Here is a 67,932-nt window from a genome sequence, read left to right on the forward strand (position 1 = left end):
TGAAGACCGATACAAAGAAGCTGAAGCAGGTTGCAAAATACATAGCTGGCGGACTAAGAGCCCAAAAGACCAAGGTACATTTAGCCAACTAGTTACAACACTCGGCTAGCTAGCTAACACCGAGGAAATACTGATAGGAAACATCCATGGAAAATCTGCTCTGTATCTTGCCATTTAGCTAAGTTAGGCTACATTGTGACACTGACAACATATCAAATGTTTGGCTGCCAGTTACATGTAAAATGCAGACTTATAATGTTGCAGTTGCATCTCTCTGAGTCTGACCGCATGACTTCAATAACTCCTGCTTCAAATGTGTCACTGATGCGTTTTAATGGGCTAGCATCTGTCAGATACATGTTTTCACAGATTGTATGCAGGTGCATAGTTTTGCATGGTTACCATTGTAGATCAACTATCTGTCAGTAAACATGGCTGCATATAGGAACGTGTTTTACAATTTATTTTAATTTATTTTTGGTTAATTCTGTGCAGAATTAAACTGTAATAGTTATTTACCACAACTTTCATATAACCGTAGCCATATTCATGAACTGGCCTCCTTCCTCAAGATGTTTTTATAGGGCTTTAAAGAGAGATTTTAGGGTAGGCAGCCATTATGTTGAGAAACTAAGGTTTTGTCTACTTTATGGTGTGGCACAAAAACAAATCAGTGGACTAGTGAAAGTCTTTCTCTCACTCTCATCTTACAATGACCCATCTCTCCACCCCCTCAGAGAATGGAAACTGAGAAAGTTCAAAGAAAGGCCAAGCCCACAACTTTTATTTTTATTTATTTATTTAATTTATTTATTTTACCTTTATTTAACCAGGTAGGCAAGTTGAGAACAAGTTCTCATTTACAATTGCGACCTGGCCAAGATAAAGCAAAGCAGTTCGACAGATACAACAACACAGAGTTACACATGGAGTAAAACAAACATACAGTCAATAATAAAGTATAAACAAGTCTATATACAATGTGAGCAAATGAGGTGAGAAGGGAGGTAAAGGCAAAAAAGGCCTTGGTGGCAAGGTAAATACAATATAGCAAGTAAAACACTGGAATGGTAGTTTTGCAATGGAAGAATGTGCAAAGTAGAAATAAAAATAATGGGGTGCAAAGGAGCAAAATAAATAAATAAATTAAATACAGTTGGGAAAGAGGTAGTTGATAGGGCTAAATTATAGGTGGGCTATGTACAGGTGCAGTAATCTGTGAGCTGCTCTGACAGTTGGTGCTTAAAGCTAGTGAGGGAGATAAGTGTTTCCAGTTTCAGAGATTTTTGTAGTTCGTTCCAGTCATTGGCAGTAGAGAACTGGAAAGAGAGGCGGCCAAAGAAAGAATTGGTTTTGGGGGTGACTAGAGAGATATACCTGCTGGAGCGTGTGCTACAGGTGGGAGATGCTATGGTGACCAGCGAGCTGAGATAAGGGGGGACTTTACCTAGCAGGGTCTTGTAGATGACATGGAGCCAGTGGGTTTGGCGACGAGTATGAAGCGAGGGCCAGCCAACGAGAGCGTACAGGTCGCAATGGTGGGTAGTATATGGGGCTTTGGTGACAAAACGGATTGCACTGTGATAGACTGCATCCAATTTGTTGAGTAGGGTATTGGAGGCTATTTTGTAAATGACATCGCCAAAGTCGAGGATTGGTAGGATGGTCAGTTTTACAAGGGTATGTTTGGCAGCATGAGTGAAGGATGCTTTGTTGCGAAATAGGAAGCCAATTCTAGATTTAACTTTGGATTGGAGATGTTTGATATGGGTCTGGAAGGAGAGTTTACAGTCTAACCAGACACCTAAGTATTTGTAGTTGTCCACGTATTCTAAGTCAGAGCCGTCCAGAGTAGTGATGTTGGACAGGCGGGTAGGTGCAGGTAGCGATCGGTTGAAGAGCATGCATTTAGTTTTACTTGTATTTAAGAGCAATTGGAGGCCACGGAAGGAGAGTTGTATGGCATTGAAGCTTGCCTGGAGGGTTGTTAACACAGTGTCCAAAGAAGGGCCGGAAGTATACAGAATGGTGTCGTCTGCGTAGAGGTGGATCAGAGACTCACCAGCAGCAAGAGCGACCTCATTGATGTATACAGAGAAGAGAGTCGGTCCAAGAATTGAACCCTGTGGCACCCCCATAGAGACTGCCAGAGGTCCGGACAACAGACCCTCCGATTTGACACACTGAACTCTATCAGAGAAGTAGTTGGTGAACCAGGCGAGGCAATCATTTGAGAAACCAAGGCTGTTGAGTCTGCCGATGAGGATGTGGTGATTGACAGAGTCGAAAGCCTTGGCCAGATCAATGAATACGGCTGCACAGTAATGTTTCTTATCGATGGCGGTTAAGATATCGTTTAGGACCTTGAGCGTGGCTGAGGTGCACCCATGACCAGCTCTGAAACCAGATTGCATAGCAGAGAAGGTATGGTGAGATTCAAAATGGTCGGTAATCTGTTTGTTGACTTGGCTTTCGAAGACCTTAGAAAGGCATGGTAGGATAGATATAGGTCTGTAGCAGTTTGGGTCAAGAGTGTCCCCCCCTTTGAAGAGGGGGATGACCGCAGCTGCTTTCCAATCTTTGGGAATCTCAGAAGACACAAAAGAGAGGTTGAACAGGCTAGTAATAGGGGTGGCAACAATTTCGGCAGATAATTTTAGAAAGAAAGGGTCCAGATTGTCTAGCCCGGCTGATTTGTAGGGGTCCAGATTTTGCAGCTCTTTCAGAACATCAGCTGAATGGATTTGGGAGAAGGAGAAATGGGGAAGGCTTGGGCGAGTTGCTGTTGGGGGTGCAGTGCTGTTGACAGGGGTAGGAGTAGCCAGGTGGAAAGCATGGCCAGCAGTAGAAAAATGCTTATTGAAATGTTCAATTATGGTGGATTTATCAGTGGTGACAGTGTTACCTATCTTCAGTGCAGTGGGCAGCTGGGAGGTGTTCTTATTCTCCATGGACTTTACAGTGTCCCAGAACTTTTTTGAGTTAGTGTTGCAAGAAGCAAATTTCTGCTTGAAAAAGCTAGCCTTGGCTTTTCTAACTGCCTGTGTATAATGGTTTCTAGCTTCCCTGAACAGCTGCATATCACGGGGGCTGTTCGATGCTAATGCAGAACGCCATAGGATGTTTTTGTGTTGGTTAAGGGCAGTCAGGTCTGGGGAGAACCAAGGGCTATATCTGTTCCTGGTTCTAAATTTCTTGAATGGGGCATGTTTATTTAAGATGGTTAGGAAGGCATTTTTAAAAAATATCCAGGCATCCTCTACTGACGGGATGAGGTCAATATCCTTCCAGGATACCCCGGCCAGGTCGATTAGAAAGGCCTGCTCGCTGAAGTGTTTCAGGGAGCGTTTTACAGTGATGAGAGGAGGTCGTTTGACCGCTGACCCATTACGGATGCAGGCAATGAGGCAGTGATCGCTGAGATCTTGGTTGAAGACAGCAGAGGTGTATTTAGAGGGGAAGTTGGTTAGGATGATATCTATGAGGGTGCCCGTGTTTAAGGCTTTGGGGAGGTACCTGGTAGGTTCATTGATAATTTGTGTGAGATTGAGGGCATCAAGTTTAGATTGTAGGATGGCTGGGGTGTTAAGCATGTTCCAGTTTAGGTCGCCTAGCAGCACGAGCTCTGAAGATAAATGGGGGGCAATCAGTTCACATATGGTGTCCAGAGCACAGCTGGGGGCAGAGGGTGGTCTATAGCAGGCGGCAACGGTGAGAGACTTGTTTTTAGAGAGGTGGATTTTTAAAAGTAGAAGTTCAAATTGTTTGGGTACAGACCTGGATAGTAGGACAGAACTCTGCAGGCTATCTTTGCAGTAGATTGCAACACCGCCCCCTTTGGCAGTTCTATCTTGTCTGAAAATGTTGTAGTTTGGAATTAAAATGTCTGATTTTTTGGTGGTCTTCCTGAGCCAGGATTCAGACACAGCTAGAACATCCGGATTGGCAGAGTGTGCTAAAGCAGTGAATAGAACAAACTTAGGGAGGAGGCTTCTAATGTTAACATGCATGAAACCAAGGCTATTACGGTTACAGAAGTCGTCAAAAGAGAGCGCCTGGGGAATAGGAGTGGAGCTAGGCACTGCAGGGCCTGGATTCACCTCTACATCGCCAGAGGAACATAGGAGGAGTAGAATAAGGGTGCGGCTAAAAGCAATAAGAATTGGTCGTCTAGAACGTCTGGAACAGAGAGTAAAAGGAGGTTTCTGGGGGCGATAAAATAGCATCAAGGTATAATGTACAGACAAAGGTAAGGTAGGATGTGAATACAGTGGAGGTAAACCTAGGTATTGTGTGATGAAGAGAGAGATATTGTCTCTAGAAACATCATTGAAACCAGGAGATGTCATTGCATGTGTGGGTGGTGGAACTAATAGGTTGGATAAGGTATAGTGAGCAGGACTAGAGGCTCTACCGTGAAATAAGCCAATAAACACTAACCAGAACAGCAATGGACAAGACATATTGACATTAAGGAGAGGCATGCTTAGTCGAGTGATCAAAAGGGTCCAGTGAGTGGAGAGGTTGGTTGAGGGTCACGGCGATTTAGACAGCTAGCCAGGCCAACCGGTAGCAAGCTAGCATAGGATGGAGTCTGTTGTTAGCCACCTCTTGCGTTCGGTCAGTAGATTAGTGGGGTTCCGTGAGGTAGAGGGGATTAATCCAAATCACACAACAACAACAAAAATAAGAACAATAGATATAGTTATAGAGGCCCGAGAAGAAAACCTAATAATAATAAAAATAAATAAATTGTCCGATTGTCTATTCAGATAGCAGCCGGTAAGACAGCTAACGGTTAGCGGGCCGCAGATGGGCGTTCAGGTAACGTCGCGACAGAGGAGCCAGCCAGATCTCATTCAGGTAGATAACGTCGGCAGTCCAGTTGTGAAGGCCCGGTGGGGCTCCGCGTAGGCAGTGAAACGGGTCCAGATAGGTGACTGCAGCCCAGGAGTGAATGATGGAACTCAGGAGTGATTGACGGAGCTGGCTAGCACCGGAACAATCGATGTTTGCTCCGGAATCGACGAAAGCCGACTGTCACACGGATAGCAGCTAGCTAGCTGTGAGATCCGGGTATGAATGTCCAGAGAGCAGTTGAAATCCAGGGACATGGAGATAAAAATTGGTCCGGTATGTTCCGTTCCGAGCCGCGCCGTACAAAACTGGCGATAGATTTTCGATGGATTTTCGAGCTAAAGGATAGCTGATGACCACAAACCGTGGTTAGCTGAATACTAACAATTTGCCAGTAAAGAAGCTAACTAGCTTCTGATTAGCTTCTGGATTAACTTCTGGGCTAGCTCCTGGCTAGTTTCTGGCTAGCTTCTTGGAGTTTCTGGCTAGCTTCTTGGAGGATTACAGATCTGAGGTAAATAATACTTTTTTATAAATATAAATTGGTGAGGCTGGTTGCAGGAGAGTGTTTAGAAGATGAGTTGATGGAAAATAAAAATAAAATGTATGTGAAAAAAGTTGTAAATATATATATATATACAGGACACGACAAGACGAGGACAAAAGACGTCTGAACTGCTATGCGATCTCTTGGAGAATCTTGGAGATGTTGTTAGAACTTCTGCTTTTTCATTCAGTAGGGGACAAGCAACACAAGTAAATACTTCCACAAGGCTCCAGTGAAAGAGGATCCTACTGACATGGCTCCTGAGAGTGATATCATCCCTCCTTTTATAAGAGCTAGGATATACATGTATACAGTAAAGCCTGGGGGGAAAAGAAGAGGAAGATGTTGAGAAAGGAATGAGCACTAGTTTTGCTTGTACAGTGTTTGTTTACATCACATGTAGATTAGTGTTCTCTGTATGTAGGCCTATGATGGCTCCGGTCCTTACTCTGTGTGTGTGTGGCCGTGTGATATTGTCGTCTGTCTTCAGAGCTGGCTGAGCCCTTAGGTCCAGTGAAGCCGGTAGGAGACAGAGATTGAGACCCTTGACAACATCCGCAAAAAGCCGAAAAGTTGAGAGATGGTGGAAGATACAGTCTGTGTATTTGTGTGTACTCCTTTGGAAAATCAAGTGTTCCACCATAGATAATACTATCAGAGACTAGGATAATTGTTTATTTTTCCAAGATGGATTTTTTAATTTTTTTAAATTAATTTATTTTTTGTTGTTGAATTTTTACCCCTTTTTCTCCCCAATTTCGTGGTATCCAATTGTTGTAGTAGCTACTATCTTGTCTCATCGCTACAACTCCCGTACGGGCTCGGGAGAGACGAAGGTTGAAAGTCATGCGTCCTCCGATACACAACCCAACCCGCACTGCTTCTTAACACAGCGCGCATCCAACCCGGAAGCCAGCTGCACCAATGTGTCGGAGGCTACACCGTGCACCTGGCAACCTTGGTTAGCGCGCACTGCGCCCGGCCTGCCACAGGAGTCGCTGGTGCGCGATGAGACAAGGACATCCCTACCGACCAAGCCCTCCCTAACCCGGACGACGCTAGGCCAATTGTGCGTCGCCCCACGGTCGCGGCCGGTTACGACAGAGCCTGGGCGCGAACCCAGGGACTCTGATGGTACAGCGCCCTTAACCACTGCGCCACCCGAGAGGCCCATCAAGATGGAAATATTAATCAATCAATCACCATGACAACTCTGGTGGTAAACCACATGACTCCAGGGAGAAGAGGAAGGCAGAGTTTGAGACCTACCTGCGACACGATGAACCGCTTCAACAAAGATGTGGTGGAGGACACTCACACCAGGTGAGCACACATGCACACCCACACACAAGGCCATGTGGAGGTCCTTACACCACATGTTATCTCAGACTGTCATGCTGCGTTCACCTGATAACAGAATGACTGTCGTCCATTTTTCGCCTTAACATGTTCTCTTCTCATCTGAACACTGTATTCTTACGATATCGATTCTTAACATCTCTCCCATAGGTCCACCTCGTGTCTTTTAGCCAATGGGATGTTCCGGAATTGGTTGTGTATTGAACCTGCTGCCCACCCACTTTACCATGGTGGCCAAGGAACACATTGACACTAACTACCCCTCTGGCCTGCTCAACTGGCAAGAAGGGCCTTCAATGTGTGTGTGTGACTTTAACTGTGTGGAAACCTATTTCTCTGCTTATTCCTGAACTATGTTTACCCTTGAAACCTGACTCATTTAATCATACCTGGCTATGCTGTTAAGTCTGTGTTGTTCTTTGTACTTTATCCTGTTTGATGTCATCCTTCTCTCCAGGTTTGGGGAAATGTTCATGCTGAACCCAGATCTTCCCTGTGAGTAGAGGCTGGGACCACAGGCCGTGCTGAAGAGGAGGCTGGGCAGCCTCACTGCTAAAGACCACCAGGAAATGACACTTGAGTGACATGTATCCAAATTGAAGGCACCTTGCAGAAACTTTTGTGCATGTTCGTCTGTTGCATATTCTTTTTTTCGCTGCGAATGGAGTATGTTTGTGAGGGAGGACCATATTCTTTTGAACAACTTGGGCTCTTATGGTATGACTTGTTCTCTCTAGACATAAATCAGGCCCAACTTGGTTTGGCTTGATGGTACTCAACTGAAGCCTGTTTCCTTTGTCTTACCTGCATGATGCAACTTTGACCTCTGACCCCTGTGCTTGTCTGTTTCCATCAGCTGTTTCTGTTGGTGCTTAGGTTGTTTCAGCTCTTGTCAACTGCTGCTCTCTCTGCAGCCCCTGTCACTGAAGCCCCCCCATCAGCCAAGGGTACAGCCTGACTGAAGGCTTTTGGGTCGTTCTACGAAATGTGTGCATTTTGCATCCCTTTGATATTTTTAAGTAGAAATTGTGCACCAATATTTGATTTTAAAAGCCTTTTATATTACATGACGTGCCCTTTAATAGAGACCACATGGAGTATTCAATAAATCTGATTTTTACATGAATAAAGACTTGCTAAAGTGCTAAAATCCCGCATTTTGATGTGTCCCTCCGTGCACCCTCTGTGAATCTAGGAAGATTTTAACCCACTTAATCCCAACATGTTGATGTGTCCCTCCATGCACCCTCTTTGAATCTAGGAAGATTTTAACCCACTTAATCCCAACATTTTGATGTGTCCCTCCATGCACCCTCTGTGAATCTAGGAAGATTTTAACCCACTTAATCCCAACATTTTGATGTGTCCCTCCATGCACCCTCTCTGAATCTAGGAAGATTTTAACCCACTTAATCCCAACATTTTGATGTGTCCCTCCATGCACCCTCTGTGAATCTAGGAAGATTTTAACCCACTTAATCCCAACATTTTGATGTGTCCCTCCATGCACCCTCTCTGAATCTAGGAAGATTTTAACCCACTTAATCCCAACATTTTGATGTGTCCCTCCATGCACCCTCTGTGAATCTAGGAAGATTTTAACCCACTTAATCCCAACATTTTGATGTGTCCCTCCGTGCACCCTCTTTGAATCTAGGAAGATTTTAACCCACTTAATCCCAAAATGTTGATGTGTCCCTCCGTGCACCCTCTGTGAATCTAGGAAGATTTTAACCCACTTAATCCCAACATTTTGATGTGTCCCTCCATGCACCCTCTGTGAATCTAGGAAGATTTTAACCCACTTAATCCCAACATTTTGATGTGTCCCTCCATGCACCCTCTGTGAATCTAGGAAGATTTTAACCCACTTAATCCCAACATTTCTCCAAGTTGTTGCCATTATTGTAAAACCATAGTTATTTTGTTGCTTTGACAGTCATTTCTCAAGATTAATATTTATTTAATCTGATTAGTGATTGATTTACATCTGTCCCTCATTTTAAGGTTAACCCTGTTACGTGAACTGAACTCTCATTTTAATGTGGTGAAGCTATTCCTTTTAAAATATTTTTTAAACATCTAATAGTCAAACCATAGTGTAAAAGCAGGTGAGCTGGTTCTACCCTTTTTTTTTGGGGGGGGGGACCATGTTCTGATGTTTTGTGGTGGGAAAATGAGCAGGTCGAACATAACCCTGTGTTACCCATAGATAGACAGGCTAGAAATGTTTTAACGATTCCATTTTTGGGGTGAAACTTACTTTCAATTTCCCCTCCCTGTTGCACACAACAATCTTCCATTCCCCCTGGTCCCAATGGGATTTATGTCTGTTTTAACGTTAAATAGTCAACCCGTTAATTTATTTGGTACTTAATAGGCACATACTATAGTCTTTTTACATTTTTTATTTAACCTCTTGAGATGGGAACACATTTATTTATGAAGTTGAATATGTGCTCTTAATGATAAAATTAGGTGGAATCAAAAGTTACTACTCAAAAGGTATCAGAAGGGGATGAAGCCGGCCAGGAGGAAGGGTGAAGACAAGTGGTTGAAGGTCTACCTAGAGAAGACTGGGTGCTGGTTGTGTGTGGGTGGGGCACCCACTGTTCTCCAAGCAGGCCACGTAGCCCATAACCTACGTGGTAGTTGTGGATGGAGACAGTCACATGAAGGATCTGGGCAGCAAGTACGACCCCACCTGAATGACCTCCACCAGAAAGTGCCAGGTGGACAAGGAGTGATGGGAAGTGAGGAATCTGAGAGACATCCAGGAGGAAACAGGTGAGAATGAGACGCACATCCACACACTTTCATTTATACAGCTTGTCATATACACTCCTCTCTGCTCTAGCTCCAGGGGAAGTTGCTGGACAAGCTGTTACTATGAGGTTTCTGTGTTATGCACTATAGCCCGTTACCTTATATGTGATTTAATATTATCTGCTGTTGGCTTGTGTGGATGTATGTATGTGTTATGCAACATAGTTGACTTGAAACATTGTTAACAGTCTCGGGGCCATGGGCCTTTCTCATGATGGAAAAATACAGAGTGGCATGAAGACAGGAACTGTTCAATGAGTTGGGAGGGGGGCACATTCAGAGCGGGGTGTTGCGAGAACAAGCGGTCTTTTGTTAGATAACAGGAGCCAGGTGCGAGATAACGGTATTGAGCATGAGCGCATGGATATTCTTCACAGCAACAGTTACATCTATCAACAGAAGCGCCAAGAGGTGGGGACCTGCCTGAGCGCCTGCAATAGGCTGAGCAAGTTTAAACCACGCCCAGTCTCTACTCTGACAGGCCGGCTCATCAGGGTATATTATAATATCTTTGTCAGGAACAAGTCAGTTCTCTGTTTTTGCCCTGCGAGGTGGGACAGAGAGCCTGTATATACGAAAATTGCATTTACCACTTATTGCTTAAAAAATAAAAAATACATAGTATACAATCGGGGACTCAGTGTCATATTTATCCTGATACCAGATTCGAATTGACGCAACTCTAACATTACCCACATCAATAGCAGAGTTCAACCCCCCCCCCCCTGTACGCCCTGAAGAGACTACTGAGATATGAAGCTCTTACTCCAGGGGAGAGCTCGTCTACTCCAGGCAAGCAGCACACATAACAGGATTTTTTTGATTTTGAATGCAAAGAATTAGATAGAGGGCTGTTTAAAATGATAAAGTTGTTTCAAAGCAGAGTTAATGGAAATTATGTTCTTTTTTGGAGGTAATGTAAATGTATTATTGTGGTGTTCATAGAGATTGTTTGGTATCCAAAACAAATGTATATACATCAGAGCAGAAGGACAAAGATGACCTGCCTCTGCTTGGGAAATGGCAGACAGAGGACTACCAGCCACCAGTAGCTGTAGATGGCAGGGTATGATTACTCTCTAAAAAAAACCTTGTGTGTATATTACAGTGTATTAACCATTGAGTTAGGTGTATGTTTGTTTTCTCCAGGTGCCTCGTAATGACTTTGGCAACGTGTTCCTGTTCAAGCCCTGCATGTTGCCAGTAGGTTGTGTCATTCTTCAACTGCCAAACCTCAAGAGTAGCTAAGAAACTGGACATGGACTGTGCCTCTGCTGTCGCTGGCTTTGACTTCCACCATGGTGGCTACTTTCATGCTGTGTATGTTTTTCCTTGTCTGTGTGTTTGTATGTGCATATGTATGGTTGTGGAATTGTTTGTTTCTGACATGTATGTTGATGTTACATAGTATGTTTCTGTGTGTTTATTTTCTAGAACGGATGGCTACATTGTGTGTGTGTGTGTGTGTGTGTGTGTGTGTGTGTGTGTGTGTGTGTGTGTGTGTGTGTGTGTGTGTGAGGAGCATGAGGAGATCCTGAGTTCAGCTTGGGTGGAAGACCAAGAGATCCAGAGATAGAGGTGAGTTATAGTGTGTCTGAATGTGTTTGTGAAAACACAATTAGCTCAAAGCTCACCTTTTGTAACCGCCACTCTTATTGTACAGTGGTATTTAATTAAATGCATATTTTATGCAATTAATCCTCTTTATAGAGGTGTCTTTTTTAAACATATACTACAGTGTAGTACAGACAATGTTTGTTATGTTAGTGCTGCTCATATTTTGTTCACATGTATCTTGTGTGTCTTCCAGAAGCAGGAAAAGAGAGCCGTGTCTAACTGGACTCTGCTGGTGAAGGCCCTGCTGATCAGGGAGACACTCCAGCGGTGCTATGGGAAGAAAGGCCCAACAGCCGGGGGAGGACTGGACCAACTGAAGGGCCAGAATGGGGACAGGGTCTGTCGTCTGAAGGGGAGGGGGATGAGGAGCGTAGGCAGCTGCTGCCACACTGGCACAGACTTGGCCCCAGGACAGTGGCACAGGGGGACCAAACGGGAGAAAAGGGTCCCGTTCGAGAAAGTATGTGTTCTTCATGTTTCCAGAATGGATCAGAGCCAATATTCACAATGTGTTTCAGTGCTGATCTAGAATCTGTTTAGCCTTTTAGATCATAATGAATAAGATTACATGGACAGGGAGGACCAGATCCTAAATCAGCACTCCTACTTTAAGACACTATGAATACGGGCCCAGAAGTAGGTCAGACAGGTGTTCCGTGATTAGTGTTGCGTGATTCTCGGTTCCTGATGTCTTACAGGAGATGTAGGTCATTGTAATCCCTGTGGACCAAGACCTACAAAGCAGCCTGGCACAAACTCAAACCTGTACTGCTGCAGGTGGTGGACCCTCAATGTAAACTGATTTCCTTCAACCCCCCATTACACTCCTATTCTCTAGAGAGAGAAAAATAAGCTGCTGGTGTGTGTATGTTTGTACAGGCACGTAAATGGGGGAGCTCAGTTGTTTGTCTCTACTCTATATTGGTATAAATAATGTTTCTGTATCAAAAATATTTTTCAAAGATTATTTTATGAAAATAAAAAATGTCACAGTATTGTTCGCATAATGAGTCAAGGACCGCCACTGAGTCATACAGCCAAGAATGCAACCTCAGTTTTACAAAGGCATTCAGAGCTTGGAATATATTCCCAGCCACTCAGATAAAATAGTGGAAGAGTGTTGTTGACTTCTGACAGAAGTTGTTTAAACCAGACTGATCTCATATGACAGTGTGTTCTGCATGTAGGCTATTTATTTTTTTACACTGCATTACTTTTGTTCATGCAGTGCAGTCTGACCAGAGACAGTTCTTAAAATGTTTTAATGGACTGCTCCTACTTGTTAGCTAAATGTATTGGCATTAAAAGACTGGGAAATTATTTAAATGTAGATTCATTTGTAAATTCACCAGAAACTAATGTCAGACAGTTTATTTATATTTGGGTCCCGTCTTGAAGAACAGAACTGGCCAATGGTAGTCATACCTGGCGACACGGAAGTGGCGTAAATTGTGAATATTCGTGTACTTCCTGTCTTCTGCTTTACTGGGGGTGCTGATCGAGAATTGGTTATGTTTTGTAGAGCCAGGTTTGGCTTCAATTTCAAGGCAACCCGCAAGGTAAGTATAGACAGCAGTAATTGGTGGGAAGATATATGCTAACGATAAAGCGGAGTAGTTTGTTAATGAGCCCCAGATGGCCTTGTTTATATACCAATCTCCGGCCTAGAGTGTGAGACGCGGTTGCGAAGGGGCTCCAGCTACTCGTTAGCTAGCTAACTAGCTAGCTATCAGCTGTGGATAATTCCAGGGTGGAACAATGGCACAGCTGTTTAAAAAAAATATATTATTATTATTTTTTACCTCGCCTAGGTCTAGCATATCGTATTTGATGGGTTATTAAACTATTGAGTTGGAAAACTGATTTTGTGGTAACCTCCAGTGTATTACTATATTGCTATCTAACGTTAATATGTAGCACCCCAAGTGCTACATATAAATACAAAAAAACTTTAACATAATTTTTTAAATCAAATGGATACGAAACTATTTAAGAAATAAGAATTGTATTTAGAATATAATAAACCCTAATTAAATATTCCAACAGATTGGTGGTCAAGATATTTTACTCAAATGCAACGCTGATGTGGGTAAGATCCCGATTAAGCTTTCTAACTAAGTACTTCTAACTTGGAACCAACTTTTCCCCAAATAGATTTACAGTACCAGTCAAAAATTGACACATTTTACTCATTCCAGAGTTTCTTTATTTTTATTATTTTCTACATTGTAGAATAATAGTGAAGACCATCAAACTATGAAATTACACATGTGGAATCATTTAGTAACCAATTTTTTTTTAAACAAATCATTATGTTTTAAGTTCTTCAAAGTAGCCACCCTTTGCCTTGACAGCTTTGCACACTCTTGGCATTCTCTCAACCAGCTTCACCTGGAATGCTTTTCCAACGGTCTTGAAAGATTTCCCCAATATGCTGAGTACTTGTTGGCTGCTTTTCCTTCACCCTGCAGTCCAAACCATCTCAATTTGGTAGAGGTCAGGTGATCTCATGCAGCTGGGTGAGAGAATGCCAAGAGTGTGCAAAGCTGTCAAGACAAAGGGTGGCTACTTTGAAGAATCTCAAATATAAAATATATTTAGATTTGTCTAACACTTTTTTTTGCTTATGACATGATTCCATATGTGTTATTTTATAGTTTGGATGTCTTCTATTATTCTACAATGTAGAAAATAGTAAAAATAAAGAAACCCTTGACTGAGTAAGTGTGTCCAAACTTTTGACTGGTACTGTCCTTTCTGGAATAATAAAGACATAAAATACAAAAATAAGTGTGTTTCCAGAACTGGTTTGACAACAGCGTTGGGTTAAACGATTGTTGAATAATGATGATTATCCAGAATTCATGAATACATAATGTTACATTCACTCCTGAGGAGTATCAAATTGTTGTTAGAGCTGTCCCTAAAGGTGCTATTCTTCTTTTAGGAGAATATAACAGTACTCCAAGTGCAACTGTTGAGGATTTTGTAGCCTCAATTCAGTTAGAAAGAATTGACATTATAAACTATAAATGTAATAATATACATACATAATATACATGTATGTATGAAAACTCTAAGATGTTACTATTGTATGGCAGCCCCCCGCACCTCTGATTCAGAGGGGTTGGGTTAAATGCAGAAGACACATTTAAATTGTATGCATTGAGTTGTAGAACTGACTATTCCCTCTGCTAGAATATACTGGAATGCAGCCCTAGGACAAGTAAACAGGGACAGTTTTGTTGTTGTCTGGCAAATATTGTATATCTAATAAGGTGAAAGAAGTATCATACAAACTCATTCATAGAATCTACCCTGTAAAGACCTTTTATTATACACAGATTTAAAATAGCTATTGATAACAAATGTGTATTTTGTGGTTGTGACACAGACTCTTGACCATTTATTTTGGGACTGTTCTTATGTCAGAAGATATTGGAGTGAGTTTGAAGATTTTAAAAGAAACTACTATAAATGCTAATTTGAAAGACTGATATGTTTTATTTTGATCCAAATCCAAACTTTAATTTTAAATATATTTTTCATGGAAGATTATTTTGCCATAAAATGAAGTGGGTGAAGAACAAACCCCTTTTCATATTGTTTGCGCTATTTACATGAAAGAGGAAAACATCTGTTTTGAATATACCCTCAAATAAAAGGTGACATTCTGCACTGTCACCTCATTTGGAACATTTGATCTTAAATCCAAAATCTGTAGTATAGAGCCAAATTAAGTTTAGGGAGTGTATGTAAAGTTAAGAATGTCACCCTGCATAAGTGCCTATTTATAGCATGGAGAGAATGCGAACAAGCGTCTGGTACTGACCTGGGGCCAGGTCGATTTTGCAAGTCACAAATTACAACTCCTGGCTGCCCACTGTGGTGATCTTATGGCTTCATGTTAATGCTGCATATGTGCATCACAACCTGTAGGACAGGATCAGATATCTCAGAGAGATCTACAATCACAACAGCGCCAACTACATCAAGGTGCTTTTGAGATTTCAAGTCATTAATTAGTTGGCAAACTAATCCTGTTTTTGGTTATTATGGCTAACTGGACTCTGTCACGCAGCTGCTCATGTCTACTGTCCTACCAACTTGTCTGTACTGTAAAACATTGTCATGTAGCTAATCCTTTAAACTGCTTCATTAAGCTGTTACTCATGCTTTGTATCCCACACGTGTTTACTTACTGTTTGTCTAATGTACAGTACAACTAAAAGAAAGTCCCAGGGGTAATGGAAGATCTGAAGAGTAAATCTGAAGCTTTGGTTGGAGAGAAGTTTTACCGGATCTCTACTCAGTGAATCACACAAGTGGCTGGGTATTAGAGCAGACTGCTCTATCTTGTGCAGAGCGAGAACTTGACTGGAGTACAAGTTACATTGATCTAAGTCCAGAAGATTTAGATGAATCAACACCATGCCTGGCAAGCCATCTCTCCTCCCTGACCCAGTTCTTCTAGATCATGGAACTTGATTTCCTTATAAATCTCTTTAAAGTATCACTCAACCATGATCTTTTTTCCCCCCTTTCATCCCTCCCTCCTTTTCTACAGTTCTTTGTGTCCTCTCAGACCATCCACCTCGTCGGTTCCTCATGAAAGACGGGGAGTGTAACTTCTTCTGCTTCTTCCGTTGCTGCTGAGTGGTGTCGGGCTAGTCTGTGGAACCGTGTTCTCTGGGAGCTGTAGTTCCCCCGGTGACGCTGACGGCCGGAGAGCAGTGAGAGAGTGAGAGAGTGAGAGAGAGAGTGAGAGAGAGAGTGAGAGAGAGAGAGAGAGAGAGAGAGAGAGAGAGAGAGAGAGAGAGAGAGAGAGAGAGAGAGAGAGAGAGAGAGAGAGAGAGAGAGAGAGAGAGAGAGAGAGAGAGAGAGAGAGAGAGAGAGAGAGAGAGAGAGAGAGAGAGAGAGAGAGAGAGAGAGAGAGAGAGAGAGAGAGAGAGAGAGAGAGAGAGAGAGAGAGAGAGAGAGAGAGAGAGAGAGAGAGGCGGGCTCGCTCGCTCTGCCGGGGAATGTCTGTGGACATGAACAGCCAGGCCTCTGACAGCAATGAGGATGACTTCGGGGTCAACTCGGAGGAGGATGACGACGGGGGTGACGATGAGGACCAGGGGGACATAGTGGACTACTACGACGGTGTGGCCGGAGACATGGAGCAGCAGGGGGCCGACTCGTTTGACCCAGAGGAGTACCAGTTCACCTGCCTCACCTACAGTGAGATCCAGAAGGTGCTCTGCAAGGAGGTCAACAGTATCGCCGCCATCCTGAAGGTTGGTGTTGGGCTTGTCTATGGGGTAGATGTTACCATTAACCACAGATCTAGGATCAGAGTACCATTCACTCAATTGTAACCATAACAATTAGAGGTGTGAAAATATCTGACCCTAGGTTAGGTGGGCATGCATGATTAATTCCCATCAGAACGGGTGTGCTTTAGCCCAAATTAAATGGGGAACTGAAAAATCTGACCATATCAGTGGCAGGGTCACATGATATCTAGGTATAGGAGTTCCTTGTCGTCTCGGTGATTATCAGTTTGAATAAGTATGTAAATAGTTGAAGTTGAGGGTGTGCAGCCTGCTGGGAACCGTTGTATTGATACGCTGCCTTCTCCTGATGCTCATGCTGCTCTCTCCCTCCTCTCTGGACAGGTTTTACCTGCTGTAGCCAAACTGGTCCTTGTGCATTTTCACTGGCAAGTGTCACAAATACTGGACAGGTAAACGCACACATGCATTGTCATACTCACTTATATTTTCATACACATGCATAGCAAATATTGTGATATAGCTGTACTAATTCTATTTCTGATGCACTCATTTTTATTTTGCCTTTCAGATACAAGTCCAACTCATCTCAGTTGCTGTCTGAGGCCCAGGTCCAGCCCAGCAGCACCTGCAGATCAGTTCCTGTAAGAACAAAGAGTGCTCTTTTGTCTTAGTGAGTGTGTCTGTAATGTATTTGGGTAAAGTTAAAGGTGGTATCTGGAAAGGCAGTTCCAGTTGTGTAGGTGTTCTGAACTAAACACCAACTAAAAGGTCACTGACCAGATATGGCACTTGGCCCACTATTTGAGAATCACTGGTATGTAATATTGGTATGTTTTAATGTTTTGTGGGTCTCCAGACCCCTCAGTCCCTCCAGTGTGGGGTGTGTCTGCAGCTGGTTCGGAGGGATGCCCTGCTTGCGCTGCCCTGCCAGCACTCCTTCTGCAAAACATGCTGGGAGCAGCATTGCACTGTACTCGTCAAAGATGGGATGGGAGTGGGTAAGCAGCACTGCTAGGGATGATACGACCTGTCAAAGTGTTACGTCAGGAGCTGGCTCTTCCTTTGAAGGGAGTGATGCGATAGGCTTTGAAGAGGACCCCTGGTGGGATATTTATTTACCACTATTTGATTGCTTTTATGTGCAATCAGATTCAGATGTATTGTTACCTTTTAGATGTTTTAGTAATAAATCAAATAAAACGTTATGCATGTGTTTCTCCAGATCATATATTTTTTTATGCTCTGTGTGTATGCATCATCTTCACACGTTCAAATGACGTGTGTTTGTCTGTTTGTGTGTGTGTGTGTGTGTGTGCAGGTATCTCCTGTATGGCTCAGGATTGTTCCCTCCAAATGCCAGAGGACTTTGTGCTCCCGCTGCTGCCTGGTGAGGAGCTGAAGGACAAATATAGACGCTACCTCTTCAGGGACTATGTGGAGGTACAAGTCTTAGCATGTCCCTTTGGTGGTCTGTCTGGCTGCTTGTTGGTGCTTCCCACTCAGTCTGCCCTCTTTCTATTAGTCTCCCAGTTTGCCTTTGTCTCTCACTACACCTTTTGTTCTTGGGACAACAAACAGGGAACAACCACACTGTCCGCATACACTGCTTTAATCATAATTTTTTACAATCAACCTCTTCATTTCTGTTATTCAGCTATTGTGTGTATGTTTATCAAGTGCTCTCCTCCTATTGAACATGTCTGTAACAATGGGAAAGGCCCAGTCCGTCTCTAGGCACTGCCGGTAAGGCCTAGTCGGTCTCTAAGCACTGGCGGTAAGGCCTAGTCGGTCTCTAAGCACTGCCGGTAAGGCCTAGTCGGTCTCTAAGCACTGCCGGTAAGGCCTAGTCGGTCTCTAAGCACTGCCGGTAAGGCCTAGTCGGTCTCTAAGCACTGCCGGTAAGGCCTAGTCGGTCTCTAAGCACTGCCGGTAAGGCCTAGTCGGTCTCTAAGCACTGCCGGTAAGGCCTAGTCGGTCTCTAAGCACTGCCGGTAAGGCCTAGTCGGTCTCTAAGCACTGCCGGTAAGGCCTAGTCGGTCTCTAAGCACTGCCGGTAAGGCCTAGTCGGTCTCTAAGCACTGCCGGTAAGGCCTAGTCGGTCTCTAAGCACTGCCGGTAAGGCCTAGTCGGTCTCTAAGCACTGCCGGTAAGGCCTAGTCGGTCTCTAAGCACTGCCGGTAAGGCCTAGTCGGTCTCTAAGCACTGCCGGTAAGGCCTGGTCGGTCTCTAAGCACTGCCGGTAAGGCCTGGTCGGTCTCTAAGCACTGCCGGTAAGGCCTGGTCGGTCTCTAAGCACTGCCGGTAAGGCCTGGTCGGCCTCTAAGCACTGCCGGTAAGGCCTAGTCGGCCTCTAAGCACTGCCGGTAAGGCCTAGTCGGTCTCTAAGCACTGCCGGTAAGGCCTAGTCGGTCTCTAAGCACTGCCGGTAAGGCCTAGTCGGTCTCTAAGCACTGCCGGTAAGGCCTAGTCGGTCTCTAAGCACTGCCGGTAAGGCCTAGTCGGTCTCTAAGCACTGCCGGTAAGGCCTAGTCGGTCTCTAAGCACTGCCGGTAAGGCCCAGTCTCTCGCCCTCCTTCAGAGCCACTTCCAGCTGCAGCTGTGTCCAGGGGCAGACTGTCCCATCGTCATCCAAGTGCAGGAGCCACGGGCCCGCAGAGTACAGTGCATCCGCTGCAATGAGGTCTTCTGGTGAGACTCACAGATGCCCACACATACAGCTCTTACGCCCAGATGCCCGCACATACAGCTCTTACGCCCAGATGCCCGCACATACAGCTCTTACGCCCAGATGCCCGCACATACAGCTCTTACGCCCAGATGCCCGCACATACAGCTCTTACGCCCAGATGCCCGCACATACAGCTCTTACGCCCAGATGCCCGCACATACAGCTCTTACGCCCAGATGCCCGCACATACAGCTCTTACGCCCAGATGCCCGCACTTACAGCTCTTACGCCCAGATGCCCGCACATACAGCTCTTACGCGCAGATGCCCGCACATACAGCTCTTACGCCCAGATTAATGCACAAGGTGTCAAATAATATGCATCATGTCAGATGAACATATGCACTGATCATATCATTGACTCCCTGCAGATGCCCTTTTTAATGTTTCTCTCTACATCCGCCCTCAGTTTCAAATGCCGGATCATGTACCACGCCCCAACAGACTGCCCAACCATCCGAAGGTGGCTAACCAAATGTGCAGACGATTCAGAGACCGCAAACTACATCAGTGCACACACTAAAGATGTAAGACTGCACACACACACACACAATTAAAGCAATTGTGTGATTTTCCAATATTTTCCTTTGCTTTTGTACATAATGTTTAATATTGTGTATTTTTCAGTGTCCTAAGTGCAATATCTGCATTGAGAAGAATGGAGGCTGCAATCACATGGTGAGTGAGGATGGAATCCAGCATTATCTCAAGGTTATACCAACTATGGGCACATTGACATTTGTATTAGTGTTCTATAAATCTCTGGCACTTTAAGTCATTTCAAACTCTACATGTTCTTTATATTGTCTCTATTTAGTCAGGCTTTAAATGAATCAGACAGCTAGCTAGACAACTGCAGGACAACTAACATATTATGACATCAGAATTATTCAAATACAATTTTCCCAATTAGAATTCCCCTTGAGAGAGACTGCCTACTGCTTTCTTGCCGGGCTATATGCTGAATTCAGTAATGCTTTAGCTCCTGTCTTTATTCAGACCAGACACTTTGAAATACTAATGGATTCTAAAGTCATTGAACGATATTCTATGTAATGTTAGAGCTGCCAAATGACTGATGTTGCGTTTCATCGGTCTGTTTCAGCAATGCTCCAAGTGCAAACACGGTATGTATCAATTATACTTACAGCTTTGCACCTAATTAGCTTTTCTACCGATCATCATTTGTCAGTTCAACTGACTCCAGCCATATGTAGCCCATTTTGACATTCATATCATATAGTTTTTTCACTAATGTCAGCATCACTGTGTGTGTAGACTTCTGCTGGATGTGTCTGGGGGACTGGAAGACCCATGGCAGTGAGTACTATGAGTGCAGTCGCTACAAGGAGAACCCAGACATCGTCAACCAGAGCCAGCAGGCACAGGCCAGAGAGGCCCTCAAGAAATACCTCTTCTACTTTGAGAGGGTGAGATGCATACACACAAACATGCTACTACCACTGACAAGAACATATGACAGTCAAACTTCTGCTCACACTGAGTATTATGTGGAATTAAGTGAACCTTTCTGAAGTATCAAGATGTTTAATGTAAATAGATGACATTAACGACATCAAATCACTGCGTGGCCAGAGTAACTGTGTTAATCAGGTGGCCTGTGGTTTGTTTAGTACTTGGCACCACCACCATCAGCACCTGTAATGTCAACCAGAGCCATAAAATTTAGAATAAAATAAGAAAATATTATATCAATACATACTGTGCACTTTCAAGGATAATATATACATGCATGTTCCTCAGTCACACATACTTACACAGAAGTAGTCTTCACATTCTCTTGTACTTTTAGATCATGGGAACTCAATCTCCCATACATGTTAAAAACAAATCTGTGAATGTTACAAGCAATGACGACATGTCAAATTAACACTGAGATGCCTCTCGGAATCACCCAAAACATGCTTATAAGTATATGACTTTCTTGAGGGTGTGTCGTGTTTTATTTGATTACATTTTGTCTGTCATGTTTTCTTACTGTTTCTCCAGTCCAGACTGTGACCGTGTGTTTGTCTCTTTAGTGGGAGAACCACAATAAGAGTCTCCAGCTGGAGGCTCAGACGTACCAGCGGATCCAGGAGAAGATCCAAGAGCGGGTGATGAACAACCTGGGCACCTGGATAGACTGGCAGTACCTGCAGAACGCTGCCAAGCTGCTGGCCAAGGTACTACTGCCCCTGCCTGCCTCAGTCACACACAAAGGAAAAAACACACACATTAACACCAGAATGTATAGGGCTTTTCACACTACAAATTAGTATGTAACCGAGGCAGCACAGTTTGGTTCAGGTTGGCATTATGGTGTGAAAGGAGTATCTGTGTACTTATTTGACCTACTACACTGTGCTTAAACCAATAACAAGTCATGCTTATCTCTTATCTGTTTGTCCCACAGTGTCGCTACACACTGCAGTATACTTACCCCTACGCCTACTACATGGAGTCTGGTCCTCGTAAAAAACTGGTGAGAATCCTGTCTTGTTCTGTGTGTGTGTCAGTAGTATAAGCTAACAAAGGCTTAGTAAGCTATATTAAATATATCTAGTCAAATGCTAATTATCTATATTATAATAGCGTATGCCACTTAATTAACTGCGGGGGGGGGGTCTCCCCTTACAATTTAGCCATGATTTATAAGGGGGGGAAAGCACGTCGTCCTGTTACATGCTACTGGTCATTTTATATTCCGCTGTGTTTTGTATTTTTGTTTATTTTCCCGGTTTTTGTGTTTTCAGAATGTTCGTTGCTGTGGGAGATCGTGCTGTCACAATGCATACGATGTAGGCAATTGTAGGCCAATTTGGAAACTGTAGAATGACTACATTACCCATAATACTCATTGACTGAACATTCCAAATTACCATTGCAATTATGCTGCGTTCAGTTGCTAGTCGGAACTAAGAAACTCAGAAATTTGACTTGGAAGCTCGTTGTAGAAACAAACTGTTTCCCACTTAAGTACCAGAACCAACCAATAGGACTCTCTATGCAAATAACTTGCATTCATTTGATTTCGGAGGTTCTGAGTTTCTGATAGGACTTGAATGCAGCATTATGCATCACAAGGCATTTATTGATCACAATAGTATTTATATTGTGTAGGGCAGGCCAGTAACCTTTGGACATAATTGCTTTAAAAGAGGGGAGGGGAATTCCACTCATATTTTTAAAGCTTTTATTTAGAAAGATTATAAATTACAGAGGAAAATACAGGATACAGAGGAAAATGAGGGTAAACTTTTTTTTTTTCTGGTGAGGAGTCACGTGTTGAGAGTTACCACTCAGCCACAGCTCTGTACACCTACTTAAATTTGTAACCACATTTTCAGTATTGTACACACAGGATGACATTTAGCAGTGAGCAAAATAATAGCTTATTAGCAGCATGAATTTGTGCTTTGCAGGGGGGTTATTGCGTGAACGATTCTGTGACGGTTGCAGTCCACAAAGATGAAATTGAATTGATCAGATCCATAAATTAATGGGCAGGGTGCCGCTAGTTGCTTATGACATATCAAACATGCTGTCTGAAATGAATGTGTTTTTCTATCCTATTCAGTTTGAGTACCAGCAGGCCCAGCTTGAGGCAGAGATTGAGAACCTGTCTTGGAAGGTGGAGCGAGCAGACACCTACGAGAGAGGGAGTGAGGGGGAGCTGAGCGCCAATGACCGAGGGGTAAGAAAGGGGGGTTTGGGAGGTTTCCAGATTGGGACTTGCATTGGCTGGGATCACAGTGGAGTTGAGGGGTATTGGCATGTCTTGGGAAATCGGAAGGACTAAAAAGATGTTGCAGCATATTAATTTATTAGACCATTGTGTGAAGAATTTAACTCCTTCATAAGTCATTCATGACCCTCTGTTTCTCTCAGGATCTGGAGAATCAGATGCACATTGCTGAGCAGAGGAGACGCACGCTGCTGAAGGATTTTCACGACACCTGAAGTTACCATCCTACTGCAAAGCACCAACAGCTCCCTCCTTCATCCCTCCCTCATTAAGTGCTCTATTTGTCTGCTACAGGGTCTCAGAATGGCACAGTCCCCCCCCCCCCCCCCCCCCCCCCCCATTTAGATCTGTCAACAACGCCACATTCTTACACACTACACCATGAAATGAGAAAGCATGCGCATGCTCGCGCGCTCACACACCTACACAAACACTCTTCAGAAAATAAAACAAATTCTTAATTTCTCCCACACGGTCCCACCATCCTTCTACTTTTCTTTCTTCTCACATTGTTCACCTTTTTCTGGAAATGGCTGTTGATAGTTAGATCGTTTAAGAAACGGAAAATTAAAAAAATGCTGTAATTTTCCATGGTTGTACATTAATACAGAAATAGTTACTGAGTTTTTAAAACAGATTTGTTTCTTGTGTATTAATTATCACACACCAATGCCTGTAAGAGTTTGCAAGAGAGCAGAAACACACTGGCACCCAGGCTAGGTTCACCAGCAGTGGTGTGGTTGTCTATGGGTTGACTGCAAACTTTTACTGATAACCCTTACTCTCAGAGAATCTTAACTTTAGGACTAATTTTGCTCAGATTACATATTACATACTCAACACTTCAGACGTGTTAAGTTCTGACACCCTCTGACCTTCCAACACAAACAGTAGACCTCCACAATGCATTAATTTTGACACAGCCTCTTAATAAGAGCTTCAACATAGCAGACTGATCAGAATAAGCAGTGACTATGTCCAAATAAAGGCAGCATCATATGCCAGATATAACTGGTCTAATGCCCTCTGTCCTTTTACGTGTGCATGCCACTTTATAGTGGGAGGTCCCCAAAAAAATAAATAGGGGAGCTCACAAGGTGACACAATTCACCGCGCCCTCTCAAGTACACTTGATGAACTGCAAGATGTTTCGAGCATAGGGCGGAGTTAGGCCCGATACCGGAAATGACGCATGACTCAGGTTGGAGGGATTTATTTGTTCACGACGGAATAAAGGTGGTCTGACGAGCTAGTGATGGGAAGTTCGGCTCTTTTTACTGACTCGGATCTTTTCGAGTCGTTCAGTCAAATGAATGAATATTTCGACTCATTTCGTTCATTTGAGTCAGTGCTGCCCAGAGCACGCAGGAGAACGATGAACTGAAAACTCGAAAGAGTCATGATTCTACTACGCACTCGTTCACATGTCCTTTATCAGAAAGGAGTTTATTGGATATAGAGGTGCGTGGTTAAAGTCACTGGGGAAGACGAGACTAAACGCAGAGAGACGAAATAAAGGATTGGCTGTTTTTTTTTATTTTCTTGGTCATTTTTGGGGGAAGCCTGGCTTCCCTTGGCATCCACGAATACACGCCACTGTTTATTGGAGCTGTCATTTGTGTCACTTGTTTAAAAGTGTGCTTTAAACAATGTACAATTGTTGATTGCTAGGCATACAAATAAGGTTATTTCTTGATACATTTGAAACGAGGTATAGTTGTGGCCACAACCAGATTCGATTGTAAAACTCTTGGCGGAACGCATTGCTTGACTGCCGTGAGAGTAATATGCTGAGGCTGTGTCCATCATACCGTTTAATAATCAATGACTGGCATTCATTCTTGCACCATGCGATCAATTATCAGTTCTAAACATATATGTTTAGATCTATTTTCACTTGCAAACATGATACACGAAGCACGTCTTTGGAGCCAATAAACCGGAGGAGCGCGTATTAATCTTGCTGTAGAATTCATTGCCGCCTGCAGGTCAAACGAACGAATAGAATGAATAAGTAGCTCTGAAAAAAACGAATCATGACTCGAGTCAGTAAAAAGAGTCTTTCAAAAATAAGGAATCGTTCGCAAACTGCACATCCTGAACACGTGTGCGACCGGAGCTACCGCCAGACAGGGCAGGAGCCTGATAACATTAAAGGTCGAGGAATAAAAAGGGCATTTCGGTTTATTTTCAACAGTTGTGAATGCATTACATGTCATTTTTACAGACTTGACTTTAACAAGGCACGCGGGGGACAGCGCGCATGGTCGCACCACGCCACAGCTGACTGACAGATCGGCAATCGGAACTAGGAGTGAAACGAAGAAAGTTCTCGGTCTCGTGGGTCGTTGTATGTTTAGCACCAAAGTGACTGATCAAACACTAAATAGATTGTGGATCATGGCTGACTACTTGATCAGTGGACAGACTGGTTACGTGCCCGATGATGGACTGAGCGGTCAGCAACTCTTCAACTGCGGGGACGGCCTTACGTACAAGTAATTATTGGGATTTGGCAGTCGCATTTAAAAAAAACAGTCTATGGTCGCATGGCTCCTTGATTAAATCCAGTTTCTCTGACAGCTATTTGTAGTTGTCTAATAACCAGAGCAAGCCCTATATTAAGTCTTAAACACGTTACATTATTATTTGCTCATGCAGGGGCTTTGAGTCATTGCAGTACACGCAGTAAATTCATTATTTCTACATGGGTCTGCCGACTTAGGTTTCCCGGCTCAACTCGTGCTTTCAAGTGACATCGAGTTGCGTAACAATTTGACTCTGGGGACTGATGCAAATCTACCAACATAATGAAGTAGCTAGCTGGGTATTTGATTAGGTTCTGGATAAGCCTGGCTATTCAGTTATTCATGATTTGGACGTTCCTCTATTGTAGTACACTACATTACCAAAAGTATGTGGACACCTGCTTGTTGAACATCTCATTCCAAAATCATGGGACATAATATGGAGTTGGGCCCCTTTTCCTGATATAACAGCCTCCACTCTTCTGGGAAGGCTTTCTACTAGATGTTGGAACATTGCTGCGGGGACTTGCTTCCATTCAGCCACGAGCATTAGTGAGATCGGGCACTGATGTTAGGCGTATAGGCCTGGCTCGCAGTCGGCGTTCCAATTCATCCCAAAAGTGATCGATGGGGTTGAGGTCAGGGCTCTGCAGGCCAGTCAAGTTCTTCTACACCGATCTCGACAAACCATTTCTGTATGGACCTTGCTTTGTGCTTGGGGGCATTGTCATACTGTAACAGGAAATGGCCTTCCCCAAACTTTTGCCACAAAGTTGGAAGCACAGAATCGTCTAGAATGTCATTGTATTCTGTAGCGTTAAGATTTCCCTTCATCGAACTAAGGGGCCTAGTCTGAACTATGAAAAACAGCTCCAGACCATTATTCCTCATTATAGTTGGCAATATGCATTGGTACCATATAGTGTTCTCATGGCATCTGTCAAATCCACATTTGTCCATTGGACTGCCAGATGGTAAAGCATGATTCATCACTCCAGAGAAAGCATTTCCACTGCTCCAGAGTCCAATGGCGGCAAGCTTTACACCACTCCAAACTGACTTGTTGGAAAGGTGGCATCCTATGACAGTGCCATTTTGAAAGCATTTATGGCATTACATCACCCTTATTGAGGGTGTCGGGGACATGTTTCTCCATTCTGTTTATTAATCAGCCTACTTTCAGTGTCTGACACACAAGACAATAACTATTTTGTGGTCAGATACGTTAGCTTTGTTTCCAGCAGCTGAATTTGGAAATTCCATGAAGGCATGACATGCCTTGTGTGACGATGTTTGACAAGAATGTAATTATGACACCCTGGAGGCACCATCACGTCAAGATATTAGCAAAAAGGTCTGGTTGTATTGGAATGCTACAAACAATAAGTAGTTGTTAGGTAGAAATGTAGCCTATTTCGCAGTCAGTCAGCCACTGTCTGCTACAGTGCATTATCTCTTGTCTGCTCTTTCAGTGAAGTTACCACCACATCTCATTATGCTAATTCCTTGCTTAATATAGGCTTAATCTCCTCCTAGAAGCATGGGTCACACATTGACTATTTAGGTGTTTATAGTACCAGTATACACCAAAATGAAGATGCAAGTGGAACAGCATGCTTTAAAACTCAACTAGTTAGTACAAGACACACAGTACGCTTGGAAACCTCTCAGGACCTTTAGGAATGTGTTGACCATCAGCACTAATGTGTAATAACACAGGACTCTGTTGCCTGCTCATCACATGCATGCACACCACATATCATACACCCAACTTCTCAGAACAATTATCCACTTGAAGTTCCAGATATCTCAGATGATCAAATACTGAGCTTGCAGTACCACTCAAGTGGTACCATTTTTTTACGGCCACTGTGTCAATGAAAAAAAATTGCATATGAATATGACTGAAGATGGAAATTAACCTTTGGCCTCCCCATGTGTGATTTCAAAACACCTTGCAGTACATTATGTGTGAAATTGCACACGTGTGTGTGTGTGAATGTCATTGATCGATTGTATACAGCATGTACCCTGCTCTCCTCTCACCCCTTCTCTTTCACTCACTCACAGTGACTTCCTGATTCTTCCAGGGTATATTGACTTCACATCGGAACAGGTGGTGAGTAGAACCCTTGTTCTTCAAGACAATAGGGCTTCTGTCCCTCCATGACCAGGGTCGAATTCATTAGTGCACACTAGCAAAACAATTTACAACAGAAACCAAAGACAAGCATTTCTTATTGGACAATTTTCAGGTAGTCCCTGCCTGTTTCAATCCGTTTTCTTCTGTTTGGCGCCTGTAAATACAACCCAGGGTTTCATTTAGGAAGGAAGAACTTCCCATTGTAACCTTGATTTGTAGTTTGTTACTACAATAAGTGTTTGTTACAGGTATTCACTTGTAGAAACTGGTTTGTTTCCTCTGCAGGATTTGACTTCAGCCCTGACAAAACAGATCACCATGAAAACGCCTTTTGTATCCTCCCCTATGGACACAGTCACAGAGTCAGCGCTGGCAATTGCCATGGCAGTAAGTCTGGTTTAAACACACACACACTTTGGCATAGCAATGTAATTGAAGATTTTAGTTAAAAGTAGACTCTGCAATTCACAAAGTAAACAGCCGTATCGGGTCAACTTACGTAAAAACTAAGAGCTTCAAACGTAAAAACTAAGAGCTTCAAACGTGAGGCTAATCTTCTTCGCACTTGTTGTCCCGCAACTACCAAAGAGGCAAGAAGGAATTCAAGAAGGATCATCACATAATTGGCATATATATTACTCTTACAGAATTTCCACGTGGTTGAGGATATAGGAGATCTAATCAAAGCCTACTAGCTGATAAAATGTTTATAACTAGGACAGAAGAATTTATAAGACTTTTTCCAACATAACATAGGTACAGCAGATCCCCTTATTGTGTGGGACACTTTTAAATGTGCCTTTTTAGAGGCCATGCAATTCAGTACTCATCTGTAAAACAAAAGCAATTTAGATAATACAAGTCCATATTAACAAAGTAAATTGAAGGACTAACAGTACAGATAGAAATAAAAACTGTACCATAGAGGCACAGAATAAGTTAGAGGAAAAACAAAAAGAAATGGAGGAACTTATTCAAGAAAGATCCAGTGTAATATATTATACAAATTAAGGGAACTGGATGGAATGTGGGGAAAAATGTGCCAAATTATTTTTCAATCTTCAACATAGAAATGCTTGTCGTGGACATTTCCTTTATTACCAAATCAAGAGTGCAAACCCCACACAAGTCAGAGTGATATCATAAAATCCATATTTAATTATATGAGCTTCACCATAGCCCTGTGACTCAGATCAATTCAGGGTCTATAAATGAATTCTCTGAGGGTGCTTACAAAACAGTTCTTAATATAATTTATAGCTAAGACACACCCATCTCAACTCACATGACGAATAACAGATCGTAGGAACATTACACAAATAACCTTTTACTTGAAAGAGGAGTATCCCATAGCTAGATAGCATTAGCTATACATTATCGTTCAGTTTGGTCTCCTAAACAAAGTTCTTAACTCGTTCTTGGTACCACTTAGGACCAAAACATTACCTCATCCAATGGCATATATCAATAGAAGTATCTAGAATTGACTATCTAATACACCCCCTTCTGGACAAGATCAGAAAAGACAGTGAGCCTCCTAGGCCATATACTAGATCAAGATAAGGGCAACCTCAGAGGGGACATGTAATAGTTACAGACACATTCCCATAAGAAGACAAGCCTCACCTCTCCCCTCTCTGGGCCCCTAGTGACTAAGCCCTAGCAGAGAAGGGATAACTGCAAACTGCCAACAGTATTATCCAACTGAAGACATTCTAATGACATATCTCACATAAGCATTATTATATTGATAAAACATCTTATTTATGAATGTTACCTAACTAATTCTGATTCATCCCTAACATGCTACCAAAAAAATGTCTTAACTTGTTTCAAATGGGAGTCACGCATGATTCACAGAATTATATTTTGAAAGAGGAAGTAAAGTACTTTAAGAATATGTTTTAGTTTAGACTCTTCCATCTCCACTAACCAAAGCTAATTGTGTACATGTTTTTCAAATTAATAATGTAAAATTAGCATCTGTACAGAAAGACTCAGGTGAAGGCCAAATTACAGAGGAGGAACTTCTTGGTGCAATTAAAGTCTGGGAAAACTCCAGGGCTGGATGGCATACCAGTGGAAGTATATATTTTATATACTCAGAGGACCAATATTAGAATGTTTTAACCACTCCTATATAAACTGTAGATTATCGGACACGCAACAAGGTGGTCTGATTTCATTATTACTGAAACAGGATCCAATTGGTATATATAAAGATCCAGTCCATTTAAAAAAATTGGAGGCCTCTTTCACTTCAGTGTTGTGATGCAAAAATTCGAGCTAAATGCTTGGCGCATAGAATTTAAAAAGGTATTGTTAGATAGTTTTTTTTTTTACATAGATGATACATTGGAGATAATATAAGACAAGTACTGGAAACAATAGAACCCTATGAAATATTGGGGAAACCAGGCCTGGTTTTCATAGCTGACTTTGAAAAGGCTTTTGATAAAGTACAACTGGAGTTTATATTTAAATGCCTGGAATATTTAAATTGTGTAGCATCTCTTATAAATTGGGTTAAAAATATGTAGGTGTAAAATAGTAAATAATGGCTACATTAAGTTTTAAAACAAGGTTGTCCACTATCTACATATCTATTTATTATTGCCATCGAAATGTTAGCTGTTAAAATAAGATCCAACAATAATAGAAAGGGATTAGAAATCTGTGGCTTAAAAACAAAGGTGTCATTGTAGGCTGATGATTCATGTTTTTTTTTAAACCACAATTAGAATTCCTCCACAGCCTCATAGCGGATCTAGATACTTTTGCTAACCTCTCTGGACTAAATCCAAATTATGATATTACGTATTGGATTACTAAAAATGCAACTTTTACATTACCGTGTAGTTTACCAATAAAATGGTCTGACGGAGATGTGGACATACTCGGTATACAAATCTCGAAATAAAGAAATTATCTCACTCAATTTTTTATAGAAAGTTAGCAAAAATAGATAAGATCTTGCTACCATGGAAAGGAAAATACCTGTCTATTTGTGGAAAAATCCCCCTGATTAACTCTTTAGTTATATCACAGTTTACCTATTTGCTTATGGTTTTGCCTACACCTAGTGACCTGCTTTTTAAATGAAATGAACAAAAAATATTCCATTTTATTTGGAATGGCAAGCCAGACAAAATGAAAAGGGCCTATTTATATAACGAATATGAATTCGGAAGGGAAGAAATTATTAAATATTAAAGCATTAGGTCTATCACTAAAGGCATCAGTCATATAAAAGTTATACGTAAATCCAAACGGGTTCTCTAGCTGTGCCATATATAAATTGCAAAGTAGTTGGAAAGAGATTTCCGATGTACCCATTCCAAGGCACCTGGTTTATGAACCTGGTTTATGAACGCAAAACAACGCCCGATTCAAAACTTCGAATTTTTCAATTTAAATTATTATATAAAATTATTGTAACCAATAGAATGTTATATATACAGTGCCTTGCGAAAGTATTCGGCCCCCTTGAACTTTGCGACCTTTTGCCACATTTCAGGCTTCAAACATAAAGATATAAAACTGTATTTTTTTTGTGAATAATCAACAACAAGTGGGACACAATCATGAAGTGGAACGACATTTATTGTATATTTCAAACTTTTTTAACAAATCAAAAACTGAAAAATTGGGCGTGCAAAATTATTCAGCCCCTTTACTTTCAGTGCAGCAAACTCTCTCCAGAAGTTCAGTGAGGATCTCTGAATGATCCAATGTTGACCTAAATGACTAATGATGATAAATACAATCCACCTGTGTGTAATCAAGTCTCCGTATAAATGCACCTGCACTGTGATAGTCTCAGAGGTCCGTTAAAAGCGCAGAGAGCATCATGAAGAACAAGGAACACACCAGGCAGGTCCGAGATACTGTTGTGAAGAAGTTTAAAGCCGGATTTGGATACAAAAAGATTTCCCAAGCTTTAAACATCCCAAGGAGCACTGTGCAAGCGATAATATTGAAATGGAAGGAGTATCAGACCACTGCAAATCTACCAAGACCTGGCCGTCCCTCTAAACTTTCAGCTCATACAAGGAGAAGACTGATCAGAGATGCAGCCAAGAGGCCCATGATCACTCTGGATGAACTGCAGAGATCTACAGCTGAGGTGGGAGACTCTGTCCATAGGACAACAATCAGTCGTATATTGCACAAATCTGGCCTTTATGGAAGAGTGGCAAGAAGAAAGCCATTTCTTAAAGATATCCATAAAAAGTGTTGTTTAAAGTTTGCCACAAGCCACCTGGGAGACACACCAAACATGTGGAAGAAGGTGCTCTGGTCAGATGAAACCAAAATTGAACTTTTTGGCAACAATGCAAAACGTTATGTTTGGCGTAAAAGCAACACAGCTCATCACCCTGAACACACCATCCCCACTGTCAAACATGGTGGTGGCAGCATCATGGTTTGGGCCTGCTTTTCTTCAGCAGGGACAGGGAAGATGGTTAAAATTGATGGGAAGATGGATGGAGCCAAATACAGGACCATTCTGGAAGAAAACCTGATGGAGTCTGCAAAAGACCTGAGACTGGGACGGAGATTTGTCTTCCAACAAGACAATGATCCAAAACATAAAGCAAAATCTACAATGGAATGGTTCAAAAATAAACATATCCAGGTGTTAGAATGGCCAAGTCAAAGTCCAGACCTGAATCCCATTGAGAATCTGTGGAAAGAACTGAAAACTGCTGTTCACAAATGCTCTTCATCCAACCTCACTGAGCTCGAGCTGTTTTGCAAGGAGGAATGGGAAAAAATTTCAGTCTCTCGATGTGCAAAACTGATAGAGACATACCCCAAGCGACTTACAGCTGTAATCGCAGCAAAAGGTGGCGCTACAAAGTATTAACTTAAGGTGGCTGAATAATTTTGCACGCCCAATTTTTCAGTTTTTGATTTGTTAAAAAAGTTTGAAATATCCAATAAATGTCGTTCCACTTCATGATTGTGTCCCACTTGTTGTTGATTCTTCACAAAAAAATACAGTTTTATATCTTTATGTTTGAAGCCTGAAATGTGGCAAAAGGTCGCAAAGTTCAAGGGGGCCGAATACTTTCGCAAGGCACTGTATATGGGGGATACAATCTTCCCAGCTCTGCAGATTTTGCTGTGAGGAGGCAGTCATTAGATCATTTATTTTTGTACTGTCCATATGTACCTAATTTTTGGTCACAGGTCCAGGAATGGCTGAAGAATTGCAACATTTGCCTAGAACTAAGTCATAGTCAATCAATAATATAATTATTTTAGCAAAAATGTTCATATTTCATTTACAGTCTGTAGAAGCTATGAGAATAGAAAGGTTCAGTACTTCTGTGAGGCATCACAGCACAGTTGAAAAACATTTGGAAAATGGATGGTGTTAAGAGATAGATGGGAGGGGTTGAATGGAGCTGAAGGGTGGGACTAATAACAAGACAACAAATGTAAAACATACGGGTCTGTAAAATGTATATAGGATCAGAAATTTTGTGAAATAGCACAGTTACAAATATAAAATACTAAAAACAAACAAAATATGACTATTGTAAAATAGATTTGGTCTGTAAAATGTGTATAATATGTATAAACTAAAGGTAGAGGCCAAAGTGTTATTGTTTATTAGTTTACTCCAATTTAGGGAAGGGTGTTAGGGTTTGCGGGGAATAATAAAGGTATATTCTAAAAAAAAGTATGTATGTGTAAGTATGTGTATATACAGTGGGGCAAAAAAGTATTGTCAGCCACCAATTGTGCAAGTTCTCCCACTTAAAAAGATGAGGCCTGTAATTTTCATCATAGGTACACTTCAACTATGACAGACAAAATGAGGGGAAAAAAATCCAGAAAATCACATTGTAGGATTTTTAATGAATTTATTTGCAAATTATGGTGGAAAATAAGTATTTGGTCACCTACAAACAAGCAAGATTTCTGGCTCTCACAGACCTGTAACTTCTTCTTTAAGAGGCTCCTCTGTCCTCCACTTGTTACCTGTATTAATGGCACCTGTTTGAACTTGTTATCAGTATAAAAGACACCTGTCCACAACCTCAAACAGTCACACTCCAAACTCCACTATGGCCAAGACCAAAGAGCTGTCAAAGGACACCAGAAACAAAATTGTAGACCTGCACCAGGCTGGGAAGACTGAATCTGCAATAGGTAAGCAGCTTGGTTTGAAGAAATCAACTGTGGGAGCAATTTTTAGGAAATGGAAGACATACAAGACCACTGATAATCTCCCTCGATCTGGGGCTCCACGCAAGATCTCACCCCGTGGGGTCAAAATGATCACAAGAACGGTGAGCAAAAATCCCAGAACCACACGAGGGGACCTAGTGAATGACCTGCAGAGAGCTGGGACCAAAGTAACAAAGCCTACCATCAGTAACACACTACCCCGCCAGGGACTCAAATCCTGCAGTGCCAGACGTGTCCCCCTGCTTAAGCCAGTACATGTCCAGGCCCGTCTGAAGTTTGCTAGAGAGCATTTGGATGATCCAGAAGAAGATTGGGAGAATGTCATATGGTCAGATGAAACCAAAATATAACATTTTGGTAACTCAACTCGTTGTGTTTGGAGGACAAAGGATGCTGAGTTGCGTCCAAAGAACACCATACCTACTGTGAAGCATGGGGGTGGAAACATCATGCTTTGGGGCTGTTTTTCTGCAAAGGGACCAGGACGACTGATCCGTGTTAAGGAAAGAATGAATGGGGCCATGTATCGTGAGATTTTGAGTGAAAACCTCCTTCCATCAGCAAGGGCATTGAAGATGAAACGTGGCTGGGTCTTTCAGCATGACAATGATCCCAAACACACCGCCCGGGCAACGAAGAAGTGGCTTCGTAAGAAGCATTTCAAGGTCCTGGAGTGGCCTAGCCAGTCTCCAGATCTCAACCCCATAGAAAGTCTTTGGAGGGAGTTGAAAGTCCGTGTTGCCCAGCAACAGCCCCAAAACATCACTGCTCTAGAGGAGATCTGCATGGAGGAATGGGCCAAAATACCAGCAACCGTGTGTGAAAACCTTGTGAAGACTTACAGAAAACGTTTGACCTCTGTCATTGAGATAAACTTTTGTTATTGACCAAATACTTATTTTCCAAGTGGAGGTGTACCTGTGGATGTATTTCAAGGCCTACCTTCAAACTCAGTGCCTCTTTGCTTGACATCATGGGAAAATCCAAAGAAATCAGCCAAGACCTCAGAAAAAACATTGTAGACCTCCATAAGTCTGGTTCATCCTTGGGAGCAATTTCCAAACGCATGAAGGTACCACGCGTACTATTGTTTGTACAGATAAGTATAAACACCATGGGACCATGCAGCCGTCATACCACTCAGGAAGGAGACGCGTACTGTCTCCTAGAGATGAACGTACTTTGGTGCGAAAAGTGCAAATCAATCACAGAACAACAGTAAAGGACCTTGTGAAGATGCTGGAGGAAACCGGTACAAAAGTATCTATATCCACAGTAAATTGAGTCCTATATCGACATAACCTGAAAGGCCGCCCAGCAAGGAAAAAGCCACTGCTCCCAAACCACCATAAAAAGCCAGACTACGGTTTGCAACTACACATGGGGACAAAGATCGTACTTTTTGGAGTAATGTCCTCTGGTCTGATGAAACAAAAATAGAACTGTTTGGTCATAATGACCATTGTTATGTTTGGAAAAGGGGGGATGCTTTTAAGCCGAAGAACACCATCCCAACCGTGAAGCACAGGGGTGGCAGCATCATGTTGTGGGGGTGCTTTGCTACAGGAGGGACTGGTACACTTCACAAAATAGATGGCATCATGAGGAGGAAAATTATGTGAATATATTGAAGCAACATCTCAAGACATCAGTCAGGAAGTTAAAGCTTGGTCGCAAATGGGTCTTCCAAATGGACAATGACCCCAAGCATACTTCCAAAGTTGTGGCAAAATGGCTTAAAGACAAAGTCAAGGTATTGGAGTGGCCATCACAAAGCCCTGACCTCAATCCTATAGAAAATTTGTGGGCAGAACTGAAAAAGTGTGTGCGAGCAAGGAGGCCTACAAACCTGACTCAGTTACAACAGCTCTGTCATGGAGGAATGGACCAAAATTCACCCAACTTATTGTGGGATGCTTGTGGAAGGTTACACAAAACGTTTGACAATTTAAAGGCAATGCTACCAAATACTAATCGAGCGTATGTAAACTTCTGACCCACTGGGAATGTGATGAAAGAAATAAAAGCTGAAATAAATCTCTCTCTTATTATTCTGACATTTCACATTCTTAAAATAAAGTGGTGACCCTAACTGACCAAAAAATTGGATTTTTTTACTTGGATTAAATGTCAGGAATTGTGAAACTGAGTTTAAATGTATTTGTCTAAGGTGTGTGTAAACTTCGACTTCTGTATATATATATATATATATATATATATATATATATTTTTACCCCAAAAATATATGGGGGATTGGAAATGATGCAGACAATTACATTGATGCAAGCAACAATCTTTCCGCAATATTAAGCCCCATTTTTTTTATTTTTATAAAAAGGAATTAAAAACCGCTTTGTTGTGAATGAACAATCACATGAGACCACAAGCCACAACCCTATAAAACCTCTGATGTAAATATTATCAGCTATTGGAAAACAACCTATACTTTCTCCCAGGCCAGGGTAACTTGAAGTGACTACAACAGCTGCACATATCTGTTTCACTTAAAATAGTAACCTAAGATAGTTGTGAACCCCCCCCCCCCCCCAGAGGCAAATGTCAGAGGAAACATCACAATCTTCATCGTAAAACAAAGGCCAGAATTTCCTCGAGTCTTGGAACAGTTTGTTCTGGATAAATCCTTACAGGCAACTTCAGTTCGGGTTAATGTCTGAGGACACACGTTCTCTCTCTCTCACACACATTCTTACACGTGTGCACACACACATAAAAATATGATGTCCCTTCTTTAAGCTCACAGGAGGAATAGGCTTCATCCACCACAACTGCACTCCAGAGTTCCAGGCCAACGAGGTCCGCAAGGTCAAGGTAATGACCCCTATGCCATGCTCTCTCTTTTTCACTCCCATCTCCTTTCATCTTTGTTTTCTGTTACATGTGTGTGTCTGTATGTTTGTCTCTGTTACTCATCCTATCGTCTGCTCTCTCGGTTTGATCTTCCTGCCAACCTAGTTGCTAGCGTTTCACTGTAGTGTTCCCGCCAGGCAATCTTTTTCTTTATATTCTCATGCTCTGTCTGGCTTGCTTTTTCAATACCCTGTAGGTTTGCAGAGTGTAATAGATATCCTTACCCTCTCGCTCCTCTCCCTGTTCACTTTTTTCCTCTTCCCTCAATTTATATTATCCTTCCTGCTACCTCATTCCCCTCTCTCCACCTCCATGCCCTCCCTCTTTTCCCCCTCATCTCCCTCCTCCTGCCTGCCTCCTTCCCTCTCCCAGCGGTACGAGCAGGGTTTCATCACAGACCCGGTAGTGATGAGTCCTACAGACCGTGTGGCTGACGTGTTCCAGGCCAAGGCACGCCACGGCTTCTGCGGCATCCCCATTACAGACAACGGCCACATGGGGGGCCACCTCGTCGGCATCATCTCCTCGCGTGACATTGACTTCCTGAAGGAGGAGGAGCACATCCTGCCTCTCAGTGAGGTGGGTGTGGCTTAACACATCATGGTTGAATGTTATTCGGTCTTCGAGTTAGTATTTTTAAATCGGTGTATATGCATTTAGTTTACTTCCCTACCACTCTAACTGCCGTCCAAAGGTAAATGCTCATCTTCCTTTGTTTTCTCCTTTCCTTCCCCGCTACAGGTGATGACAAAGCTGGAGGACCTTGTCATTGCTCCAGCTGGAGTGACACTGAAAGAGGCCAATGAGATTCTGCAGAGGAGTAAGAAAGGTGAGGAGGCGGGACCTGAGAAAAGGGAAGGACAGTCCTATACATGTCAAATGTATGTGCCTCGTGATTAGATTTCCCCATTCTAAATGGTGTCCATCTCTGTGTAGGTAAGCTGCCCATAGTGAACGAGGAGGGCTGCCTGGTGTCCATCATCGCCAGGACAGATCTGAAGAAGAACAGGGACTTTCCCCTGGCCGCTAAAGACTCCCGCAAACAGTTGCTGTGTGGGGCAGCCATCGGCACGCACAACGATGACAAGTACAGACTGGACCTGCTGGTGCAGAGCGGAGTAGACGTGGTCGTACTGGTGGGTCACTGGTTCTCCTACCCCGTCTCTTTGTTCTTCTCATATAGATACTTTATCTTCTTCAATCTGTTCTTTAATGTTGCTCTCGTTCTTTAAGGACTCCTCTCAAGGGAACTCGATCTTCCAAATCGACATGATTAAGTACATCAAAGAGAAATACCCACAGCTTCAGGTCATTGGAGGCAATGGTGAGTGTTGGGACACACACATAGAAATGCTGCATTCTCAGAGTTGCCCTCATTTAATGGTTCCACCATGTACCACCCTTGACATTGTTGGTCTGTCTCCCCCTGCTTGTCTCAGTGGTAACTGCAGCCCAGGCCAAGAACCTGATCGATGCCGGGGTGGACGGCCTGCGCGTGGGCATGGGAAGTGGCTCCATCTGTATCACACAGGAAGGTAAGTCCCACCAATGGCCTTCCTAGCTCCCCTCCCTTACATCCACCCACAGCTCTAACCCAATCGGGAGTCTCCAATCTGACCACCTTCCCACTAACGACTGAAATCGCCCCTTAGCCAAGTGTAGAAGTCTGTACAAAGAGTCCCATCCATAAGTGTTTGTCCTAGTTTTTTTTTCTCTCTGTGTCTCTACTGGCTGTAGAGAATGCTGAATGGTTTTTCAGAATCAAATTGTGCTGCCATGCTACATTCTAATACATGCAATTAAACAGAATAAGAGCACCTGCTGAATGAATGCAACATGCAACATATGCAACATCCTCAAACCACTTCAGAGCAAAACGTTGAAAACGGACAAACAATCGATTTTCAAGGGGCAGGTCCTCAGAAAGCACGCACAACTTTCTTCTTGTTCATCGTTCCTACCCTCTCTTTTATGTTTCTCTGTCTCATCCTCCCCTTCTCTCTCCATCATGCTATTCTCTCCATCTTTCATGATCTGTTTTGGGTTTCTTATTTTCTATCTATCGCTTCTTTCTTTCTCTGTATCCCTCTCTTTCTCATCACCTTTGTTTCATTGTGTGGACCTCTCCTCTCTTTTCTCCTCTCTTCTCTTGGTTTCACACTGCCTGTAATGTATGTCTCTAGCGCCTCTCAGTGTTCCTCCTGGTATAAAGCTCCACAGCCCCAAAACCCCAACTACTGTTACGGGATACTGCAGTAAGTCCCCCACCCCCCTACGCAGGGCTCTCTCTCATTGGCTCTACTACCACACTGTGCCCGCCCACCCGCCTTCACAGCCTCTCTGCATTGGTTGCTAACGGCTCTGCATCAGTACAAGTAGTATTCAAGCTGGCCTTGGGTTTTTGGATGGTTGTCCTTTTGTCCTTGACTAATCTGTCAATCACAGTGTGTGACATCACACCCATCTTGTCTCGACATGCCCTCATTACGACACATGCGCTACGTTTTGGATGCATATGATGAAGTATGTTTTAGTAGTGGACTTGAGATGCATCCTTAAATGCAGTGCACAGGCATGCGATGGACAGTCTGTCATGATGGTGTCTGTCAGTTAGGCCATTCACCTTCCCTCATCTGAAACAAGTTGTAACTTCTTTAGCAATATCAATAGGCCTACTACAGATGAAAGAGATTTTCATCATTCTGCATCTGTCAATTTACTGTAAAAGGTCATTGTCCCTGTTAAGAAAAAAAATAGTATTTTTTCCACCATGAGTTGTATTTAACTGCATTTACCCTGTTGGTTGTACACCAACCTATGACCAAGTATAGGGGTTGGGAGGGAGCCCTTAGCGCCGAATTAAACTGGCTGTTGTAACGCATTAAATTAATTGACCTATGTCATTGTTTCTAACACCTCATTTACATATGTCATTGACTTAACATATGATTTACAATGTGTTCGATCATAATATCATTATTTTAAGAGTGGAAAAATATGCACGACTGCAAAAACTTTCTGGTAGTGCAAGTCTGGATATGGAGTATTTTTTTAGGTAATTATTTCATATATTAAATACCTGTAACAGTTAGGCTGTTCCAAAGCTCATGCATAATAATCACAGAAAAAGAAGTGGACATGAATCTAAAATAATATTTTCCACTTTATCGACTTCTTTGATGTTGGCTTCTGACATTCTAATGAACTCATTTTAGAGTTCATCAAACATTTCTCTGAAACTGACTGCTCACAACAGGATTCATTGAAACTGTTACACAACACGTTTAATTATAGCAATCTACTTCTCAAATGTAGTGTTGGACAAAGCCTGCATACGAAACAAACTCCACTCAAAACACCTAAGACTTACTCGATTTATTTTCTCTTTTCTCTTTATGAATGTTATTTTCCCAAATAAACATCAACTTTGTATAATGTAATATAGTGTGCGGTTGGTCTATGTTTGCAAATTGGAAATCCTGTCATGCCCCATCATCATGCCCCACCATCAGTTTGATAATGATTTGATTTATCAGGTAAACACATGATAAAATAGCATTCATTAAAATATAGCCCACTTAACCATGTTTAATCTACAGCAAATCAACAAAAATATGAATTAATGCTGACTTAACTTCATAAACCAGGAAATTACATCAAATACATTCCAGGACAGACTGTCTGCTGTGTGTGAGAATCACTAGTCTGTCTCTGATAGGTGGCCTACAGCAGGGGCTCCCAAACTTGGTCCTGGGGTCCCCTGGGTGCATGTTTTGGTTTTATGCCCTAGCACTACACAGCTGATTCAAATGACCATCTCATTAAGCTTTGATGATTTTAATCAGCTGTGTAGTGCTAGGGCAAAAACCAAACCGTGGGCCCCAGGACTGAGTTTGGGAAATCCTGGTCTACATGTGCAGGCTTGGCTGGATATTCAACTTGTGTTCTTTGTCCTCGTTCCCCTGTTTTCTCAGTGTTGGCATGCGGGCGTCCCCAGGCCACCGCCGTGTACAAGGTGTCGGAGTACGCCCGTCGATTCGGGGTGCCAGTCGTTGCCGACGGGGGCATTCAGACCGTGGGGCACATTGCCAAAGCCCTGGCACTTGGGGCATCTACAGGTGAGTCAGGCTTAAATTAAATATCCATACACACACAAACTCTCATTATAGTCCTTTCAAACTCAACTCTGGACCTTGAAGCCAATTCCACTGCTTGTTTTCATTGTTCCCCTTTAATCAGGGACTGATTTAGACCTGGTATTCAACTCTTACCCTACGAGGTAGGAGCTTGCTGGTTTTCTGTTCTACCTGATAATTAATTGCACCTGCCTGGTGTCCCACGTCTAAATCAGTCCCTGATTTAAAGGGGAACAATGAAAACAAGAAGTGGAATTGGCTTCAAGGTCCAGAGTTGAGTTGAGGGGTCTAAAAGTACACACTCAGAGAAAGGCTTTTACAAAAGACACACCACAAGCATACACACATTCCATTAGCAGTGGATGAAGTGCTAACACTCACATTATCTAACGGTTATCTCCCCTCGGTCTCTCCAGTGATGATGGGCTCTCTCCTGGCTGCCACCACTGAGGCTCCAGGTGAATACTTCTTCTCTGATGGCATCAGGCTGAAGAAGTACAGAGGCATGGGCTCACTGGATGCCATGGACAAGAACCTGGGCTCCCAGACCAGATACTTCAGGTACTGAGGCGCAGTAATACTAATATAATAATTTGCCAATCGTTTCATTCTGAACAGAACCACCATTTGTTCATTCCGACCAGAAAAATATAGTTCTGAACCGGTTCGAACCAAAAAAAAAGTAACTGTTTATGAAGCGCTGGGTTGTTATGACATGCTGAATTAGGCCCACAGAATTATACCTACGGAGGAGCGGAATCTATGAAGGAACTTTGAATGTCTTTGAACTTCAGAGAGTTGGCTTAACTAACGTTGGACCAGAGCTAGCTCTTGACCATGACTCTCAGTCCCATTACATTACGCATAATGCCGCCTAGAGTTTGCGAGCTAGACCAAAACTAGCTTGTGACGTCAGTATCTACTGTAGACTATGCTTCTGAGGGAGGAGGACGGGCAGGTAGCCTGCACACACACACTGGCAAAGATGTTCAGCTGGCAGGCAGGCCGACACTGGAATTTGAGTGACAAAGTGGGGGTTTTGCATAGGCGCTTTGTTGCGTTTTTTTTTTTTGTTGTTGGTGGGAATGGGAAAAAATGCCCGGAACATAAAATAAGGGTTCCCATGCTTTTAAAATAACGGTTCAGTTCCGGAACAGTATAGATCACTTTCGTTCTTGCTTCTGTTCCTCAAAAAATGTTTGTTATTTTACAGTTTTCAGTTCTGTTCCTTGAACCGGTTCCAACACATGATACTAATACACATTTATTGTCTCCAGGGTTGTATTCATTAGGCACAAAGTTAAATAAAAGACACTACCTGAACCGTTGTTTTTGTTTCCCGTTGCAAAACGTTTTGCTACAGTGTGCAATAATCAATGAATACGACACAGGGGTAACTGGCTTTGAAGCAAACAGTCAATCAAGACAAACAACATATATATACAGTGCCTTTCAGAAAGTATTCACACCCCTTGACTTTTTCCACATTTTGTTGTGTTACAGCCTGAATTTAAAATAGATTCAATTGAGTTTTTTTGGGTCACTGGCCTACACACAATAACCCCAAAATGTCATTTAATTTTTTTTTTAAGCTGAAATGTCTTGAGTCAATACGTATTCAACCTCTGTTAATGACTACCTCATCTCTGTACCCCACACATACAATTATCTGTAAGGTCCCTCAGTCAAGCAGTGAATTTGAAACACAGATTCAACCACAAAGACCAGGGAAGTTTTCCAATGCCTCGCAAAGAAGGGCACCTTTTGGTAGATAAAAACAAAAGCAGACATTGAATATCCCTTTGAGCATGGTGAAGTTATTAATTACACTTTGGATGGTGTATCAATACACCCAGTCACGACAAGGATACAGGCATCATTACTAATTCAGTTACCGGAGAGGAACCTCTCCAGGGATTTCACCATGAGGCCAATAGTGACTTTTAACAGTTAGTTTAATGGCTGTAATGGGGGAAAACTGAGGACGGATCAACAACATTGTAGTTACTCCACAATACTAACTTAACTGACAGAGTGAAAAGAAGCCTGTACATAATAAAACATATTTTCAAAACATGCTTCCTGTTTGCAACAAGGCACTAAAGTAATACTGCAAAAAAATGTGGCAAATCAATTACCTTTTTGTCCTGAATACAAAGTGTTATGTTTGGGGCAAATCCAATACATCACTGAGTGCCACACTCCATATTTTCAAGCATAGTGGTGTCTGCATCATGTCATGGGTATGCTTGTAATCGTTAAGGACTGGGGCAATTTTTGGGCAAAATAAATAAACGCAATGGAGCTAAGCACAGTCAAAATCGTAGAGGAAAAACCTGGTTCAGTCTGCTTTCCAACAGACACTGGGAGATTCATTCACATTTCAGCAGGACAAAGGAGATGCAAATGAGATCTCTCCTTTAAGACAGAAGAAGATGATGATTGTGGACAACCAAGCACGCCCTCATTGTCATCGACGGGGTTGTAGTGGAGCAGGTTGAGAGCTTCAAGTTTCTTGGTGTCCACATCACCAACAAACTAACATGGTCCAAACACACCAAGACAGTCGTGAAGAGGGCACAACAAAACCTATTCCCCCTCAGGAGACTGAAAAGATTTGGCATGGGTCCTGAGATCCTCAAAAGGTTCTACAGCTGCAACTGCTCGACCTCTGACCGCAAGGCACTACAGAGGGTAGTGCGTACGGCCCAGTACATCACTGGGGCAAAGCTTCCAGCCATCCAGGACCTCTACACCAGGCAGTCAAAGACCCCAGCCATCCCAGTCTTAGACTGTTCTCTTTGCTACCGCATGGCAAGCGGTACCGGAGCGCCAAGTTTAGGACCAAAAGGCTTCTACCCCCAAGCCAAAAGAGTCCTGAACAGGTAATCAAATGGCTACCCAGACTATTTGCAGTGTGTGTCGTCGTCAGTCTGTTCACCCCTCTTTTACACTGCTTCTCTCTGTTTATTATCTTATCTATGCATAGTCACTTTAACTATACCTACATGTACATATTAGCTCAATTAGCCCTACTAACCGGCGTCCCCGCACATTGACTCTGTACCAGTACCACCTGTATATAGCCTCACTACTGTTATTTTCACTGTCATTTTACTGTTTTTATTTTGTATTTCTTTACCTAATACCTATTTTTTACTTAATTGCACTGTTGGTTATGGATTGTAAGTAACATTTCACTGTAAGGTCTACAGTCGTGGCTAAAAGTTTTGTGAATTACACATATATTAATTTTTAGTATCTTTAGATATTTTTTGTCAGATGTTACTATGGAATACTGAAGTACAATTACAAGCGTCAAAGGCTTTTATTGACAATTATATGAAGTTGATGCAAAGAGTCAATATTTGCAGTGTTGACCCTTTTTTTTCAAGACCCCTGCAATCCGCCCTGGCATGCTGTCAATTAACTTCTGGGCCACATCCTGACTGATGGCAGCCCATTCTTCCATAATCAATGCTTGGAGTTTGTCAGAATTTGGGGGTTTATGTTTGTCCACCTGCCTCTTGAGGATTTACCACAAGTTCTCAATGGGATTAAGGTCTGGGGAGTTTCCTGGCCATGGACCCAAAATATTGTTTTGGGATCAAATATTGTTTTATTCCCTGAGCCACTTAGTTATCACTTTTGCCTTATGGCAAGGTGCTCCATCATGCTGGAAAGGGCATTGTTTGTCACCAAACTGTTCCTTGATGGTTTGGAGAAGTTGCTCTTGGAGGATATGTTGGTACCATTCTTTATTCATGGCTGTGTTCTTACGAAAAATTGTGAGTGAGCCGACCCCCTTGGCTGCGAAGCAACCCCACACATTAATGGTCTCAGGATGCTTTACTGTTGGCATGACACAGGACTGACGGTAGCGCACACCTTGTCTTTTCCGGATGCCCCAAACAATCGGAAAGGGGATTCATCAGAGGAAATGACTTTACCCCCGTCCTCAGCAGTCCAATCCCTGTACCTTTTGCAGAATATCAGTCTGTCCCTGATGTTTTTCCTGGAGAGAAGTGGCTTCTTTGCTGCCCTTCTTGACACCAGGCCATCCTCCAAAAGTCTTTGCCTCACTGTGCGTGCAGATGCACTCACATCTGCCTGCTGCCATTCCTGAGCAAGCTCTGTACTGGTGGTGCCCCGATCCCGCAGCTGAATCAACTTTAGGAGACGGTCCTGATGATTGCTGGACTTTCTTTGGCGCCCTGAAGCCTTCTTCACAACAATTAAACCGCTCTCGAAGTTCTTGATGATCCGATAAATGGTTGATTTAGGTGCAATCTTACTGGCAGCAATATCCTTGCCTGTGAAGCCCTTTTTGTGCAAAACAATGATGACTGCAGGTGTTTCCTTGCAGGTAACCATGATTGACAGAGGAAGAACAATGATTCCAAGCACCACCCTCCTTTTGAAGCTTCCAGTCTGTTATTTGAACTCAATCAGCATGACAGTGTGATCTCCAGCCATGTCCTCGTCAAATCAAAATCAAATGTATTTATATAGCCCTTCTTACATCAGCTGATATCAAAGTGCTGTACAGAAACCCAGCCTAAAACCCCAAACAGCAAGCAATGCAGGTGTAGAAGCATGGTGGCTAGGAAAAACTCCCTAGAAAGGCCAAAACCTAGAGGAACCAGGCTATGAGGGGTGGCCAGTCCTCTTCTGGCTGTGCAGGGTGGAGATTATAACAGAACATGGCCAAGATGTTCAAATGTTCATAAATGACCAGCATGGTCAAATAATAATAATCACAGTAGTTGTCGAGGGTGCAACAAGTCAGCACCTCAGGAGTAAATGTCAGTTGGCTTTTCACAGCCGATCATTGAGAGTATCTCTACCGCTCCTGCTGTCTCAAGAGAGTTGAAAACAGCAGGTCCGGTGAACAAGTCAGGGTTCCATAGCCGCAGGCAGAACAGTTGAAACTGGAGCAGCAGCACGGCCAGGTGGACTGGGGACAGCAAGGAGTCATCATGCCTGGACCATGCCATCATGAGGCATGGTCCTAGGGCTCAGGTCCTCCGAGAGAGAGAATTAGAGAGAGCATACTTAAATTCACACAGGACACCGGATAAGACATGAGAAGTACTCGAGATATAGCAAACTGACCCTAGCCCCCCGACACAAACTACTGCAGCATAAATACTGGAGGCTGAGACAGGAGGGGTCAGGAGACACTGTGGCCCCATCCGATGATACCCCCGGACAGGGCCAAACAGGAAGGATATAACCCCACCCACTTTGCCAAAGCACAGCCCCCACACCACGAGAGGGATATCTTCAACTACCAACTTACCATCCTGAGACCAGGCCGAGTTTAGCCCACAAAGATCTCCGCCACGGAACAACCCAAAGGGCGCCCGCCAACCCAAACAGGAAGATCACATCAGTGACTCAACCCACTCAAGTGACGCACCCCTCCTAGGGACGGCATGAAAGAGCACCAGTAAGCCAGTGACTCAGCCCCTGTAATAGGGTTAGAGGCAGAGAATCCCAGTGGAAAGAGGGGAACCGGCCAGGCAGAGACAGCAAGGGCGGTTCGTTGCTCCAGAGCCTTTCCGTTCACCTTCACACTCCTGGGCCAGACTACACTCAATCATATGACCTACTGAAGAGATGAGTCTTCAGTAAAGACTTAAAAGGTTGAGACCGAGTCTGCGTCTCTCACATGGGTAGGCAGACAAATCCATAAAAATAGAACTCTATAGGATAAAGCCCTGCCTCCAGCTGTTTGCTTAGAAATTCTAGGGACAATTAGGAGGCCTGCGTCTTGTGACCGTAGTGTATGTGTAGGTATGTACGGCAGGACCAAATCAGAGAGATAGGTAGGAGCAAGCCCATGTAATGCTTTGTAGGTTAGCAGTAAAACCTTGAAATCAGCCCTTGCCTTAACAGGAAGCCAGTGTAGGGAGGCTAGCACTGGAGTAATATGATCAAATTTTTTGGTTCTCGTCAAGATTCTAGCAGCCGTATTTAGCACTAACTGAAGTTTATTTAGTGCTTTATCCGGGTAGCCGGAAAGTAGAGCATTGCAGTAGTCTAACCTAGAAGTAACAAAAGCATGGATTAATTTTTCTGCATCATTTTTGGACAGAAAGTTTCAGATTTTTGCAGTGTTACGTAGATGGAAAAAAATCTGTCCTTGAAATAGTCTTTATGTTCGTCAAAAGAGAGATCAGGGTCCAGAGTAACGCTGAGGTCCTTCAGTTTTATTTGAGACGACTATACAACCATTAAGATTCATTGTCAGATTCAACAGAAGATCTCTTTGTTTCTTAGGACCTAGAACAAGCATCTCTGTTTTGTCCGAGTTTAAAAGTAGAAAGTTTGCAGCCATCCACTTCCTTATGTCTGAAACACAGGCTTCTAGCGAGGGAAATTTTGGGGCGTCACCATGTTTCATTGAAATGTACAGCTGTGTGTCATCCGCATAGCAGTGAAAGTTAACATAATGTTTTCGAATGACATCCCCAAGAGGTAAAATATATAGTAAAAACAATAGTGGTCCTAAAACGGAACCTTGAGGAACACCGAAATTTACAGTTGATTTCTCAGAGGACAAACCATTCACAGAGACAAACTGATATCTTTCGGACAGATAAGATCTAAACCAGGCCAGAACTTGTATGTGTAGACCAATTTGGGTTTCCAATCTCTTCAAAAGAATGTGGTGATCGATGGTATCAAAAGCAGCACTAAGGTCTAGGAGCACGAGGACAGATGCAGAACCTCTGTCTGAGGCCATTAAAAGGTAATTTACCATCTTCACAAGTGCAGTCTCAGTGGTATGATGGGGTCTAAAACCAGACTGAAGCATTTTGTATACATTGTTTGTCTTCAGGAAGGCAGTGAGTTGCAGCTTTTTCTAAAGTTTTAGAGAGGAATGGAAGATTCGATATAGGCCGATTTAGTTTTTTATATTTTCTGGGTGAAGGTTTAGCTTTTTCAAGAGAGGCTTTATTACTGCCACTTTTAGTGAGTTTGGTACACATCCCGGTGGATAGAGAGACGTTTATTATGTTCAACATAGGAGGGGCCAAGCACAGGAAGCAGCTCTTTCAGTAGTTTAGTTGGAATAGGGTCCAGTATGCAGCTTGAAGGTTTAGAGGCCATGATTATTTTCATCACTGTGTCAAGAGATAGTACTAAAACACTTGAGTGTCTCCCTTGACCCTAGGTCCTGGCAGAGTTGTGCAGACTCAGGACAAATGAGCTTTGAAAGAATACGCAGATTTAAAGAGTAGTCTGTAATTTGCTTTCTAATGATCATGATCTTTTCCTCAAAGAAGTTCATGAATTTATTACTTCTGAAGTGAAAGCGATCCTCTCTTGGGAATGCTGCTTTTTAGTTAGCTTTGCGACAGTATCAAAAATAAATTTCGGGATAGCTTTTATTTTCCTCAGTTAAGTTGGAAAAATAGGATGATCGAGCAGCAGTGAGAGCTCTTCGATACTGCCTGGTACTGTCTTTCCAGTTTGGTGTGGCGCCATTTCAGTTCCAATTTTCTGGAAGCTTGCTTCAGAGCTCAGGTATTTTCTGTATACCAGGGAGCTAGGTTCTTATGACAAATGTTTTTAGGGGTGCAACTGCATCTAGGGTATTGTGCAAGGTTAAATTGAGTTCCTCAGTTAGGTGGTTAACAGATTTTTGTCCTCTGACGTCCTTGGTAGGCAGAGGGAGTCTGGAAGGAATCTTTGGGTTGTCTGAGAATTTATAGCACGACGTTTGATGCTCCTTGGTTGGGGTCTGAGCAGATTATTTGTTGCGATTGCAAACGTAATAAAATGGGGGTCCGATAGTCCACAACATTTATTCCATGGGACAAAACTAGGTCCAGAGTATGACTGTGGCAGTGAGTAGGTCCAGAGACATGTTGGACAAAACCCACTGAGTCGATGATGGCTCCGAAAGCCTTTTGGAGTGGGTCTGTGGAGTTTTCCATGTGAATATTATCTGCTATGACTACAAGGTCCGATAGGAATTCAGGGAACTCAGTGAGGAATGCTGTATATGGCCCAGGATGCCTGTAAACAGTAGCTATAAAAAGTGATTGTGCAGGCTGCATAGATTTCATGACTAGAAGCTCCAAAGACTAAACTTTTTTTTTGTAAATTAAAATTTGCTATTGTAAATGTTAGCAACACCTCCACCTTTGCGGGATGCACGGGGATATGGTCACTAGTGTAACCAGGAGGTGAGGCCTCATTTAACACAGTAAATTCATCAGGTTAAAGCCATGTTTCAGTCAGGCCAATCACATTAAAATTATGATCAGTGATTAGTTAATTGACTATAACTGCCTTTGACGTGAGGGATCTAACATTTAGTAGCCCCATTTTGAGATGTGAGGTATCACGATCTCTTTCAATAATGGTAGGAATGGAGGAAGTCTTTATTCTAGTGAGATTGCTAAGGCGAACACCGCCATGTTTAGTTTTGCCCAACCTAGGTCGAGGCACAGACACGGTCTCAATGGGGATAGCTGAGCTGACTACACTGACTGTGCTAGTGGCATACTCCACTAAAATGGCAGGCTGGCTAACAGCTGCCTGACCTGCACCCTATTTCATTGTGGAGCTAGGGGAGTTAGAGCCCTGTCTATGTTGGTAGATAAGATGAGAGCACCCCTCCAGCTAGGATGGAGTCCATCACTCCTCAGCAGGCCAGGCTTGGTCCTGTTTGTGGGTGAGTCCCAGAAAGAGGGCAAATTATCTACAAATTGTATCTTTTGGGAGGGGCAGAAAACAGTTTAACCAGCGATTGAGTTGTGAGACTCTGCTGTAGAGCTCATCACTCCCCCTAACTGGGAGGGGGCCAGAGACAATTACTCGATGCCGACACATCTTTTTAGCGGATTTACACGCTGAAGCTATGTTGCGCTTGGTGCCCTCTGACTGTTTCATCCTAACATCATTGGTGCCGACGTGGATAACAATATCTCTATACTCTACACTCGCCAGTTTTAGCTTTAGCCAGCACCATCTTCAGATTAGCCTTAACGTCGGTAGCCCTGCCCCCTGGTAAACAGTGTATGATCGCTGGATGATTCGTTTTAAGTCTAATACTGCGGGTAATGGAGTCTAGGGTTTTCAATTTGTCAGAGCTAATTGTGGGAGGCTTCGGCGTCTCAGACCCCGTAACAGGCGGAGTAGAGACAAGAGAAGGCTTGGCCTCTGACTCCGACTCGCTGCTTAATGGGAGAACCGGTTGAATGTTTGTCAGCTGAATGAGCGACACCGGTTGAGCATTCATCCAGCATTTCCCTCCAGAAGCCATGAGAGTTTTCCTGCTGCGGGGATAGTACGGGGGGATTTATACTAACGTTACTATCTGTACTTAGTGGTGGCACAGACGCTGTTTCATCCTTTCCTACACTGAAATTACTCTTGCCTAACCATTGCGTCTGAAGCTGGGCTTGCAGCACAGCTATCCTCGCCATAAGGCGCTCGTTCTCCTGTATATTATGAGTACAGCGACTGCAATTAGAAGGCATCATGTTAATGTTACTACTTAGCTTCGGCTGTTGAAGTCCTGACGAATCATGTCCAGATAAAATGTCCGGAGTGAAAAAGTTGAATGAAAGAAAGTTGAGTGAGGGGAAAAACATAAACGGTAACTTAAAAAGTAAAAACCGTAAAGTTGTCAGGTAGCAAAGTAAGGTTGGCAACAAAACGCACAGCAGCACTCACACCTGTGATAACTAGAGAATCACTGACATGATGTCAGCTGGTCCTTTTGTGGCAGGGCTGAAATGCAGTGGAAATGTTTTGGGGGGATTCAGTTCATTTGCATGGCAAAGAGGGACTTTGCAATTAATTGCAATTCATCTGATCACTCTTCATAACATTCTGGAGTATATGCAAATTGCCATCATACAAACTGAGGCAGACTCTTTGAAAATTAATATTCGTGTCATTCTCAAAACTTTTGGCCACGACTGTACACCTGTTGTATTCGGCGCACGTGACAAACTTTGATTTGACAATAACCTAAAATGCAATGCCAAATCTACACTGGAGTTGTTACCAAAAAGACAATGTTCCAGAGTGGCCTAGTTACAGTTTTTACATAAATCTACTTGAAATCTTTGGCAAGACCTGAAAATGGTTGTCTAGCAATGATTAACAACCAATTTAACAGAGCTTGAAGAAGTTTGAAAATAAAAATGGGAAAATGTTGCACAATCCAGGTGTGGAAAGCTCTTAGAGACTTACCCAGAAAGACTGATGGTTGTAATCGTTGCCAAAGGTGCTTCTTCAAAGTATTGACTCAGGGCTGTGAATACTTATGTAAATTAGATATTTCTGTATTTTATTTTCAATACACATTTTTTCACTTTCATTATTGGGTATATTTAGAATTCAGGCTGTAACACAACAAAATGTGGAATAAGTCAAGGGGTATGGATACTTTCTGAAGGCACCGTAGCTTACCCGTCTCCTCCTCCCTCTCTCCAGTGAGTGTGACAAGACTAAGGTGGCCCAGGGTGTGTCGGGGGCAGTCCAGGACAAGGGCTCCATACATAAGTTTATTCCCTACCTGCTGGCTGGGATCCAGCACTCCTGTCAAGACATCGGATCCAAGAGCCTCACCCAGCTCAGGTACACATTTGAATGTAAATCAGAGTGAGCCTACTTTGATAACACCATCTGTTCGAAGGCTGTGTGTGTAAGCTCGGGGCTCTGTGTAACACTATTTGTCTTCCCCTTGCAGAGCCATGATGTATTCTGGGGATCTGAAGTTTGAGAAGAGGACGACATCGGCCCAGATGGAGGGAGAGGTCCACAGCCTGCACAGGTACTTACTGATGTGCTCTAGCTTGGCAGTGTTGGCTTGCCCATAGTGCAGCGCTGTCATAGAGGCTAACATTACAATATATTATCTTCTGAACATCTCAGTTCCACGTACCACATACAAGCCCCTAGATTTAGAATGGTTCCCCTTTCAAAACTAATCTCACTTCAACCTGCCTATATGTCTCTACAGTATCTGATCTCGGCCTGATGCAACATGTTGGTCATTTGTAATGTGATCCATTAATCTGTTAAACCTCTCTCTCTCACAGTTATGAGAAGCGCCTGTTCTAAGGAAGAGAACACAGTAGTGGGCTGCAGACTTGTGTTCCTCAAGCATACGCACATGCAAGCACAAACAACTACTTGCCAACCCCAAATCTGTCTGTGCCTTTGAGCAAGGCACTTAACACTAATTGCTCCAGGGTCGCTGTTGATAATTGCAGATCCTGGCCGTGATCCCACTCTCCTAGTGTATCTCAGGGAGTTGGGATATGCAAAAATGTGTTTCTAATTCACATGTGTATTAATACACACGTGTACATGTGTGAAATAGGAAAAATATTAGCATCCACAATTATTACACACTCACACAAGTGCTGGGCGATTAGTTCTTTTTGAAGGTAGTTTCGGATCGATTATGAAAATCGGTTTAGATAATTTTTTAAAACATGAAATGCATTATGAAATAATGACATTAAAATGATTTTATAGCTTTTTAATGGAAATTCCAAAGCCAAAAATAGTGAACATTCAATTGCCAAACTAAAAATACTCCAATGGTCTCTTTCAGGTCCACATTCGGTTGACATCAAAAGAAAAACAGGAAATTACTATGAAATAATATTTCAGTTGTGTATATTACTTACTTTTTATTTGATTACTTTATTTTTCATTCCTTAAAGTCATCATGTATTACTTCTCCTATTTAGCTAACCGGACTAAGCATGCAGAGCTGTCTGATGTAATCATTTGACTAGTTATTCAAAGTACATGAGGCATACTTTCCCAAACGGTCTCTCTCTCATTGTTGTGCAGTAGCGGTATATGGGTAAAATCACTGGGGAAGCCAAGCCAGCCAGGGAAAGAAAATCCAAATTATAACCTAATATGTTGTGATAATTGCGTTGTTTGCTCTATAACCTGTTAGTTCACATGCCTTGACACCGTGATATATAGGCCTAAATGCCAAGACAATAAGAAGACACAGTGGCATAATAAATTCAACCACACCTTTGTTTCGTCACAAAACCAGAGCAACATCTGTCCGGTGGAGTCCACAAAGCATATTGCATTTAACAAACAGTTACATGACCTTCCGCATAATCAAGCACGTTAATGTTAGCGATATTTTCGGACTACTAAACAACTATTGATTTAGGACACCAGAGAGTTACCAACTGCAAGTCGCAAAGAAAACAGGAGCCTCCACTATTCCAGCACCATTTCAACATCATCAAATCACCTCTGCTTAGTCTAATACAGTGACAACTAAAAGATACCAAAAACTATTTAGTCCAATCAACATAAGCTAAATATGATGTGGCTGTCCATGGTACTAATTTCTGTGTGTGCGGCGTGCTTGCAAGTAGAAAAATGTGGACTCGCTTAACTTGTATAGAAACGCCAATTCCATCCTCTCATGTTGCCGAAACAGTCTATGACTCTGTCATATACAGTACATATTTGTAGTTTTTGCTGTCCAAGGCTAACTGGCTAAAATGCTTGCTCGCTAGCCTAACTTCCTTTCATGGGCAACAATGAGCCAGCTAGTTAACATCAGGCCAGGGGCACAATATATTAATTCATGGTTGGATCAGAATCACCGTTATAATCAAATAAGAATGTTTTTAACTGACTTGCCTAGTTAGATAAAAAAAATTGGCCAGTACAGAGAATTAAGTAAAATCACAAGTCCAAATCCCTATTGCCATCCATGGCTGTTTTAGATGACTAACCACCGGAGGACAACAATTCAAGTTTTTTTCTGCCAATGACGTTTGGCTTGATGTGGTGTGAAGCCAAATCCAAACTGGCTTCCCGTTACCCTTTTTTTTTTGGTGCGCCAGGACCATTCACAGTTTAGATTAATGCTGATTGGCAATATTTTATATTGGGGAGGGCATATGTTCGCTGGCTTCCCTTGCATTCAATGCTACGGGTGGCAACTATATCATACTCTTTTTGACCAGACAGCATCTGATAGATGGGCTATAGAGACAGAGAGCCTCTTGCGAATTTAAGGAAAATTAAACAGATTTTTATATTTTTCCATTTTTGGGGGAAGCCTAGCTTCCCTTGGCATCCATGAATAGACACCACTCATGTTGTGTACATTCCTTTTTCATCCAGTCTATGCGTATCTAACCTAACGTAGCAGGCGTAAGTGTATCCATCTCTGTCCAAGCCAGAAAGAACAGGCGCAATGGATTATGATCATTATAGTTAAATACCAATTTTCTGCACTAAACTATGTTGAATATTTGCTTAATGAAAACTACAACACCCTTCAGCACAGCGTTCCACATAGTCCTTGACTTGATTTTTCTTGTGAATTATTTGATTTATTTCCATAGAAACGGCGTGTTGGGCAAAAAAATGACACTACGATTAATCGCTCAGCACTAACAGAAACATAAATGACCTTAACCATCAGTCTTCCCTGACACAGACAGACATGCTCTGCTCTCCCAGAAAGAGCATGTCTGTCTGTCAGTACTGTGATGGAGTGTTTTTGTGTAATCAGATGCCTCCCATGTCCTTCTGAAATGAACTGAATTTGAATAAGTCAAATAAAAAAAGTAAACATTTTCAACAAGCTTTTTTTGTTATTGTGGTAATTTATCAAGTGTGGTGTAAATATTGTAAACACATTTGGGTTCAAATATATGCATATTTATAATTTTAATATTTATTTTCAGTGTATAAAGTATTCTCAAATAATGTGGCCGAAAAATATAAACTATTGGAACCAAGACTTACATAAGTGTCACGTAGACACAGATGCAGAAGGTGAGTTTATTAACAATAATGACAGGCAAATTAACATAACAGGGGATCTATACTGAACATGAAAACAAACCATTACTGCTGATGACTGAGGCTACTGAGGGCTAAATAAAGGGAGGTAATCAAGGTGATGAAGTCCAGGTGTGTGTAATGATGGGGAGCAGGTGTGCTTAATTGATACATGCTGACCAGACGTGTTACGTGCGCTGCAAAATAAATGCACACGTTATTCAATCATTGCACCCACACTGCTCGTGAGTGTCTGCGTAGTCAGGCGCTAAAATAGAACTTGGTTCTATTTGTGATGCTCGACACACTGCAAGTCCTGCCTCTCCCATCTCCTCATTGATTTTTATGAGCATGTACCCACGTGGGTGATTGAAAGATGAACTGAGGTCTACACTCCAGTCGGTTGTGGTAATGCACTTTAAAGTTGGTTGCCAACCGCCATATAATGTCCGAAGAAGAAGCCTGAAGGAGGAGAGATTACTAGAAACGAACTCGGTTGACCGTTTTATTTGTGGATTAATTGTTGGAGTAGAGGACCTTGTGCATTTCAGGTAAAATAACAACCCAATGTTTATATCCCAGAACAAATTAGCTAGCGACAGCAAGTTAGCTAGTTACATTGCCATAAATGTTTAATGCTTTTCGACCTGTCCCCAAATTAAAATAATTGGTTCAGAGTTTGTTTTGATATTTCAACCTACATGTCCTGACTCCAACTGTTAGATATTACTGCACAGTTGGAGCTAGAAACAAAAGCATTTCGCTACACCCCAATAACATCTGCTAAACACGTATGTGACCAATAAAATGAGATTTAGTGCCGGTGGTTAGTAGACCGGCGACATCACTCGCTGGAGAGAGGGAGTGGGAGTAGGCATAACAAAAATAACTGATATTTGGCACAAAATGGAGTGTTGGAAGATAACAAATGACATTACAGTTAACAAAATCTATGCTTAATCCAGTATAAACTACTGTATAGAATGTATTATACAAGAGACAAAATTCACAAATTCTACAGCACAACGGCAGAGTCATTCATGTCTTAAGTGTAAAACTAACAATGACTCAATTCATGCCTTCTCGAAGTCCTAAAGTTATGGGCAGAGTTAGAAAGCTGGCTGTCAGAAGTTTTACAATGCAAGTTTAGTTTTAATCCACCTCCAAATTTCAAGACATGGCATCTGGGGTGAGGTGAGATTCCCAATGGGTTGGTCAATATTATATTTGTCGCTTACACTGAGTGAACAAAACATTAGGAACACTTTAAAAATGAAGTTGCACCCTTTTTTGCCTTCAGAACAGCCTCAGTTCGTCGGGACATGGACTCTACAAGGTGTCAAGCGTTCCGCTGGGATGCTGGCCCAAGTTGATTCCAATGCTTCCTAGAGTTGTGTAAAGTTGGCTTGATGGCCTTTGGGTGGTGGACCATTCTTGATACACACGGGAAACTGTTGAACGTGGAAAAACCTAGCGGCATTGCAGTTCCTGACACTCAAACCAGTACCCTGTTCAAAGGCACTTAAATCTTTTGTCTGGCCCATTCACCCTCTGAATGGCACACATACACAATCCATGTCTCAAGGCTTAAAAATCCTTTAACATGTCTTCTCCCCTTCGTCTACACTGATTTGAAGTGGATTTTACAATTCACATCAAATTGCGACTGCACTTGAAGAAACATTCAAAGTTCTCTACATTTTCCGGATTGACTGACCTTAATGTCTTAGAGTAATGATGGACTGTCATTTGTCTTTGCTTATTTGAGCTGTTCTTGCCGTAGTATGGACTTGGTATTTTACCAAATAGGGCCATCTTCTGAATACCACCCCTACCTTGTCACAACACAACTAATTGGCTTAAATGTATTAAGAAGGAAAGAAACTCCACAAATTAGTTTTAACAAGGCACACCTGTTAATTGAAATGCATTCCAGGTGACTACCTCATGAAGCTGAGGGTGTGCAAAGCTTTCATCGAGGCAAAGGGTGGCTACTTTGAAGAATCTCAAATTACATATTTTGATTTTTTCAACACTTTTGGTTTCTACATGATTCCATGTGTTATTTCATAGTTGATGTTTTCACTATTATTCTACAATGTAGAAATAAAGAAAAACCCATTGAGTAGGTGTGTCCAAACTTGGACTGGCACTGTATATACAGTGTGTGTATGTGTATATGAACTCAGCAAAAAATGAAACGCCAATTTTTCAGGACCCTGTCTTCCAAAGATAATAAGTACAAATCCAAATAACTTCACAGATCTTCATTGTAGGGTTTAAACACTGTTTCCCATGCTTGTTCAATGAACCATAAACAATTAATGAACATGCACCTGTGGAACGGTTGTTAAGACACTAACAGCTTACAGACGGTAGGCAATTAAGGTCAGTTATGAAAACTTAGGACACTAAAGAGGCCTTTCTACTGACTCTGAAAAACAAAGAAAGATGCCGATCTCTGCAGTAGATTGCAACTCCACCCCCTTTGGCAGTTCTCTTCTTGGAAAATGTTATAGTTGGGGATGGAAATTTCAGAATTTTTGTGGCCTTCCTAAGCCAGGATTCAGACACGGCTAGGACATCAGGGTTGGCAGAGTGTGCTAAAGCAGTGAATAAAACAAACTTAGGGAGGAGGCTTCTGATGTTAGCATGCATGAAACGGTTACAGAAATCAACAAATGATAGCGCCTGGGTTAACCTCTACATCACCGGAGGAACAGAGGAGAAGTAGGAGAAGGGTACGGCTAAAAGCTATAAGAACTGGTCGTCTAGTGCGTTGGGGACAGAGAATAAAAGGAGCAGATTTCTGGGCGTGGTAGAGTAGAGTCAGGGCATAATGTACAGACAAGGGTATGGTAGGATGGGAGTACAGTCGAGGTAAACCTAGGTGTTGCGTGTCGATGAGAGTGGTTTCGTCTCTGGAGGAATCAGTTAAGCCAGGTGAGGTGGCATGTGTGTGGGGTGGGACAAAATAACTATCTAAGGCATTTTGAGCTGGACTGAGGGCTCTAGGCATATTGACATTAGAGAGAGGTATAAAGCAATCACAGGTGTTGATCAGGTGAGCTAAGACAACAACGGGTAAATGGCGATGAATGGGCAGAGCGGGTTAGTTAGGTACATAGAGGACCTGAGTTTGAGGCTGGGGCCGACAGGTAAACCAAATGAGGTACCGTGTTATTGAAGCAGTCCAGGGGGCATCAGTTGTGTAGCCGAGTGATCATAGGGTCAAAAGAACAGCAATAGGTGAGTCAGGGTGCCGTTCGGTAGTCACTACTACGCTAGGCGAGCAGGGGACACAGCGTTCAGGAAAGCTAGTGGGCCGGGGCTAGTAGATGATTGGATATGATTTGGAAAGGCACACACCTGTGTGTATAATGTCCATGTCAGAGCAAAAACCAAGCCATCAGGTCAAAGGAATTGTCCACAGAGCTCTGAGACAGGATTGTGCCGAGGCACCGATCTGGGGAGGGGTTCCAAAAATTTCTGCTGCATCTAAGGTCCCCAAGAACACCGTGGCCTCCATTAGTAAGCCACACCTCAGTAAAAGGCACATGGCAGCCTGCTTGGGGTTTGCCAAAAGGCACCTAAAGAATCTCAGACCATGAGAAACAAGATTCTCTGGTCTAATGAAGCCAAGATGAAACTCTTTGGTCTGAATGCCAAGTGTCATGCCTGGAGGAAACCTGGCACCATCCCTATGGTGAAGCATGGTGGTGGTAGTATCATGCTGTGGGGATGTTTTTCAGTGGTAGGGACTGGGAGACTAGGCAGGATTGAGGGAAAGATGAACAGAGCAAAGTAAAGAGAGATGAAAACCTGTTCCAGAGTGCTCAGGACCTCAGACTAGGTAGAAGGTTCACCTTCCAATAAGCACATAGCCAAAACAACGCAGAAGTGGCTTCGGGACAAGACTCTGAATGTCCTTCAGTGGCCCAGCCAGAGACCAGATGCTCCCTATCCAACCTGACATAGCTTGAGAGGATCTGCAGAGAAGAATGGGGGGGGGAAACTCCCCAAATACGACTAAAGGCTGATATCGCTGCCAAAGTGCTTCAACCAAGTAATAAAAGGGTCTGAATACTTATGTAAATGTGATTTTTTTCTTTACTTGCAAATATTCATTTTTTTCCTTTGTCACTATGGGGTATTGTGTGTAGATTGAAGAAAAAAACAATTGAATCCATTTTAGAACAAGGCTGCAACGTAATTAAATGTCATTAAAAGTCAAGGGGTCTGATTACCGAATGCACTGTATATACACTACCGTTCAAAAGTTTACGGTCACTTAGAAATGTCCTTGTTTTTGAAAGAAAAGCTCATTTTTTGTCCATTAAAACAACATCAAATTGATCAGAAATACAGTGTAGACATTGTTAATGTTGTAAATGACTATTGTAGCTGGAAACTGCAGATTTTCTATGGAATATCTACATAGGCGTAGAGGCTCATTATCAGCAACCATCACGCCTGTGTTCCAATGGCACGTTGTGTTAACTAATCCAAGTTTATCATTTTAAAAGGCTAATTGCTCATTAGAAAACAATTTTGCAATTATGTTAGCACAGCTGAAAACTGTTGTTTTGATTAAAGAAGCATTAAAACTGTCCTTCTTTAGACTAGTTGAGTATCTGGAGCATCAGCATTTGTGGGTTCGATTACAGGCTCAAAATGGCCAGAAACAAATAACTTAATTCTGAAACTCGCCAGTCTATACTTGTTCTGAGAAATGTAGGCTATTCCATGCAATAAATTGCCAAGAAACTTAAGATCTCGTACCATGCTGTGTACTACTCCCTTCGCAGAACAGCGCAAACTGGCTCTAAACAGAATAGAAAGAGGAGTGGGATGCCCCGGTGCACAACTGAGCAAGAGGACAAGTACATTAGAGTGTCTAGTTTGAGAAACAGCCACCTCACAAGTTCTCAACTGTCAGTTTCATTAAATAGTACCTGCAAAACCACGTTGTGTTAACTAATCCAAGCAAAACACCAGTCTCAACGTCAACAGTGAAGAGGCGACTCTGGGATGCTGGCCTTCTAGGGAGAGTTCCCCTATCCAGTGTCTGTGTTCTTTTGCCCATCTTAATCTTTAATTTTATTGGCCAGTCTGAGATATGGCTTTTTCTTTGCAACTCTGCCTAAAAGGCCAACATCCTGGAGTCGCCTCTTCACTGTTGACGTTGAGACTGGTGTTTCGCTTGGATTAGTTAACACAACGTGCCATTGGAACACAGGAGTGATGGTTGCTGATAATGGGCCTCTGTACGGCTGTGTATATAATCCATTAAAAATCTGCAGTTTCCAGCTACAATAGTCATTTACAACATTAACAATGTCTACTCTGTATTTCTGATCAGTTTGATGTTATTTTAATGTATAAAAAATGTGCTTTTCTTTCAAAAACAAGGCCATTTCTAAGTGACCCCAAACTTTTGAACGGTACTGTACATATAACAAGAATACATGTATTTCCATATACATTCCAATATCAACTAATTGTATTTCCAAATAAAAAAAGATTCAAATAATTACTCAAATGTATTTGAAAGTAATTGAAATACCCTAAATAGTATTTGAACACAGGTCTGATAGGAAATGCCATCCGTTTTGTATTGCCTTGTATTAAGGTAAGAGTTGGGGATGGAAAACCTCTAAGTTGAATGAAATAAATATTGCCTTGACTGTTTTTAGGGCAGACAGATTCAATATAATATATAGTGTTGTATTTAAATTCTGTGATTTAGCGTTTATAACCATCCTGTCTAGTACACATCTCGATCATACTGGACCATGAAGAAGAGGACTGAGGTCTCTGGGGGAGGGGACAGCTACACCTCCAAATCCTCCGGACTTTCCAGACACCTCACAGCGTGACGCACCAGTGGAAACACACACACACCTGTCCCACTAATCTGACAGACAGGTGTCTACAATTAGCAACTCCATAAGGCTGAAGCCTTGACTACTGTAACAGAGCTATTTTATATTGTATCTTTTGGAACATCTATATGTAGTGCATATCAACTGTATAAATCACTTAAAATGGCAGGTGGTAGTGGTACAGTAGTAAAGTGTTGTTGTGACAAGGAAAGGGATGGCGCAAAGGAGGAGTTGTGGTCAATTGCTCTGCAGAAGTGAAAGTGAAATACATTTTTTTGTGTATTTAGGAGGAAGTGAAGACTCATAAATAGAGCAACACATACACATATGTGCCGATTCAGGAGGGTGACAGGAAAGTGGGATCAAGATTATGGTGACCTGAGCTGAGCCCATACGGTAACTATCTTTTCAGAAATGGAACTTGTCTTTTTTTGTCTGTACTTTCACTTTGGATGGCTGTCCTCAGTCAACCCTTTCTTGATATTTATTTATCTTCCTTAAACAAATACTCCTCTCTGGTTCTCTCTTGTTTTGATTTACACAAAGTATTCCTTTTCCTATTACTTTCTGTTTTGCGTTCACTTCTTCTATTGATCAGAGACACTTGCTTCCCTTCGCACCTTAAGAGGAGATGACTTCAATCAATAAGTGAGTGTGTCCGTCTGTCTCTGAGAATTCATTGTTAGGCTTTTTGTCCTCTCTCTATCTCTGGCTGTCCCTTTGAACTATTCTCTGTGTTTCTTTCAGTAGTTTTGTAGATAGGTTCTGCTATGTGAGATTTAAAGTAAAATGACTTAACTAAGTTACACAGCCATCCTATCATTTCCTTTTATCTCTCCCAGAACCCTTTGCTTTTATCATTCTCTTTAGCTGCTCTACCTTCAATACACTGACCTGCTTTCTCTTTCTCCCTCTCTCTACAGACATGAAACAGGTTTTTCAAGACTTAAAGATATGAATGGAACAGGATAGACTGTCTTTTTTCCACCCCAAGAAGGCAGCTAAATTCAGAATAGAAAGTGAACCTGAGTTTAAATTACATTAGTTTAAATTGTGAATGGGACACTCAGTAGTGGTGTTAGCGGGTAGGGTGGTAACGGAACCCATAAAGCAGCTGTGTCTTTCAAAAGCAGCTGGATGTGAGCTCCGTTTCCATCCCGTTTCGCAACATCCAACAGTCTGACCGTTTGTAGAGAGAAACATACTTCCTGGTGTACTTGAGTCAGTGAGTGTCTTTTAGTGGGATGTGGCTGCAGTTGACTCTTCAATAACTAATAGGTGATGTTCTTCAATGACACGTTTTCTCCCGGTTTGACAAATACTATAAGCCCCGGGAATTTCGTGTCAGCAAAGAATGACACCAGCTTCTATATAGGACATGAGCAGCTTAAGCTATTTATTTTAGCTGATTAATGTAGTGTGTAAATTGATTTATCGTCAGGCTATTGTTTCTGAATTGTTGCCCTGTTATTCTGAATTAAAATATAACTGGATTTTATTCACAGTATCCATTCGTTATATTGTCTGGGAACACTTAAGATAATTTACTATATCATGTCATATGTCCATGGATATGTGTGTGCTGTCCAATTGTCTAATTCAGTTTACATTACAGAGCCAGTTTACATTACAGTTAGTTCTTACATACATACCAGGCATAGTTTAAAATGTTTAACTCCTTATTCCACTTAGTAAGACTATACTGAGACTTCATGAACATCTGTAGGCTACCGTCCAAATGAGCCTGACTGTAGGCCTGCGGTCCATTGAGCATGAACCAGCCCTATGTTCCTGGCAACCACCATAAGAACATAATGATTTATCATGACTTGTCATTGGAACAAATTGACCACATGAGTTTCTTTACCAAACATTTTTTTGTATGAAGAATGAAAACAAATTCAGATAGATTTTTTTATTTTACCTTTATTTAACCAGGTAGGCTAGTTGAGAACAAGTTCTCATTTACAACTGCGACCTGGTCAAGATAAAGCATAGCAGTGTGAACAGACAACAACACAGAGTTACACATGGAGTTACACAGAGTTACACATTTTACTAGGGTAAGTTTTGTGGCGTGAGTGAAGGAGGCTTTGTTGCGAAATAGAAAGCCGACTCTAGATTTGATTTTGGATTGGAGATGTTTGATATGAGTCTGGAAGGAGAGTTTGCAGTCTAGCCAGACACCTAGGTACTTATAGATGTCCACATATTCTAGGTCGGAAACATCCAGGGTGGTGATGATAGTCAGGCGTGCGGGTGCAGGCAGCGAACGGTTGAAAAGCATGCATTTGGTTTTAATAGCGTTTAAGAGCAGTCGGAGGCCACGGAAGGAGTGTTGTATGGCATTGAAGCTCGAATTCGAGATGGTCAGTGATCTGTTTGTTGACTTGGCTTTCGAAGACCTTAGATAGGCAGGGCAGGATGGAGATAGGTCTGTAACAGTTTGGGTCCAGGGTGTCTCCCCCTTTGAAGAGGGGGATGACCACGGCATCTTTCCAATCCTTGGGGATCTCAGATGATATGAAGGAGAGGTTGAACAGGCTGGTAATAGGGGTTGCGACAATGGTGGCGGACAGTTTCAGAAATAGAGGGTCCAGATTGTCAAGCCCAGCTGATTTGTATCGGTCCAGGTTTTGCAGCTCTTTCAGAACATCTTCTATCTGGATATGGGTAAAGGAGAAGCTGGGGAGGCGTGGGCGAGTAGCTGCGGGGGGGGGGGGGGGGGGGCGGAGCTGTTGGCCGAGGTTGGAGTAGCCAGGAGGAAGGCATGGCCAGCCGTTGAGAAATGCTTGTTGAAGTTTTCGATTATCACGGATTTATCGGTGGTGACCGTGTTACCTAGCCTCAGTGCAGTGGGCAGCTGGGAGGAGGTGCTCTTGTTCTCCATGGACTTTACAGTGTCCCAGAACTTTTTGGAGTTAGAGCTACAGGATGCAAATTTCTGCTTGAAAAAGCTTGCCTTTGCTTTCCTGACTGACTGCGTGTATTGGTTCCTGACTTCCCTGAAGAGTTGCATATCGCTGGGACTATTCGATGCTATTGCAGTCCGCCACAGGATGTTTTTGTGCTGGTCGAGGGCAGTCAGGTCTGGAGTGAACCAAGGGCTATATCTGTTCTTAGTTCTGTATTTTTTGAACAGGGCATGCTTGTCTAAGATGTTGAGGAAGTTACTTTTAAAGAATGACCAGGCATCCTCAACTGACGGGATGAGATCAATATCCTTCCAGGATACCCGGGCCAGGTCGATTAGAAAGGCCTGCTCGCAGAAGTGTTTTAGGGAGCGTTTGACAGTGATGAGGGGTGGTCGTTTGACTGCTGACCCGTAGCGGATACAAGCAATGAGGCAATGATCGCTGAGATCCTGATTGAAGACAGCAGAGGTGTATTTGGAGGGCGAGTTGGTCAGGATAATGTCAATTAGGGTGCCCATGTTTACGGATTTAGGGTTGTACCTGGTGGGTTCCTTGATGATTTGGGTGAGATTGAGGGCATCTAGCCGGGGTGTTAAGCATATCCCAGTTTAGGTCACCTAACAGAACGAACTCTGAAACTAGATGGGGGGCGATCAATTCACAGATGGTGTCCAGGGTACAGCTGGGAGCTGAGGGGGGTCGGTAGCAGGCGGCAACAGTGAGACTTATTTCTGGAGAGATACATTTTTAAAATTAGAAGTTCGAACAGTTTGGGCATAGACCTGGAAAGTATGACAGAACTTTGCAGGCTTCCTCCCCCTTTGGCAGTTCTATCTTGACGGAAAGTGTTATAGTTGGGTATGGAAATATCAGAATTTTTGGTGTCCTTCCTTAGCCAGGATTCAGACACGGCAAGGACATCAGGGTTGGCAGAGTGTGCTAAAGCAGTGAGTAAAACAAACTTAGGGAGGAGGCTTCTGATGTTTACATGCATGAAACCAAGCCTTTGTCGGTCACAGAAGTCAACAAATGAGGGTGCCTGGGGACATGCAGGGCCTGGGTTTACCTCCAGATATTTGAATCAGCGGCGAATTTAGCATGTAAATCTTGGTGGGGCAAACCCCCCCCCCCCCCAAATCTTTTGGAGCATGCCAGCAAAGTCACTACACGATACTGAACAATACATGAATTGCACTATAACGATGACAAACGGTGCCCACAAACTGTTAGGGCCAACATAAAGCTGTCCCAACAGCAGAGCTTTCTTTTCAGCACCACAGAGTGAATCCTTACCACTGCTACACCTGGCTATCAGTGGAACCTTGTCTGGCAGTAAAACAGTTCATTTAGCCTCATTTACTGTCTTTAAAAAACGTAGCTGACATGGCTGACTTGCCTAAACAAATGTGGTTTCTACTGACAATTTAGATGTCAAACTATGGCATAAGGGAATGATGAGCGCATAAGAGGCAATCTGTAATTTTGATTACGACATTAATGAGCGAGCTAAAACGGACGTAGTCAATATAACTATTTGTTCAGCACTTTTGAAATGTACAGCGACAGAATTCAGAACATGGGTCATTCATTCAGTATTCTCTATAAGCAGACAATGAAAGCTCTTTGATGATGACATTTCTATAAAACAGGCTATAAACTACATGTGCACCACCAAGTCAGAAAAGTAGGCGAAATTAAGAGGGTAAATAGATCAAATTATTAGGGTGAGGCACATGGGCTTCTAACAGCTTACAACATACACATGTATTACTTTCTTAGCTACACTATACACATCTCCCTTGCATATTACATAATTTATGCAGAAGCATACAAGACATTTTTGGACTCACTGTTGTGCTGTGCTCACTTGACCAGGAAGGTGGAGCGGCGGTCCTTCTTGTGGGCAAATTTTTTGTCATCAAAGTCTGGCATTCTCTGGATTCATGGTGCTTTCAAGACAACTGGGAACTTGGGGGGAAAAAACTAGGTTGAATCATGACGTCAGTGATCTTCAGGTCGAATTCCAAGTTGGATGACCATTCAAAATGTATTTTCCCAGTCTGAGCAAAAAGAAATCCTGAGTGGCCAGATCTCTTGAACTCACTGAAGTCTGAGATTTCTCAGTTCCGAGTTTCCAGTTGTTTTGAGCGTGGCAGAAATCCTGCTGGATTGACAGCATGGCCAATATATTCAACATTTTCTGGCCCATGGTGTTGCGTGTGAATGTTTTTAAGCTTTGAAAAGAGACCCTTAAACCCTTACTTGGACCTCACCCTCTTCACCGAATAGCAGGGGAGGCAAAATAGTGATTGCTTGCAATGCTTGCAGTTAGCCACTGATTCCTTCCAAACCACTCATTGTTGAATTTGCGATTTCCAAATTCTTGTGTAATGTTTATGTCCAATGGCCAATGAGCACAGATAAATTATAGATAGAATGTATCTTCATATGACAAGGATTGAAAAGGATTTGCCAGTATATTTTTTGACGTGATTCATGATGATGCCTGTTTGTCTTATGTTGCTAGCTAAGATTTGGAAAATATGATGTTGACATCATCAGTCCAATCAAAACTATGGTAGCTATAACGTGATTTGACATTTTATCTGTGGCCAATGACCTTAAGCTTTCTTGGATGTGCACTTCAAATGTAAATACACTGCTCAAAAAAATAAAGGGAACACTTAAACAACACAATGTAACTCCAAGTCAATCACACTTCTGTGAAATCACGGTCCACTTAGGAAGCAACACTGATTGACAATACATTTCACATGCTGTTGTGCAAATGGAATAGACAACAGGTGGAAATTATAGGCAATTAGCAAGACACCCCCAATAAAGGAGTGGTTCTGCAGGTGGTGACCACAGACCACTTCTCAGTTCCTATGCTTCCTGGCTGATGTTTTGGTCACTTTTGAATGCTGGCGGTGCTTTCACTCTAGTGGTAGCATGAGATGGAGTCTACAACGCACACAAGTGGCTCAGGTAGTGCAGCTCCTCCAGGATGGCACATCAATGCGAGCTGTGGCAAGAAGGTTTGCTGTGTCTGTCAGCGTAGTGTCCAGAGCATGGAGGCGCTACCAGGAGACAGGCCAGTACATCAGGAGATGTGGAGGAGGCCGTAGGAGGGCAACAACCCAGCAGCAGGACCGCTACCTCCGCCTTTGTGCCAGGAGGAGCAGGAGGAGCACTGCCAGAGCCTTGCAAAATGACCTCCAGCAGGCCACAAATGTGCATGTGTCTGCTCAAACGGTCAGAAACAGACTCCATGAGGGTGGTATGAGGGCCCGACGTCCACAGGTGGGGGTTGTGCTTACAGCCCAACAGCGTGCAGGACGTTTGGCATTTGCCAGAGAGAACCAAGATTGGCAAATTTGCCACTGGCGCCCTGTGCTCTTCACAGATGAAAGCAGGTTCACACTGAGCACATGTGACAGACGTGACAGAGTCTGGAGACACCGTGGAGAACGTTCTGCTGCCTGCAACATCCTCCAGCATGACCGGTTTGGCGGTGGGTCAGTCATGGTGTGGGGTGGCATTTCTTTGGGGGGCTGCACAGCCCTCCATGTGCTCGCCAGAGGTAGCCTGACTGCCATTAGGTACTGAGATGAGATCCTCAGACCCCTTGTGAGACCATATGCTGGTGCGGTTGGCCCTGGGTTCCTCCTAATGCAAGACAATGCTAGACCTCATGTGGCTGGAGTGTGTCAGCAGTTCCTGCAAGAGGAAGGCATTGATGCTATGGACTGGCCCGCCCGTTCCCCAGACCTGAATCCAATTGAGCACATCTGGGACATCATGTCTCGCTCCATCCACCAATGCCAGGTTGCACCACAGACTGTCCAGGAGTTGGAGGATGCTTTAGTCCAGGTCTGGGAAGAGATCCCTCAGGAGACCATCCGCCACCTCATCAGGAGCATGCCCAAGAGCATGCCCAGGCCACACACACTACTGAGCCTCATTTTGACTTATTTTAAGGACATTACATCAAAGTTAGATCAGCCTGTAGTGTGGTTTTCCACTTTAATTATGAGTGTGACTCCAAATCCAGACCTCCATGGGTTGATACATTTGATTTCTATTGATCATTTGTGTGATTTTGTTGTCAGCACATTCAACTATGTAAAGAAAAAAGTATTTAATAAGAATATTTCATTCATTCAGATCTAGGATGTGTTATTTTAGTGTACCCTTTATTTTTTGGAGCAGTGTATATGGCAGCACCCAAGGGGGCTTGAATTTCCTAGCTCTCCCTGAAGATTTTGCTCCGACATAGTGTCCCCATGAGTGACAGAACACTGAGCCAATCACGGCGCAACTAGAGAACATTACCAACCCGTAGCTTTGTATTTTCTACTGGGATAGGCTGAAAACCCTGCCTTACTCAAGAAAGCAAAAAATAGATAATGTTTGAATGCAGCTTTATTAACTTAATTATGATTATTTTTTACATTGTTTGCAAACTGATATTT

General features: G+C 42.7%; 2 protein-coding genes across 4 annotated transcripts; both read left to right on the top strand.

Moving 5' to 3' along the window:
- Positions 1–16,158: 16,158 nt before the first annotated feature.
- On the top strand, positions 16,159–23,595 carry LOC139368722 (E3 ubiquitin-protein ligase ARIH2-like). 2 transcript variants are annotated; one of them, XM_071108012.1, is made up of 15 exons: positions 16,221–16,485; positions 16,867–16,934; positions 17,054–17,126; positions 17,342–17,483; positions 17,804–17,925; positions 19,064–19,173; positions 19,622–19,739; positions 19,840–19,890; positions 20,318–20,339; positions 20,491–20,642; positions 21,255–21,398; positions 21,629–21,697; positions 21,969–22,013; positions 22,793–22,909; positions 23,104–23,595. In XM_071108012.1, exons 1-15 carry the CDS (start codon positions 16,228–16,230, stop codon positions 23,173–23,175), a joined length of 1,563 nt encoding a protein of 520 aa, XP_070964113.1. In that variant the 5' UTR covers positions 16,221–16,227; the 3' UTR covers positions 23,176–23,595. The 2 variants fall into 2 exon arrangements, with proteins under 2 accessions (XP_070964114.1, XP_070964113.1); XM_071108013.1 differs by lacking the exon at positions 21,969–22,013 and having other exon boundaries at positions 16,159–16,485.
- Positions 23,596–25,004: 1,409 nt separating this feature from the next.
- On the top strand, positions 25,005–54,457 carry LOC139368721 (inosine-5'-monophosphate dehydrogenase 2-like). 2 transcript variants are annotated; one of them, XM_071108009.1, is made up of 15 exons: positions 25,005–25,458; positions 27,559–27,607; positions 27,917–28,018; positions 36,590–36,664; positions 37,076–37,282; positions 37,445–37,532; positions 37,640–37,839; positions 37,937–38,027; positions 38,143–38,238; positions 38,887–38,958; positions 40,678–40,821; positions 41,256–41,400; positions 51,304–51,447; positions 51,560–51,643; positions 51,912–54,457. In XM_071108009.1, the coding sequence occupies exons 1-15, from the start codon at positions 25,313–25,315 to the stop codon at positions 51,931–51,933; spliced, it is 1,665 nt and encodes a 554-aa protein (XP_070964110.1). In that variant the 5' UTR covers positions 25,005–25,312; the 3' UTR covers positions 51,934–54,457. The 2 variants fall into 2 exon arrangements, with proteins under 2 accessions (XP_070964110.1, XP_070964112.1); XM_071108011.1 differs by lacking the exon at positions 38,887–38,958.
- The last annotated feature ends 13,475 nt before the right edge of the window (positions 54,458–67,932 follow it).

Source organism: Oncorhynchus clarkii, chromosome 16, assembly GCF_045791955.1.
Source record: "Oncorhynchus clarkii lewisi isolate Uvic-CL-2024 chromosome 16, UVic_Ocla_1.0, whole genome shotgun sequence".
NCBI lineage: Eukaryota > Metazoa > Chordata > Actinopteri > Salmoniformes > Salmonidae > Oncorhynchus > Oncorhynchus clarkii.

Bases quoted from the DNA above. Each gene is read 5' to 3' on its own strand.
- LOC139368722 (XM_071108012.1), top strand. From the start codon at position 16,228: ATGTCTGTGGACATGAACAGCCAGGCCTCTGACAGCAATGAGGATGAC. The intron at 17,484-17,803 runs GTAAGCAGCACT...GTGTGTGTGCAG, and splicing joins CAAAGATGGGATGGGAGTGG to GTATCTCCTGTATGGCTCAG. The intron at 19,174-19,621 runs GTGAGACTCACA...ATCCGCCCTCAG, and splicing joins CGCTGCAATGAGGTCTTCTG to TTTCAAATGCCGGATCATGT.
- LOC139368721 (XM_071108009.1), top strand. From the start codon at position 25,313: ATGTTTAGCACCAAAGTGACTGATCAAACACTAAATAGATTGTGGATC. The intron at 38,239-38,886 runs GTAAGTCCCACC...GTATGTCTCTAG, and splicing joins CATCTGTATCACACAGGAAG to CGCCTCTCAGTGTTCCTCCT. The intron at 40,822-41,255 runs GTGAGTCAGGCT...CGGTCTCTCCAG, and splicing joins GGCACTTGGGGCATCTACAG to TGATGATGGGCTCTCTCCTG.